General features: G+C 43.1%; 1 protein-coding gene across 1 annotated transcript; it reads left to right on the forward strand.

Moving 5' to 3' along the window:
* Positions 1-9,264: 9,264 nt before the first annotated feature.
* Positions 9,265-46,090, forward strand: si:dkey-7k24.5 (somatomedin-B and thrombospondin type-1 domain-containing protein). The gene is made up of 5 exons (XM_068048803.1): positions 9,265-10,115; positions 23,514-23,708; positions 37,483-37,561; positions 43,499-43,675; positions 45,068-46,090. The coding sequence occupies exons 1-5, from the start codon at positions 9,893-9,895 to the stop codon at positions 45,183-45,185; spliced, it is 792 nt and encodes a 263-aa protein (XP_067904904.1). The 5' UTR covers positions 9,265-9,892; the 3' UTR covers positions 45,186-46,090.
* The last annotated feature ends 25,999 nt before the right edge of the window (positions 46,091-72,089 follow it).

Raw genomic sequence — 72,089 nt, forward strand, 5'->3', positions numbered from 1 at the left:
TTCACTGACTTCCTGGGTGTCCAGCATTCTGGGAGATGAGTTAGGAAAATGTCCACAAAGTTTTAAATGTACTTACAACCAGATGAAAGAGATAATAATAGCTCCTTTTTACTTTTAATGGGAGGTCAAGACTTCCTAAAATTATTATATTGAAACACAGGAAAGGCCAAACAATAACCATAAGTGATACAATGGATTTCTCGTGTGAAATATTTTATTTTTATATTTTGTAATTTCCTCCTATTCAGTTCCAACATGAGTAATTGAAAGTTGGGAGTTTCAGCCATTTGATAACAATCTCCTTGGGTTGAAGGTAGTATTGTGAAATACTATGTGTAGGAACGATTTCAAGGTGATGGATCTTAAGAAATGAAAATAGCAAAATACCTGAAGAATTGTATTCTGGTTTCTGCTTGAGATAAATAAATCTGAAATTACCCAATGAATTGACTGCTTGTCCACACAACCAGCACCAGATTCTCCTGTTAGAAGCTGTAACTATAGATAGAAAGAACGTTGCTATAGTTATATAGATATAACTATAAACATCCTGTTGGGATTCTGGTGAAACGTCATTGACCTGAAATATTCATTCAGCTTCTCTCTCCACAGATGCTGCCTCACTTGCTGAGTATTTCCAACGTTTTCTGTTTTTATTTCCATTGGTATTATTGGGTGGCACAGTGGCGCAGTGGTTAGCACTGCAGCCTCACAGCTCCAGCAACCTGGGCTCAATTCTGGGTACTGCCTGTGTGGAGTTTGCAAGTTCTCCCTGTGACCTTGTGGGTTTTCTCCGGGTGCTTCGGTTTCCTCCCACAACCAAAGACTTACAGGTTAATAGGTAAATTGGCCATTGTAAATTGTCCCTAGTATAGGTAGGGGAATTGAGGGAAGGTGGGGATGTGGTAGGAATATGGGATTAATGTAGGATTAGTATAAATGGGTGGTTGATGGTTGGCACAGACTCGGTGGGCTGAAGGGCCTGTTTCAGTGCTGTACCTCTAAAAATATTTACTTTCCTAATATTTATAAACCAGAAAAATGTTCGCAGCTCTAGCAGTCAAAGAATGCTAATTACCAACTGAAAGCAATGTTGCAAGGAAACTGTGTAAGCAACTAGCACGATACTTTTCTCTGCTCCTGGACATTGAATCTGTTTCACTAATTGTGTTAACTCTCTTTATAAAAACTTAAAAAAAAAAATATCCTGAATCGACATCAAATTTTAAGATTGAAATAGTTAGCAGACATCATGGATTTCAAAAGCGACAATCGTGCTGGACAAACCACGTGGAATTCTTAGAGGAAGTAACAGGCATGGTAGATGGGGGGAAAGGCAGCGGATGTATTGTGTGTGGACTTTAGAAAGACTTTGACAAGATACCACATGGGGGATTACAAGAGAAGATTAAGGGGGTATGGAATTGGAATAGAAAACTGGATTAAAAATTGATTACAGGGTGAAAACAGAGGAGGTAAGGGCAGTTTTGAAAGTAGTTGGAAATGGGTTCTGGTGCCCTTCAGGGCTCAGTTCTGGGGCACTGTGTAAGTCAGACCTAGAAACTTGCAGATAATACTAAACTAGGGAGTATATTTAATCCTTTAGAAAACCATATGAAACTGCAAACGGATATGAATGAGATGGGAGCATGGGTTTAAAAAGTGGCAGATGGAATTCAAAGTCAGTAATGTGAGGTGGTGCATTTTATTAAAAGAAAATAACAGCAGTAATTATATTCTGGATTGAAGCAATCTTGGTGCTGTGGAAGATCAGAGGGATTTGGAGGTACAGGTTCATAAAATATTAAAAGCAGCACTTCGGGTCAGAAAGGTTATGAAAATTTCTAGGTTTTATTATGAGGCACAGAATATTAAAGCTAAGAGGTAATTATGAGCTGATATAAAGCCTTAAAACCTCAGTTAGAGCACTGTGTGTAGTATTGGGCTCCATAATATAGAAAGAATTTTGAAGCTTTAGAAATGACACAATGCTGATTTGCTAAAATGCTGCCTGTTATGAGGTAACACAAACATGAAGACAGACTGAAACAATAATTTAACTTCTTAGAGCAACAGTGTTTAAACTTATGAAACAATGGGATTGGTTAGATAGAAGCAGATTGTTTACAGTTGTTGAACAGCTAAGAACAAGGGGTTATGGATACAAGATTAAATGTATGAAAATTAGAATTGAGGGCAGGAGAAACTACTACAGAGTTGTGAGGCTCTGGAATTCACGTCCACGTAAGTGGTTGAGGCAGAAACTATGGCATCATTCAAGATTAGATTGGATAGGTGGATGAAGTAATATGGGCGCAGAGTGCATAAACATGATTAGAACTATTTGTGCTCACAAAGATGAACACCCACACAGACTGGTCAGGCGAAACGGCCTGTCACCATGTTGTGACTTCTATGTATTCTAGTAGGCCCTATTTCACTGTAAAGACTTTGTTACGATCAGATGAGAAAATGTCTGGGGGTCTTTTACTGTCTTCACCTGGTCTTTTTGTAACAGGGTTTAATTTTAAACACTGTGTTTTGAGCTCCCCCTTTGGTGAATCCTTGTTCACAGCTTTCCAATTATAAGGCAAAGAAATGAGCATTAGCAGGCTTTCTTGGGTTGAAAGAAGAAAAGTGAAATTTATTAAAACTTAAACTCTAATATGGTTAACGCCCACAGATATACGCCACACCCCACACTAGCATGCATACGCAATACGCATATGCAAATAGAGACAGAAAAAGAGCAGAAGAAAAATAAAATGGAGAGGTTTGAGGCAATATCAGAAGAGTTTCTTGTTTACTGTACTTCATGCTCACTGTAGTCCTTTTGTAAGTAGTCTTGCTTTTCGTTGGGGCCCAGTATTCTTCTTAAACCTTGTTCACTGTCGGAGACATTTCTCTCTTGGGGTTCATGTGTCTTCAGTGGTTTCCAAAGCTGGTGAGAGCAAGTTGAGAGCAGACAGGAGAGAGGTCTTTTCCAGTCCAGGAGCAAACAGCCTTCTGATTTCAAATTCTTTGTTGGGGGTTCAAATTCAAGAAAAACTCCAACAGTCAGTTAGCATGTGCCTAAACTGGTCTGACCATGTCTGTTTGTGTATTCAGCCATCTTAATAGTTAACCTGGAATGCTTCAACATCGAGTAATCAAAAGTCCATTGTGGATTAAATTGGAGCAGGGAATAGTTCATTTGTCCTTTTTGAAGTACTATCTGTTGATATGCTAATATCTTTCTCCAGCCAAAGTCTCCAGTTGTTTTTTTTAAAGCAAATTCTTTCTTCACCAACAACTGTTTAAAATCAATGTTCATGTGGCAAAATTAATTTTACACATTCTTGGCAGGTGGAGGGCTTGCCTGACAACTTTCAACTTACATTTACCAAAACCGTATCAAATAAATGTTTTTTATTTTTTTTAAAGTGTGCATTTTGATATGCATCCATCCATCAAGCTTTAGCTTTTTTTTCTATTCATTCACAGGATATGGGTGTCGCTGGCAAGGCCAGCATTTATTGCTGCCCATCCTAAATTGACCTTGAGAAGGTGGTGGTAAACTGCTTTCTTGAATACAACTGAGTGGCTTGCTGGGCCATTTCAGAGGACAGTTAAGAGTCAACCACATTGCTGTGAGTCTGAGGTCTTATATAAACCAGACCAGGTAAGGATGGAAGTCTTCTTTCGCTAAAGGACATTAGAGAACTAGATGAGATTTTACTACAATTCAGTAGTTTCATGGTCACCATTACTGACACTAGCTTTTGTTTTTCTCCAGAATTTACATAATTAATTGAATTTAAATTCCCCAGCTGCTGTGGTGGGATTTGACTCATGTCTTTGGATTGGTAGTCCAGGCTGGATTGGGAACATAGGAGCAGGAGTAGTCCATTTGGCCCATCGAGCCTGCTCCACCATTCAAACAGATCATGGCTGATCATCTATCTCGATGCCATTTTTCCCCACTATCCTATATCCCTTGAAGTCATTAGTATTCAGAAATCTATCAATTTCTGTCTTGAACATGCTCAATGATTGAGCTTCCACCGTCCTCGGGGGTAGAAAATTCCAAAGATTCACCACCCTCCAAGTAAAGAAATTCCTCCAGTAGCATAGTGGTAATGTTACTGGACTAATAATTCAGAGGCCTGGATTAATGCTCCAGTGACACTAGTTCAAATCCCACTACAGCAGCTGGTGGAATTTAAATTCAATTAATTAATAAATCTGGCATTAAAAAGCTAGCCTCAGTAATGGTAACCACCCATCCGGTTCATGAATGCCCGTTAGAGAAGGAAATCTGCTATCCTTACCTGGTCTGGCCTACAGGTGCAGCAGGCTATTAGGAAGGCAAATAGCATGTTGGCTTTTATTCCAAGGGGATTGGAGTGCAGGAATAAAGATGTCTTACTAAAATTGTACAGGGCTTTGGTGAGACCACACCTGGAATACTGTGTGCAGTTTTGGTCTCCCCATTTAAGAAAGGATAAATAAAAGCAAAATACTGCAGATGCTGGAAATCTGATATAAAAACAAGAAATGCTGGAAATACTCAGCAGGTCTGGCAGCATCTGTGGAGAGAGAAGCAGAGTTAACGTTTTAGGTCAGTGACCCTTCATCAGAATACCAGACTGAGAAGGTTTCTATTTTATTCTGATGAAGGGTCACTGTGTGGGAGTATGGGAGAGCATGCCAGGAGCAGCACCAGGCATACCTAAAAATGAGGTGGCAACCTGGTCTATAGCATGCTGCTTCCACTGTTTGGCATGCATATAGACAGAGCTAAATGAACCCACAACCAATGGATCAGATCAAAGCTCTGCACTCCTGCCACATCCAGTCATGAATGGTGGTGGACAATTATTGGTAGTGGTTTTTGCGAGTGAAATCCTGTGACCAGTGGGGATCAGTGCTGGGACCCTTGGTGCTTGTAGTGTACATTAATGATTTAGACATGAATATAGGAGGTATGATAAGTAAGTTCGCAGATGACACGAAAATTGGTGGTGTCGTAAACAGTGAGGAGGAAAGCCTTAGATTATAGGACGATATAGATGGGCGGAGCAGTGGCAAATGGAATTTATTCCTGAGAAGTGTGAGGTGATGCATTTTGGGAGGACTAACAAGGCAAGGGAATATACAATGGATGGTAGGACCCTAGGAAGTACAGAAGATTAGAGGAACCTTGGTGTACTTGTTCATAGATCACTGAAGGTACAGCACAGGTCGATAATGTGGTTAGGAAGGCATATGGGATACTTATCTTTATCAGCCGAGGCATAGAATATAAGAGCAAGGATGGAGCTGTATAAACCGCTAGTTAGGCCACAGCTGGAGTACTGTGTACAGCTCTGGGCACCACATGATAGGAAGGATGTGTTTGCACTGGAGAGGGTGCAGAGAAGATTCATCAGGATGTTGCCTGGGCTGGATAATTTCAGCTATGAAGAGAGACTGAAAAGGCTAGGGTTGTTTTCCTTAGAGCAGAGAAGGCTGAGGGGGGACATGATTGAGGTATACAAAATTATGAGGGGAATTGATAGGTTAGATAGGAAGAGACTTTTTCCCTTCGCGGAGGGGTCAATAACCAGGGGACATAGATTTAAGGTAAGGGGCAGGAGGTTTAGAGGGATTTGAGGACAAATTTTTTCACCCAGAGGGTGGTTAGAATCTGGAATGCACTGCCTGAAAGGGTGGTAGAGGCTGGAACCCCCATAACATTTAAGAAGTATTTAGATGAGCACTTGAAATGCCATAGCATACAAGGCTACGGGCCAAGTGCTGGAAAATGGGATTAGAATAGTTAGGTGCTTGATGGCCAGCACAGACGTGATGGGTGGAAGGGCCTGTTTCTGTGCTGTATAACTCTATGACTCTATATCTCTAAACAATTAACGGGAGGAAGAGACTCCACAAACATCGCTATCCTCAATGAATGGGGAAGCCCAGCACATCGTGCAAAACACAAGGCTGAAGCATTTGCAACTATCTTCAGCAGAATTGCTGAGTGGATGATCCTCCTGAGGTCCCCAGCATCACAGATTCCAGTCTTCAGTAAATTCAGTTCACTCAATGCGATATCAAGAAATGGATGAAAGCACTGGATACTTCAAAGGCTATGGGTCCTGACAACATCTGGGCTGTAGTACTGAAGACTTGTGCTCTAGAACTAGCTGCTCCCCTAGCTTAGCTGCTGCGTTACAGCTACAACACTGGCATCTACCTGACAATGTGGAAAATTGCCCAGGTTTGTCCTGCCCACAAAAAGAAGGACAAATCCAAACTGGCCAATAAATGCCTCATCAGTCTACTCCTGATCATCAGCAAAGTGATGGAAAGTGTCATTGATGGTGCTATCGAGCAGTACTTACTCAGCAATAACCTGCTCACTGATGCTCAGTTTGGGTTCTGCCAGGGCCACTTGGTTCCTGACCCTATTACAGCTTTGGTCCAAAAATGGATAATTGAGCTGAATTCCAGAAGTAAGGTGAGAGTGTGTCCTTAATATCAAGGCAACATTTGACTGAGCATGGCATCAAGGAGCCCTTGCAAAATTCAAGTCAATAGGAATCGGGGGAAACTCTCTGCTGGTTGGAGTCATAGCTAGCACAAAGGAAGATGGTTGTTGGATGCCAATTATCTCATCCCCAGGGCACCTCTGCAAGAGTTCCTCAGGGTAGTGTCCTCAGCTCAACCATCTTCAGCTGCTTCATCAATGACCATTCCTCCTACATAAGGTCAGAAGTGGGGATGTTTGCTGATGATTGCACAGTGTGCAGTACCATTCACTATTTAGATACTGAAGTAGTCCAGGCCTGCATGTGGCAAGACTTGGGCAACATTCATTCTTGGTGGTAGAGGTTGTGATAATCTTAAATTGATTCTTAGTGTAATTCTTAGCACACTCTGGATTGTTCAGTAAGTGCTGTCTAATCACATCTAACGTTAAATGATGTGTTCTGAGTTTTGCAAGAATGGGCTGGTTGAGTATGGTCAGTACTCTGCCTATTGCGAAGAGCTGAAGAGGCGTACTGTTTGATATGATCCGCTAGTTCTTGGGACATATAGTTTACGTACCTGGCATCGCACCTGCATAGATTCATTGTGCCACATGCAATGTCCCAGATTTGTCACTGAGCTTGTGGTGCCATAGTCAATTTGATTTTCCAGGAAATCTTGGAGTAAATGCAGTGAGAGATCATAATGCAGCTCCCTGATATGCGGGTTATGTTGTATATTGAGTCAGTCCTGGAGATTCCGGGTCATTATGTCTTGCATTACATGGTATAAATTTCCTGTCCTTATAAAACAGTGGGCTGAATTTTACTGATCTGCCAACGGCAGGACTCGTGGGGAGGGGTGGGGGAGGGGAGGGGAGCGGCGCCGGAAAATGCCTCTGGGAGAGGGCCGCCACACAACCCAATGCCGGGAAGGCCCAGCCCGATATTGCTGGTGGCAGCGAAGCCTCTTAGCGGTCTGATCTGTGATGGGAGCCCCATTTAAATATTTAAATTAATTAAAATCAATGCATTAATTACTGTTATGCTCCCACTGTCTGTCCCAATGTGATCTTGTGTCACTGGCCAGCACTCCCACACGTTTGGATCCCCATCCGGGAACTGAGGCGGAGCACTGGTTGGGAGGGGGGAGGTGGTCAAAGTAATATCATTGGTGTAGGGTTTTGTTGGAAGGGTTATAGTGTAAAGTTTATGCACTTTGGGCGGGGTGGTGGGGGAAGCTCAGGTGGACAAGGTAAGCGATTTGTGGGGGGAGAGGGCAAGCAATTAATCTATTTGTTATTGGGCGCACAGGCAGCTGACGCCATTGCCAGGGATGGACAGCCCGCCCCCTCCACATCATCGGGGGGAGGGCGGGGTGGGGGGGGGGGGGGGTGGGTACGGTCCACCTATTTAAATAATCTGCCATTATTTTCACCCACTGCCAAATTTCAGCCCAGTGTCTCCTCTGACCTACTCTCAGCCATTAACTTATACAGTTAAAATGAGTGAAAGGCAAAAAGTTACAGAGATCATAACTGCAATCCTTGCATTATGTGGCAGAAAAAATAAATAATGAGCAACAGTGAATATTTACGCTATTTTAAAGGTTGGCAAGAGATCTTGGGGCCACCTGCTTTCCCCAATATGATTAAATATTTCAGAAGGTTCCATAGCTGAATGCATTTCCCTATCATCCTGACTTGGAACTATATCGCCAATCCTTCAGTGTAAATGGGTCAAAACCCTGGAATTCCCGCCCTAACAGCACTGTGGGTGCACCTACATCACATGGACTGCAGCCGTTCAAGAAAGCAGCTCACCACCACCTTCTCAAGGGCAGTTACGGATGAGCAATAAGTGCTGGCCTCGTCAATGATGCTCACATCACATGAATAAAAAAATTGAACAATTGGTAAAACCCTAAACGAAATTACTTCTATAAAGAACGTTTGTATGCTGTGTGTAATTTGTTAAGACTTACTTGCATGTGTAGAATTTAAATTTTAAAATTTTATGCTATTCTGCACACTGCAATAATTTTTCAGCACTTTAAAGTTCTTGGCTGCAGTTGCTAACGTAACATTTGTTCTACTTTCCTGTGTTAACATAATGTTCTAAGTAAATACGAGTGAAGGTTTTGTGGGCAGGAACAATACCCGCACAACAGTCGCTTCCAACTGGGATCCAGACACATTTGGTACCAGTCTCCACAGTCTGAAATTGCAGGACTCTGCCCTATTACTGCTAAGTGAAGCTAAACGGTCCGCAGGATCTACACTGAACAAAAGGAAATCCTAGCGCACAGATGTTTTTTTAAAAATCCTTGTTCTACTTGTTGGGTGACTATCACTGCATTCACTCTCATCAGTGCAACTTGTCGATCGTCCCGTCACTTTTTCTGATGTTATAGCAACATCCTACAGTACTTGCAGTCCCTCTCCTGCGACTGAACCGTTTCTCGATGAAAAATGACTTAAATCACCGGTGCCGCCGCTGTAGACAACTTGACGCTCAGTGTTCACATTGGATTCTCTGCTCGGCAAACAATCGGTCATTGGTCCGTGGGACAGAGTTTTATTATGAGAATCCGTGAACTTACAGTAGTTTTGGCCGGGGGTCATTTGTTGAATTAAACCAATTGGATGTTAAGAAAGGACCTGAATGCACCTTAACCAAAGCAGCAGGTCATTGGATGGATTAAGTAGAATTAACTACAAGGGGGTCTCTGGAGTGCAAATGAATTATTAATGCCATCAGACAGGTATTGCCTCAAGTCGCTCCAGATTTCAGATGGATTGACAGCAGAATCTCCCACACCTCAGACTCATTAAGAAAGATTTAATTTTTAAAAAAGACAAATTTCTCAAGGTTTTAAAGTCAAAGGTCAATGAACACTATTTTTAAAAAATGCCTAACAATTTATGATGTACAACATAAAACATCCCACATGAAACTCGCGATTTAATGAGAGCAACCAAGAACCATTTGAAACTTTCTGTTCTTTAAACCAATGACATCGCTTATCTGCTACCTATATCTGGCTAGGATTAAAATGGGAAATATTTCTTCCATTTACAATACGCTTAATAATTATTCATCAGAAACCAGCCATGTTATTCAGATTGTGTCGGTTTCAGTCTGAAACACACCAGATTGATGTGACCAAAGTGGAGGCTAAAGGTCACCGAGACTGAAACTGACGAGCTTGGAGCTGGCCGATCTGATTGGGAAATGAGAGCGGCCGTGGAGTTGACAGTGGTCCTGCTGCCGAGTTATTGCTGAATTTGGACAAATCGCTGGAAACTGGGACAAGTGCGGGGAGTGCGGAGAGGGTGGAAACAATTTAAAAAAAATAAACGGATTGGAAGAGCCACTGATGATTCGGATCGATTGAAATGGAGTCGAGAACCGTGTTTTCGGTTCTTGTGTTGGGGTTAGTTTTACTGGAAGCGGGTGCTGAAGGTGGCTGTGTAGAGTTGGCAAGTTGCTGTAAGGGCAGAGAGTCTGCATGTCGCAGCACTGGCTGGCGGCCCGATCGCTCATACGGAACTTGTTACTGTGACCAAGCTTGTAGACATACCCTGGATTGTTGCCATGATTACCAACTTGCCTGCCCAGGTAACCCAACTTTTTCGCTATTTAAACAAGAACGTTTGCCTATCTTTTTTAATATAGTGTTGCTGCGTTGTTCTGTTTAGGGTGGAAGAGAAATCCACCCCACACCCAAAACTGAATAGCCACATCAGTTATCAGCACCAGTCGAAACATTAAATAGCTTTTCACAAATCGGGACGGATACAGTGAAGCTCTTTTGCGGATTGGAAACTGAACAACTTTTAACAAAATAGTGGAAATCGTGTCAGATGATTGCGCAGTGCCTGTCCCAACACTGAACCCCAGAACATTGGGAAGATGGTTAATAGTGAATTTTACCTAATAGATTATATGAACCCACGGTCAGGCCAGTGTTTAAATAATATTTAAAAAGATTTTCGGTTAAGCATTAGAATAGCGTATCACAGGCCTGCGTTTGGGAACGAGAGCGGCGCTGCGTTAAATGAGTCAAAAAGATCCTCCATTCGGGACAATAAAACAGAAAGCTCCTGGCAAATTGTGCGCACACCAGTTATTTACCTAGAAGTGGGACCGAGGTCTAGAGGAAAGAGAGGATTTTTTTTCAATATAAAAAGTGACACCAAACAAACTACAAGCTGACAATACGCAACCTGATGGAATAAAAGAGGATAAAAGCAAAATACTGCGGATGCTGGAAATCTGAAATAAAAACAGAAAATGCTGGAAATACTCAGCAAGTCTGGCAGCATCTGTGGCGAGAGAAACAGAGTTAACGTTTCAGGTCTGTGAACTTTCATCAGAATAAAATAGGAACCTTCTCAGTCTGGTATAATTTCAAGTATAATTTCAATGTTTGGACAGTAATTGGGGCGAGTTGTGGAAAGGCCAAATTCAGTGGCTGTTGGACAGTTTTACTATTGGATTGAGGTGTGATGTATTAATTATTTGGCAACTCGCATGGGAATGGTGCCAACACACAATAAAGAATAGCCCTGTTCATTACACAGCCAAAAACAAATATTATGAAGCCATTTAAACTTATTTGGCAAACTGGGTGAAGGTAGCTGAGGGTGGTGTGACTGGTACATTAGTCACAATGCTGGTAGGATAGGAACTGGAGAGGGCATGAGAAAAGATCAGCCATGCTTTTAGTTGTCGTTTAGAAACCCTGTTGGAAATGCACATATGATATACATTTTGTCCTTGCAGCTACTTAGTTGACGTTAGAGGTATCCACTTGTTTGATACAGTAAATGTATTTCAAAAGGAACAAAAAAAGGAATGGATGCGAAGCTGAATAAAGTACAGAGATCTAAAAATGGAATACGAAAGGCAAAAGAGTAAGTATGAGAATACATTAGTGGCTAGCAAAAAAAGAAACCCCAAATTCTTTTAGAAACTCAAATAACGGAAGGGTGGTGCCAATTAGGGACCAAAAAGATCATCTTATGGAGGCAGAGGTATGGCTGAGATACTAAATGAGTACTTTGCATCTGTCTTCACCAGAGATGAAAATGCTGCCAATGTAACAGTACAGGAGGAGACAGTAATTATGTTCATAGAATTATAGAAACTTACAGCACAGAAGGCAGCCATTCATCCCATCATGCCTGTCCCACATCCCTGCTCTGTCCAAACCCCTGAAAGATCCTCATCCTCAAGTACCTGTCCAACTCCCTTTTAAAATTATTTATGGAATCAGCTTCCACCACATTTTCAGGTCGAATGTTCCAGATCCTGACAATTCTCCTCATCTCTCCTCTAGATGTTTTGCCAATTATTTTGAATCTATGTCCTGTAGTTATTGACCCATTTGCGAGAGAGAATAACTTTTCCCTATCTACTCTATCAAAACCTCTCATCATCTTGAAAATCTCCATTACGTCACCTCTTAACTTGCTCTGTTCAAGGAGAACAGTCCAAGCTTTTACAACCTCTCCTCATAACTGAAGATCCTCATCCCTGGTAAAATGCTTGTAAAATCCTGGTTATCCTCATTTGCACACTTTCTAAGGCCTTTACATCTTTCTGAAGTGTGATGCTCAGAATTGTCCATAATATTCCAGCTGAGGCCTAACCAGTGATTTATAAAGTTCTAGCATGATCTCCACTATTATTTTCTATTTCCCATACTTAGAAATCCATGTAATCCATATGATTTTTTAACCATCTTGTCAACTTGCCCTGCCACTTTGAAGGATTTGTGTATATGGACACCAAGGTCATTCTGCTCGACTACAAATTTACATATTGGATAGTATAAAAAAAAGAGGAGGTACTTAAAAGGTTGGCAGTCCTAAAAATAGAAACATCACTCAGTTGGGATGGGATGTATCCATGGTTACTGAGGGAATGAAGGTTGGCAATCTGGCTACAGATTGGCGGCACAGTGGCGCAGTGGTTAGCACCGCAGCCTCACAGCTCCAGCGACCTGGGTTCAATTCTGGGTACTGCCTGTGTTGAGTTTGCAAGTTCTCCCTGTGTCTGCGTGGGTTTCTCCGGGTGCTCCGGTTTCCTCCCACAAGCCAAAAGACTTGCAGGTTGATAGGTAAATTGGCCATTATAAATTGCCCCTAGTGTAGGTAGGTGGTAGGGAAATATAGGGACAGGTGGGGATGTGGTAGGAATATGGGATTAGTGTAGGATTGGTATAAATGGGTGGTTGATGGTCGGCACAGACTCGGTGGGCCAAAGGGCCTGTTTCAGTGCTGTATCTCTAAACTAAACTAAACTAAACAATCTTCCAAACTTCCTTGGAGTTGGAAGTGGTGCCAGAGGATTGCAAATGTTACTCCCTTGTTTGCTAGACTTCTGGAAGGGTTGCAGCATCATGGTGAATAGATAGGGAAGTGATGTGCAACAGCACAGGCAGTCAACATGTTGGGGCTTACTTGAGGGTTCCAGTGATACACTGCATTGCAGTGTTATTTCAACATCAAGTTGAGTGTGGCTACAGAGTACACAAGGCCCATCGCTGATGCCTGAAGCACGGATGCTCCCAGTTTGTACTTGCCAGAGTCTGGACCAGGTTGATTCTTATCTTTGTTTTGGTGGCCACCTTCTTCAGGTGATTGTGGAAGATTATTGTGCAGCCCAGCTTCACTCCGAGATCGGTCAAAGTGGAGTCGTGTTGCACTGTATTCCTGCAGAAGGTCACTTTCAGGATGCGGTTAGCTTAATAGTTATCAGGACGGAATATAGTGACTGTTTTGTGGGAATTTGGCTTGAGCTTCCATTTTTGGAAATATTCCTTCATAGTGTTTACATCCCTGTTCAATGTAGACTCGATGCTGTTGAAGGTGGCTGCTTGTGTTGCCAGAGCAAGGTCATTCACAGCTGCCTGTTTGCCCGATTTTGTTGGAGGCATGTTGCTCGTGTCGACAGTGAAGACCATTGGAGCAACAACTAAGTCTTGTGGCAGTCTGTTGTTGAGGAAGCAGGGCATATTGATTTGGTCACCCAAATGAACACAGCCGCCTATTGCTTAGCATTGTCTATAGCAGATGTAGTCTTTTGAGGCAGGGGTTGATACTTGCGAGCTTCAGCGTCAGTTGATTTATCCAGACCATGTCATAATCCGATGACAAGTCTACAAAGAATGTGCTGGCCTTGGATTTCTTCTGAAATCCAGTCTGCATGTGCATTTCAAGGGCCAAAATTTGGTCACAGCAACTGTGATTAGGCTGGAATTTTGCCTGTTGTTTGAGGATCAGTGACTTGACAAGAAGGCTGGTTCCCAGAGGATGATGCATTACAGGATTTTACAGGAGAGACATTGGTCTATAGCTTCCTGGGTCATCTGTCAGCTTGCCCAATTTGAGTATGGCAATGACCGTTGCCTTCTGCTATGCTTTTGGGATACATCTGGATTCCATGGTATCGGTGTACAATTTTGCGAGCCATTGGAATCCCTTGGGGCCGAGTTGATGATGAAAATCTGGTGGGATACATTTCTGGCGGTTGCCTTTACTTTCTTCATTATGGTTAAACCTTCCTTCACTTCACCTGTGCTGATGGAGATAGGATCTTGGGGAGCGATTGAGGTCATTGTTCACTGTAGTTGACGATAGATCTCTCACTTGGTGTCTTTGTCGAGTGGTCCTCTTCTGTTCTCCACCAGTTTAAAAGCTATGGAGATGGGCCAGCTTTTTGAGGTCTGTTATTCTGTCAGAGTGGCAGCGCCACGACATCGTAGTAAGGCCCAAGCATGGCGACTAGGGTGTGTGATGTCCAGATCTTCGATACACTCAATCCATGCTGGCATCTGGTTGAGTCTAGAGACTCCAGCCAGGCCTTCACGAATGATAACATTCCATGTTGCGCAGATTCTGATCACCACTTTCTTGATGGCTTCACTTTCACAGTCCCAGTTGGCTTTGACCAAGATCCACATTCTATTTGTTTCGATGTTCTCGGGTTTTTGATTCCAAAATGGGTGATGATGGCCTATGTTGGCTGTTGGGGAAGTTGGGGTATATTTTGTGGAATGTGTGAAGAGGACTCCAGCTTTATCTTTGGAAACGATGGTGAGGTCTGGGTTGTAGTCACGTTGCTCGCTGTTTGGAATTGAAGATCTTCCATGGACATCCAGTCTGTGAAGTCTTCGCCGTTGACTTCATTTGCGTCATTGCCCCACAGACTGTGGTGGCTGTTAAAGCTGCCAATATATAGGGCTGGGATTGGAACACTTGGGAGTATTTGCTTTGGCCATTTCAAATTAGAGGATTTGTACATGTTAGTCATGTGCAGCTCCCCTATCTTGGTGGCAGTTTAGGTGGCTTCTTGTTTAGTTGGGGAAGCCATTGAAATCTGCGATGGTGTTCTTTGTGTATATGACCATGCCATATTTCAGGTGATAGTGCTATTCATGAGGTTGTATCTATGGATTCGGTAGTAGCTGATCATTGGAGACATGAGTTTCTTGGAGTTTGAGAACATCAATGTACGCACTTTCAACAGGTTTGTGAGATACTCGCACTTTGACCAGGGAAATCCCTCATTGTTGACTTGGAGGATCCTTGCTCAAGGACCTATCTAACATGTTGCTTGGCACTGAAGAGGGTTGTTGTGGATGCTTGAGTTGTTGCTCTGAAGACTGGGTGATTATTGATTGATGCTCAGTCACCAGGTTGATGGCATTAGCTGTAATTTCTTATTTAATAGAGTGGACTGCATGAAGGCTGCCATCTTCCACTTAAAGGGGAGAGAAGGAACATGAAGATCTGGGCTGTGTGTACACAAATCTATGAAAGTGGAAGGACAAGTTAAGAAGGCTGTTTAGAAAAGTCCAAAATTCATTGTACCATGTTCCTTGGCTTTATTAATAGAGGAATAGAGTACAAAGCAAGGAAGTTATGCTAAACTTTTATAAAAATTCTGGTTAGGCCATAACTGCAGTATTGTGACCAATTCTGGGCATTACACTTTAGGAAGGATGTCAAAGCCTTGGAAAGAGTGCTGAAGAGATTTACTAGAATGGTACCAGTGATGAGGAATTTCAGTTACCTGAAGAAGTTAGGATTGTTCTTGTCACAGCAGAGAAGGTTAAGAGGAGATTTGATAGAGGTGTTCAAAATCATGAATGGTTTTGATAGAGTTAATAAGGAGAAACTGTTACCAATGGCAGAAAGGTCAGTAACCAGAGGACACAGATTGAAGTTGATTGGCAAAAGAACCAGAGGTGACATGAGGAAAGTTTTTTTTTATACACTGCAAGTTATAGCGATCTGGAATGCATTGCCGGAAAAGGTGGTGAAAGCAGATTCAATAGTAATTCTCAAAAGAGAATTGGATAAATACTTGAAGGTAAAAGAAATATATACGCATATGGGAAAAGAACAGGGGAGCGGGATTAATTGGATAGCTCCACCAAAGATCTGGCACAGGCACGATGGATCGAATGAGCTCCTCCTGTCCTGTATTAGTCTCTGAAGTCATCGTGGGACTGTTCAGAAGAGGTGACCAATAGCTTCATTGAAAAAATGGAGACAGAAGCAGACAGTTGGAGGGATTAAGTACCAGCAAGTGAAGTCCTTTGCTACCAACATGGGACAAAGGGAGGAGAGATGCATAGAAGGGCAGAGTTAGCGTATTGACCAGTGTAGGAGGGGATATAAGGCGGAAGAAGACTATGGAAATGGATACCTCCAGTAAAGTTATAATTTTTTAATTCAATGCATTGGGGAAACAGGGATCAAGGGTATGGGTAAATAGGCGTTAGTGTGGAACAGGGTGTGGGATTTTTAAAGCGGGAGGAAGGTGGGGTGAACATTGAAGCAATTCAGTCCAGAGGTGACAGAGGCATGAATAAAGAATTCGGTGGGGTAAGGTAGGGATGTAAATGCAGGTAAGAAGTGATGGATTGGAGGTGGGGTTTGAAATTAAGCGAAATTAAGCGGAAATGGCTGGAAATGGGAAGGGAGTCAATGGCAAGGGAACACAGTTACATGGAGAAGAAAAGAAGACTTGCTTTTCATGACAACAGAATGTCCCAAAGCACTTCACAGCCAATCAAGTACTTTCGAAGTGTAGTCACTGTTGTAAGAAGACAGACAAAGCAAAGGCAAGCATCAAATAGGATCAGAATGCAGAATAATGTTAAAAATACAGAATTAAATGCACTCTATCTAAATACATACAGCATTCGCAACAAGGTTGATGATTTGTCAGCACAAATTGAGGTAAATGGGTATGATTTAATTGCCATTACAGAAATGCGGCTACAGGGTGACCATGATTGGGAACTGAATATCCAAAGGTATTCATCATTTAGGAAAGATAGGCAAAAAGGAAAAGGAGGTGGGGGGGAGCGGGCCTGGTAGGAGCGGAGCGGCCAGCGACTGGGCGAGCTAACGGCCCGGTGACAGAGGGGAGCGGAGCAAGCCTGGGGGGAGCGGAGCGGCCGGCGAGTGGGCGAGCGAACGGCCCAGTGACGGAGGGGAGTGGAGCGGCCGGAGACAGCAGTGTGGGGGGGTGAGGGGTGGTGGTGCATTTTTCTGCGCATGCACCATAAATTTGCGACGGCAAAAGACTTACCGAACTTACCCGCACCCGGTGACACCAAGGTCTTCGGCCACTCACTCCCCGCGGCTCTCTACGGTCTCTTGCTTCCAGTCCTCTCCATCCAGCTGTTCTCTCCAGCTGCAGACCCCCCATCCAGCCGCTTTCTCCCCTACTTCTCAACTGTACTTCAGGCATTGCAGCTGTCTGGTCCCTGCCTTTTGCATCCCCCTCCAGGAACTTCTGAATTTAACTCCCTCCCTCTACCCCCTCTCTACCTCCCCCCACCTCCCCCTCTTCCCCCCACCTCCCCCCTCTTCCCCCCACCTCCCCCCTCTCCCCCCACTTCCCCCCTCTCCCCCCACTTCCCCCTCACAATCCCCCCTCTTCCCCCACCTCCCCCTCACAATCCCCTCCCTCTTCCCCATCACAACCCCCTCCCTCTTCCCCCTCTCCGCCCCACCCCCTCACAACCCCCTCCCTCTTCCCCCTCTTCCCCCCACCCCCTCACACCGCCCCCCCCCACCAAGGACCACACCACAGTTGAATATCTGAAGTGCAGTTGCAAAGTCGGAAAAATAACATCAAAAACCTCAACAATTCCAGGTTCAATTATTGAGAAATTTTATTAAGTACATTAAACATTCGAGGCACTGCTGTGCATGGATACATGAGTGTTGTATCGCCAGCATTCCCGTGAGACAGACAGGCCGAGTCTCTGCTATGCAGAACTAAAAAGATTGTTCCTGGAGAGCCTTGTGGTGAATGAATGCGTGGCTCTCTATTCCACTACTGTATTGTCCATGTGAAGAAGGCAAAGTCACAAGAGTCTGAGCTCAGTCTATTCTTGGTGAATGTTCCCCAGATGCATCCCAATGTGCACTCCCACTTCATCCATAAATGCAAGGTTCCTTTCCACATCGTGACAAGCTCCGCATCATGATCCAGTTGCCTTCGTTGCTTGAATGCTGACCTTAAGTCTCAAGGATTGTTTTCTCGATGGCATGTTTTACGTGAAAAGAAATAAGCAAAGAACATCAGTGTCAGAGCTTCCCTCCTCCAATGAAATTACTGTTGAGCATGCTTTATGTTCTGCAGTAAAGGCCATGTGAGACACATGGAAGATGGCAGGATCCCCAAAGACATATTGTACAGCGAGCTTGCCATTGGTATCAGACCCACCGGCCGTCCATATCTCCGCTTTAAAGACGTCTGCAAACGCGACATGAAGTCCTGTGACATTGATCACAAGTCGTGGGAGTCAGTTGCCAGCGATCGCCAGAGCTGGCGGGCAGCCATAAAGGCGGGGCTAAAGTGTGGCGAGTCGAAGAGGCTTAGCAGTTGGCAGGAAAAAAGACAGAAGCGCAAGGGGAGAGCCAACTGTGTAACAGCCCCGACAACCAATTTTTTCTGCAGCACCTGTGGAAGAGTCTTTATAGCCACTCCAGGTGCTGCTCCACAAACCACTGACCACTTCCAGGCACTTACCCATTGTCTCTCGAGACAAGGAGGCCAAAGAAGAGAAGAGAAGAAGAAGAAGAAAGGCATGTACTGATAACACCGCCAATGAATCACTTAGTACCCACCTCAGCTGTAGGAGTCAGGATGATGTTACTGCCCCTATCTCGTGATGGTTCAATGCTGCTCTCAGGAAAAACATGAATGATGTGAGGGTGCTGGAAAAAGAACCACATTTCTTTTGGACTATGAACATAAAGCAGGCCATTTAGCCCAGCTGTTCCCTGCTAGTGGTTATGCTACTCCTGTGCCTTCCCATCCGCTCCCATTTTAATCCTGCCTACTACTATTCGCATCACCTTCCATTTCTTATGCTCTTATCTACCTTTGCCTTAAAGCAACATTGAGGATGGAGAACAGCGTGGCTGCACTCCCACCTCACCAGTTGTGCACACAGCAAGAGCATTCACATTTGTGCTGCCACTGGACACGGCATGCTTGTTTCTTTCAGTGCTCAGTCTCTTCTTGCTGAATGTTCCCCAAGTGCTTGACCGCTTTGGATGCCCTCTCTGCTTGACAGGCAGCAGCTGGCAATTGCGGAGTCTCACAAGGCTCTGCATGGTTGTTTCAAGGGCGGATGGGGAAACATGTGTCTGTGTGTCCATGTGCACGGCTCTGATGGGTGCAGGAGCAGGTGGCTGTGTGTCCATGTGCACTGCTCTGATGGGTGCAGGAACAGAGCAACTTACAACATGGACTGGAGCACATACAGTGGCCCAGACAATGGAAATGTTTTCAGAGCAATTTACAACAGGGACTGGAGCACATGCAGTGCCCCAGACAATGGAAATGTTTTCAGAGCAATTTACAACAGGGACTGGAGCACATGCAGTGTCCCAGACAATGGAAATGTTTTCAGAGCAATTTACAACAGGGACTGGAGCACATGCAGTGGCCCAGACAATGGAAATGTTTTCAGAGCAATTTACAACAGGGACTGGAGCACATGCAGTGTCCCAGACAATGGAAATGTTTTCAGAGCAATTTACAACAGGGACTGGAGCACATGCAGTGGCCCAGACAATGGAAATGTTTTCAGAGCAATTTACAACAGGGACTGGAGCACATGCAGTGTCCCAGACAATGGAAATGTTTTCAGAGCAATTTACAACAGGGACTGGAGCACATGCAGTGGCCCAGACAATGGAAATGTTTTCAGAGCAATTTACAACAGGGACTGGAGCACATGCAGTGGCCCAGACAATGGAAATGTTTTCAGAGCAATTTACAACAGGGACTGGAGCACATGCAGTGCCCCAGACAATGGAAATGTTTTCAGAGCAATTTACAACAGGGACTGGAGCACATGCAGTGCCCCAGACAATGGAAATGTTTTCAGAGCAATTTACAACAGGGACTGGAGCACATGCAGTGCCCAGACAATGGAAATGTTTTCAGAGCAATTTACAACAGGGACTGGAGCACATGCAGTGCCCCAGACAATGGAAATGTTTTCAGAGCAATTTACAACAGGGACTGGAGCACATGCAGTGCCCAGACAATGGAAATGTTTTCAGAGCAATTTACAACAGGGACTGGAGCACATGCAGTGCCCAGACAATGGAAATGTTTTCAGAACAACTCACCTTGGAGCAATCTCCTCTTTCTGATAAAAATGAAGCAGACTGAAATCTTCAAAGCGACTAAATAATTGCGAGAAAATGCCCGACGAAACCTCTCCCCCTTCCACTTTCAGAAACTCGCGCCGAAGCTTGACGCATGCGTGAATACCCGAAGGTTGACACATGCGTGAATACCTGTTGGCGTTGCATAAAGCGCATGCGCAGAGCCCGACCAGGCGCGTTGCCCGAAGATGCATACGTCACGCGATGACGTCATCGACGCATGCGCCAATCAGTCCTGGCAAGCTGGAACGCAGCGCATGCGCAGAGAGCAGGAGACCGTCTGCGCTTGTGCGCACCGCGGCGCAGCCTGATGACGTCAGGAGGGGCCAGCGTTGTCAGGAATCACTTTGATTTTAGATTTAGTATTATGTAATGAGAAAGGGCTAATTAATAACCTTGCTGTAAAGGTGCTTTTGAGAAATAGTGACCATAATATGTTAGAATTTCACATGAAGTTTGAATGTGATCTCGTTCATTCTGAAACTAGGGTCTTAAATCTGAACAAAGGAGACTATGAAGGTATGAGGGGCAAGTTGGCTATGCTGGATTGGGAAAATACAATAAAAGATTTGATGGTAGGCAGGCAATGGCTAGTATTTAAAGAAGTATTACATGGTCTAAACAGATATATATTCCTCTAAGGCAAAAGCACCCAATGGGAAAGGTGAATCAACTGTGGCTAACAAAAGAAGTTAAAGACTGCATTAGATCAAAGGAAGGCTCATAAGGACGCCAGGAAAAGTGGTAAGCCGGAGGATTGGGAGCAATTTAGAACTGAGCAAAGGATGACCAAGAAACTGATAAAGAAATAGAAAAGAAAATATGAATGCAAGCTAGCGAGAAACATAAAGGCGGACTGTAAAAGCTTCTTTAGGTATGTGAAAAGGAAAAGATTAGCAAGGACAAATATGGAGACAGGAGAATTTATAGTGGCGAACAGGGAAATGGCAGAGAAACTAAACAATTGCTTTGTGGCTGTCTTCACAGAAGAAGATACAGAAAATCTCCCAGAAATACTAGGCAACAAAGGGACTTGTGAAACTGAGGAACTGAAAGAAATTCATATTAATAAAGAGATAGTACTTGAAAAGTTAACTGGATTGAAGCTTGATAAGTCCCCTGGACCAGATGAGCTACATCCCAGAGTTGAAGGAGGTGGCTATAAAGATAATGAATGTATTGGTGGTTATCTTTCAGAATTCTATAGATTCTTGAAATGTTCCTACAGACTGGAAAGTAGCAAATGTAATCCCACTATTTAAGAAGGGAGGGAGAGGGAGAATGGTGAACTACAGACCTGTTAGTTTGACATCAGTAGTAGGAAAAATGTAAATATAAAGGATGTGATAACTGGACACTTAGAAAATAATGGTAAAATTGACAGAGCCAACATAAATTTATGAAAGGGAAATCATGTTTGACAAACCTATTCAAGTTTTTTGAGGATGTTACGTGTAGCATAGATAAAGGAGAACCCGTGGGTGTGGTGTATTTGAATTTTCAGAAAGCTTTTGATAAGGTCCCACACAAGAGGTTAGTAAACAAAATTAGAGTGAATGGGATTGGGGTAATATACTAGCATGGATTGAGAATTGGTTAACAGACAGAAAGCAGAGAGTGGGAATTAACAGGTCATTCTCAGGAAGGCAGGCTGTTTGTTACTAGTGGGATGCTGCAAGGATCAGTGCTAGGGCCACAGCTGTTCACTATCTATATAAATGATTTGGATGTGGGGACCAATTGTAATATTTCCAAATTTGTTGATGACACAAAACTAACTAGGAATGCAAGTTGTGAGGAAGATGCAAGGAAGCTTCAAGCGGACTTGGACAGGCTAAGTGAATGGGCAAGAACATGGCAGATGGAATATAATGTAAGTGTGAAGTGATCCACAGTGGTAGAAAAAAAACAGAAAGACAGAATATTTCTTAAATGATGAGAGGTTGGGAAGTGTTGGTGTCCAGAGAGACCTGGGTGTCCTTGGTCATGAGTCACTAAAAGCTTGCATTCAGGTGCAGCAAGCAATTAAGAAGGCAAATGGTATGTTGTCCTTCATTGCAAGGGGATTTGAGTACAGGAGTAAAGATGTCTTGCTGCAATTGTATAGAGCCTTGATGAGACCGCACCTGGAGAATTGTGTACATTTTTGGTCTCCTTATCCAAGGAAGGATATACTTGCCATAGAAGGAGTGCAACGGAGGTTTACCAGACTAATCCCTGGGATGGCAGGATTGTCTTATGAGGAGAGATTGCAGAAACTGGGCCTGTATTCTTTAGAGTTTCGAAGAATGAGAGATGATCTCATTGAAACTTAACAAAATTCTTACAGGGCCTGACAGGGTTGATGTAGATGGGATGTTTCCCCTGGTTGGTGAGTCTAGAACCAGGGGACATAATCTCAGAATAAGGGATAGGCAATTTAAGACTGAGATGAGGAGGAATTTCTTCACTCAGAGGGTGGTGAATCTTTGGAATTCTCTACCCCAGGGGGCTGTGGAAGCTCAATCACTGAGCATGTTCAAGACAGAAATCGATAGATTTCTGGAGACAAATGACATCAAGGGATGGTGGAGCAGGCTCAAAGGGCCACATGGCCGACTCCTGTTCCTATGTAATGTAGGAAACATGGCAGCCAATTTGTGCACAGCAAGCTCCTGCAAACAACAGTGTGGTAATGACCAGATAATCTGTTTTTGTGATGTTGACTGAGTGATATATATAGGGCAGGACACCAGGGATTACTCTCCTGCTGTTCTTCAGAATAGTGCTGTGGGATCTTTTACATCCACCTGAGAGGGTAGATAGGGCCTCGGTTTAATGTCTCATCCAAAAGACAGTACCTTTGACAATGCACTAAGTACTGCACTGGAGTCCTAGCTTTTTGTACTCAAGTCCTGAAGTGGGACTTGAATGCACAATCCTCTGATTCAGAGGCAAAACTGCTATCAACTGAGCCACAGTTGACACTAATGTGGGGCTATAGCCATGGTTTCCATTTTTCCAATGTGAACATTGGGTGAAAAGTTGCTCTGAACTGATGGAATTTATAATGGCGTGTGTTTTTGCAAACTCTCACAATTGCCCATTTCCATTGCCCAGATTCATGCAGGAAGTATGGTCTACTTGGGTGATGAACTAGAATATTCTCGCTGCCTGTGAGTCCATGCCTCAATATGAATCCATTTTTAAAATTAAAAAGGTTGGGAAAATATGCTTTTGGGTTATTTTAAACAAAGTCCTTGTTTCTCTTTTATATATCATATCAATTACAGGATTAATCTTTCTATTGGTTTAATAGCTATTTCTTGCAAAGTGACCGAATGGAGTTTCTGGAGTGGCTGTGCAGAACAATGCAAGAATACTTACCGTGTTCGTCAACGATACATCACACAAGAACCACAGAATGGTGGTGGGCCGTGTCCTCCCTTGGAGGAAAGAGCAGGCTGTGTGGAATATCACAGTGAACAGGACAGAATGTGCAGGCAGTCCTTGGGTATGTATGTTATTTTTTTTGGCAGGATCTGTTTACACTATTGTTTGTAAGTGAAGAATATTGATGCTGTATAAACGCTTAACTTTTAGTGACAGCTGAAATCTAATAAACTAAAGGGTGGTTCCCTTTTTCTCTGACTGTGGGGGAGGATTCTTTGTTAATCTCCCCTTTGTTCTCTGGGACACCTCTGCCGGTAGGTATTTGGGCAGAATCGACTGCACTTTCCTGTGGCACTTTGACTAGGTGTGGCATCACACTCACCATTTCTGTGCCCCCTAGAGGTCTCTCTTTGTCTCTGCAGGTTCCTGTAAATGCTCTTAGAAACTCTGGTGGGGTGCTTCTAGAGTCTGCATTTATGTAGGAAGATGTGAAATCTAACTTTTCAAATTTTTTGGGGCTGGCTGACTGGACAGTAGGGGTTTTCATCCGGGATTCCTCCTGGACTTCCTTTAACCTGCCCTCTTGGTCAGTTTTTCTCCTTCTATTTCTAAATTTTTGCTAGCCATGTGCCTGCCTGTCCCCTTTTGTTCTCGGCGGGGGTCCTTTACATTTCACCATCCCTCTGCTGGAGGGTCCTCCTAACTGCCACTGCCCTGTCTCTCTGACCACTTGCGGTCTTTCTTTCACTACTGGGGGAGGAGGTACCACCTTCATCCCCACCAGATCATTACCTCGGAGCAGGTCAACCCTGTCCACAGACAAATTAGGGACAATCTCTACGGTCCGGTCCCGAAACTAGGTCGTACTCCAGCTGCACCCTGTGTCCCGGTACAGGCATACACTGCCCTCCAAAACCATTCACCACCATTTTGGTGTTCACTGCACTCTCTGGGGGAAAGGTCAGGTCTTTTCCCAGTAAAAGGCATCTAGTGGCCCCTGTGTCCCTGAGAATAACTATGGGCTTGCTTGCCCCACTCGAGGGGTAAGGGGTTACTTTCCTTTCAAACACAAAACCCTGATAGCCTTCAGGAATCCCATTAGCTTTTCCTGCACTAGCCATAGTTAGCTTCCTGGGTTGCACTCTTACTGCATTTAAAGCCAAAGCTTCTTCTGTGCTTTCCATCAGGGTCCCGTCTTCACTGAGCAGGTGTGCCCTGATTAAACCTACCGGTTTTCCCTTTAGTTTCGAGCAGTCAGCTTCTAAATGCCCTGCTTTATTACAATGGAAGCACAAAGGTCTCCGGGTCTTACTCTTGCTCACAGAACCTTCCTTTTTGGCTGGAGGAGGGCCTCCTGTGTCTCCTGCTTTCCTTTCTCTCCCAGGACTGCCTGGGCTTCTATCAACTCCCCACCCTTTCGGGTTTTTGGTGGTGACTAGGAAAGATTCTCCCCTGGGAAACAGACTTATAAATGAAAGCAAACTCATCAGCTAGAATGGCTGCTTGCCGGGCTCTCTGCACTTGCTGCTCCTCTACATGGGTTTTTATGGATAGTGGGAGAGAGTGCTTAAATTCATCTAACAGAATTACTTCCCTGAGATTCTCATAGCTGAGCTATACTTTCAGAGTCCTCAACCACTGGTCAATAGCCAGCTGCTTAGTTCTTTCAAATGCCAGATAAGTTTGATTAGCTTGCTTTTTGAGGGTCTAAACTTTTGGCAATAGGCTTCAGGTACTAATTCATGTGCCCCGAAGATAGCATTTTTGGTCAGTTCATAATTTGATGAACTCTCATCTGGCAAAAAGGAATAAACTTCATGGACTTTTCCAGTTAGCTTGCTTTGCAGTAAAAGAGACCAGGTCTCAGCTGGCCATTTTAGCTACCTTGCCAGTTTCTCAAATGACACAAAAAATTCCTCCACATCTTCCTCATTGAATTTTGGGATTAGATGAGCTAGTTTTAACGATTCTGTACCCAGCCCTCAATTACGTTCCTCCATATTGGCCATGCTTTCACTGGGGTTACTCTGTCGCCCCCAGTTAACCCAAGCCACTTCAACTCTCTTTCTTCGCATTCTTTCCGGAATATTCTTTCTGTCTCTCTCTCCTCTCTCTCTCGTTCCTTCTCCTGTCTTTCATTTTCTTCACATTCCTTCTGGAAGGCTCTTTCTTTCTCCCTCTCTCTTTCCTCAAATTCAAGTTTCCTCTGTTCCGATCGTATCGTTGCTAATAATACCCTGTCGGATTCTGCTTCTAACCCCGTTTCTGTTTCTTCAGATTCAAGGGAAAAATGGTTGGCCACTAGCCTTAGGAGTTCAGACTTCCTAGCCTTGCCATGTACAGTGATCCCACACTGCTCAGCCATTTTCCTCAACTCCTCCATAGACATTGCTTTTAACTTATCCCCATGTTACTTCACCCTAGTTTGGAGAGCTACTAGCTTCAGTTGCAGACATGTTAGTATTCAATCTCACACAACCACAAGAAAACCTGTACTAAAAACTTGCTCTTTTTTTGATTCGGAACAATTTGGCTTCCCTTTTCCAATTTCTCTCGTTTGTGGGTAAAATTTTGGACACTAGCACCCAAATTTCTGTTATGACCAGGTGAGAAAGGTGTCTAGGGGTCCCTCTCAGCCTTACTTTAACAGGGTTTACACCGTGTTTTGAGCTCCCCCTTTGTGAATCCTTTTTCACCACTTTCCAACTATCAGGCAAAGAAACAAGCACAAACAGGCTTTCTTAGGTTTAAAGAAAATTTAGAAGAAAAGTGAAATTTATTAAACTTAAACTCTAATTCAGTTAACCCCTTAATGGTACACGATGCACCCACGCTAGCATGCATACATGATACACACATGCAGATAGGGATAGAAAAGAGCAGAAGAAAAAAATAAAGTTGAAAGGTTTGAGGCAATATCTGAAGAGTTTTTGTAACAGTTTTTCAAGCTCACTGTAGAGTTCTTGCTTGTAAGTGATTCTTGCTTTTCGTTAGGGCCCAGTATTCTTCTTAAACCTTGTTCACTGTAGGAGACTTTTCTCTCTTGGGGTTCATGTATCTTCAATGGGTCTTGGAGTTCCGTGAGAAAGAGATGGGAGTAGACAGAAGAGGCTGTTTTCAATCCAGGAGCCAAGAGCTTTCTCAGTTCAAATTCTCTGTGGCAAATTCAAAAAAACCTGCAAAAGCTAGTTAGTCATGTGACCAGCTGTCCTAACCAGTCCTGGCCCTTGTAGATTGTCTTGCCTTAGCAGACCTTGGAATGTCTCCTCTACACACAATACCTGGTGATCAAAGGTCCATTGTGGGTTAAATTGGAGCAGGGAATAGACCCTTTGTCCTTTCAAGTACTGTCTGTTAATATGCAAAAATATCTTTCCAGCCAGTCTGGCAGCCCTTGTAACTGGCCTTCTCTTCTTCCAATTTAATGTCCATGTGGCGAAATTAATGTGCCACACTCTTAGCAGGTGGGGGCCTGCATGACAGGACCTAATCTTCTGGTCTGAGGATAATTGAGCTTGACTGGGTAAATCTTTGATGATTTTGTTATGTGATATTGAATTTTTCTAAAAATAGTTGCAGTACGAGGGAGTGTTCTTTAAAATGTCTAGCAAAGTACTTGAGATGTAGTGATAAAACAAATACTTGTACAGTAAACATCTTTTAAGGCGCAATGTGTTTTTCAGAATTGATGCTGAAAGGTTAACAGACTGTTATTTTAGTAATTAGTTTTAGTAGATTCTACATTTGATTTTTGAAGAGAATTAGCACATCATATTCTGTCATATATAAAAGTACAGTCTGTGGATGGGTGTTGTAGAGTATGATGGTAAGACACTGGTTTTACAATGGACAAGTCATAACTTCCTATCATGGTGCAACCTGACATAACTGTCAAAATAAACTTGTGGTGAGTTTTGTTAGTTTTGCTGCAGACTGGTGGGTAGACAAAATATTTGGTTGGCATCCTTCTATCTATGAAAGGTGATGGACACGTAGCAAACAATCCATGTGATGGGATGTTTTCTCTTGGCGCACCTTTGATGATGGCCGTGAAGGTCAATCTTTGAGAGGCAGGCTCTGCCACAAGTGCTACACATGAAGCTACCAAGTGACGCTATGAGTTGTTGTTTTCAATATTGGTGCCTGTTGCCAATCTGCTGTAGCAACTGGTCATCGTGTTAGTGCACACCAGTCCAAAGGATGTGTCATTTCCCTCTTTCACCAGCTAGTGACTCCCAATTGTAATAGTCAACATTTAGGACCTTCATGTCATGCTTGCAAGCATCCTTCAAGCAAAGCTTTGGCACCCCACTGGCCGTCTGGCCCCGGCTACCTCACCATACAGAAGGTCTGTGGGTATATGACCATCTTCCATCCTGCGGATATGTCTGATCTACCAAAACCATCTCTGTTTGATTAATGCCAACACACTTGGGGGCTCTGCCTTTGAGACGCCTGCCACATTTGTGATTTTGTCCTGCCAGGATATACCCATAATATGCCACAGACAGCGGAGATGGAAATTATTGAGCTTTTTTTCCTGATAGCTGTAAGACACCCATGTTTCACAGCCATACAGCAAGGTACTGAGAACACAGACCTTATAAACTATCAGCTTGTTCCTAAGGATCAGCTTGGTGTTATCCCATGCGCATTTCTCAAGTTGGCCAAAGGTGATAGCTGCTTTCCCTATGCATGTATTGAGCTCTGCATCAAGGGACAGAATTTGCTAACGACTTCTAGTGGGGTATTATTTAGTGTGATCAGGGCAGCGATGCAACACCTTGTCCCATGACCACGTTTCTATTGACTCTTGTAGTCAAGCAGAACAAGTTACAGGCATGGGAGAGACAGTCCATGAGTCTTTGTAGTTGAGTTTCTGTGTGAGCAACTAACACAGCATCATCAGCGTAGAGGAGTTCTCTGATCAGGATGTGATGTGTTTTTGTCTTCGCTTTCAGCCTTGATAGATTGTAAAGCTTGCTGTCTGACCTAGTGTGCAGGTAGACTCCTTCCATAGCTGCAGGGAAGGCGAAGGTCAGGAGCATGGAGAAGAAAATGCCAAACAGAGTGGGGGGCTAGGACACAACCCTGTTTCACTTAATTCTTCACTCTGAAACTGTCAGAAGTGGAGCCATCAAACTGTACAGTGGAGTGCATGTTGTCATGGAAGGAGCCGATGAGACTGAGGAGGTTTGGTGGACAGCCAATTTTTCTCAAAATCTTGTAGCGCTCTGCTCTGCTGACAGTGTCGAATGCCTTAGTGAGTTCTACAAAAGTAAGGTAAAGGGGTATGCTCTGTTCCCTACACTTCTCTTGTAGCTGTCGTATGGAGAAGATCATATCCACAGTAGATCTGCCGGCACGGAAACTGAACTGTGCTCCCAGGTACACTCGGTTTGCAAGTAAATGTAATCTTTTAAGTATGACCCCAGCAAAGGCCTTCCCTGTGACACTAAGGAGTGAGATGTCCCTGTAGTTGCTGCAGTCTCTTCTGTCGCCTTTGTTTTTGTATAGTGTGATGATTTTGGCATCACACATCTCCTGTGAACAGAGCCTACTTTCTAGCAGAGAAGGAGAAAGTCATAAGATTTTGCAATAGATGGGACTTTCCGTGCTTGAGCAGTTCAGCTGGGATTCTGTCCTTGCCCGATGCCCTTCTATTCGCTAGGCGGTCTATGGCCTTCTCAAGCTCCAGTGATGAGCGTTCTTCATCTAACTCATCCATGACAGGAAGTTGTGGGAGAGCATCGAGTACAGACTGGGAGATGTCTGACTCGCAGGAGTACAGCTCACAGTAGTGTTCAGCCCAGCGGGCATCAGTTTACTTCTGTAGGTGAGTACTTCACCATCTGCCAACTTCAGGGGAACAACTTTGGTAGGAGGCAAGACTGAGCGCCCTCTTGATCCCTTTTATACATAGCTCATCGATTTCCTTTGTTACATGCAGTTTGGATTTCTTGACATAAGCTGTTCCAATGTTTGTTTGTGCAGTATCTCCCTCTCCTTTGCAAAGCTGTCTTGGCGAGTATGATGCGGTGTCTCAGCTGTTGGGTTTATGTTATGCATCATGTAGGCTTTGTTCTTTGCATCAGTGACAGATATTGTCTCAGCTGAGTAGGTCTCAAACCAGCCCTTGTTGCAGGTTCCGCCTTTACCAAATGATGCTTCTGCTGCTTCATAGATGATTGAGCTTAGTGACTTCCAAGCTTCATCGATGCCAGCATCGGTGCTTCCCGTTAAGGCTTTGGTGGGTAGCAAGTGTTCTAGCGATGGTGCGAAGTGCTGGTATTTAGCATCATTGCTTATGCAAGGGATGTTGATGAACGGTGGGCCGTCATGTTGGAGCGGTGGAACTTTCGGGGGTGCAGCTTCATTCTGCTGCTGATAAGGGAGTTGTTGGTGTCACAATCTGTGCTATGGTAGGTGCAAGTGTGAAGAGGACTGGGCAGATCGCGCCTCCTCATGATGACTAGGTCTAGTTGGTGCCAATGACCAGACCTTGGGTGATGTCACGATACCTTGTGGTGACGTCTGCCCTGGAAGAAAGTGTTGGTGATGCAGAGTTCATTTAGGATACAAAGCTCAAGAAGGTGTTGTCTGTTACCGTTGATCTTGCCCACCCCTTGATGACCGAGGCCATTGGTCAAGATTATAATAATGATTATAATCATGAATAAACCTCAACCCAGGACAGGGGGGCAAAATCAATTGTAGGAAGTTTAAGTTCAAGGCAGTAGTTAGTTACAGCTGGTTTAAGTGTGGAAATAGCAGTTGTTTATCCATGAGTTTACCCTCTCGTCTTACCTGTAGCGCATTATATGCATGCTCAGAACCCTCTGATTTTCAAACTATCCAGTGCCTAGAATAAATGTGTTGACAGTGTGTTTAGAATGAACAACTTCCTGCACAGCCAACTGAATCAGATCAGAATGTGTCATGTTTCAGCTTTGTTGTATTGTGAATATAACAATAAAAGGTAGAATAAAATGCATTTATATCGAGCTATATCATGTCTTCAGGATATCCCATTGTGAATCATAACCAACAAATTACTTTGAAGTATGGTTATTGTTAATATGTTACAAATAGAACGTCACCTAATTTCCACACAGCAGCATGTGAGATGAATGACCATTGCACCTGTTTGGCTGTTGTTGTCAAAGAGACACATTGACTGGGACAAGTAGAGAACTCTTCTGCTTTTCTTCAAATAGTGCCAAAGATGGGGTCTTGGTATATTCTTTCTAAAAAAAATGATACCTCTGACAATGCAGCACACCTTCACTGCATTAAACTGTCACCCTAGATTATGTGCTCAAGTCTTGGACTTGTGCATGAATCCATGAGCTTCTCAGTCAGAATCAAGAGTTATATCACAGAGCCAAGTGGGCAATGTGTTATACATTGATCATGAAACTGTTGATGCCTGGCATGTGCTTGGAATTTTATGATTTATCCTATTTTCTACCTATTGTATTTTCATCAGATTGTTGCCAGCAAATAACATGGTTTATTTGGTAGGATTGAAAATCTGTCCTATAGTCAAGTCCATAACTAACATTGACACTGCCTTTTCCTTGCTCCAGAGACACAGCATTTCCATTTGAAACTTTTCACCTGGCCCAACAGCAAAAACACCTCTATTAAGTTCAAATAACAGTCGAGTGCAGTTGACCTGCAATGCTTTAATATAAACATTACTTAGACTATCAGAATTAAAAAAAATTCTTATCTCTTGTACATGCCCAGTGAAGATTGAAGTAAAGATGGTGGGAAACTTACAGGCCACAAAATCCGGCTTCGTAGTATCCATTTTTTTGGTGCTCTGGGTGCCATTCACTCAGAGGGTCATTGGTCTTTGGAATTCTCTTCCCCCGAGAGTAGTGGAGGCAGGGTCATTGAATATATTCAAGGCTGAGTTAGATAGATTCTTGATAGACAAGGGAGTCAAGTGTTATGGGGGTGCAGATGGAAAAGTGAAGTTGAGGCCACATTCAGGTTAGCCATGATCTTATCAAATGGTGGAGCAGGTTCAAGGGGCTGAATGGCCTACTGCTGCCTCCAATTCATATGTTCGTGTGATTAACGTTGGCGAGGTTGACCAGGGAGTGGTGTTGCATATGGTGAAGAATGTGGTTCTGACTTCAAGGGTTCTGTTCAAACCACTTGTTCCCAGTCATGGGTGCTGTAGTTACCATTCCTCTTGGCCTGTAGCAGGAAAGGGAAATTGAGCTGAGGCAGCACACAGGAGAACAAGCTGCTCACAGAGGGAGGAGAAGGGGGAGAAGGGTTCTCAGCAGGAGGCCATATCCACCCAGGGTCTTCAGAGAGCATTTCTCTTACCTCTTTGTGTCCTTCAGTTTTACGAAGGATATCCTTACTGAAACCTGCCACCTTTTGTAGGCACATTTACAGTCTCAGAGTGAGGGTGCTGGTCAGTGTCTGTGAAGGTGACTGTAGCCTGAATTTTTTTGCATCGGAATCCTTCCAGGCTGGAGCAGGTGACATCTTTTAACATCTCTCAGTTTTCTGTCTACTGCTGCATAAGGGAAGTAACTGACACTCTTTATGCCAGAAAAAGGGAATACATTGCATTCTCTCTGGCCAGAGAGAAACAGGCGGAGCAAGCACATGGCTTCATCAGGATAGTGGGCTTCCCATGGTCCAGGGTATCATCGATTGCACACACATGGCTTTGCGTGGGTAACATCTAATTTCAGAGATGTACCATGAGTGCAGAGTTTTCCGCTCCCTGAATGTGCAGTAGGTTTCCGACCATACTCAGCACATCATGCATGTGACTGCCCAGTATCCTGGCAGCAGCCTTGATTCCTTTGTTCAATGCCAGTCCGCTGTTTCAGTTGAGCTACCGTATGAAAACGGAGGGTGGGCGCTGGTCTACAAGGGCAATCGCTGAACACCTGGCTCATGTTACCGGTGCACAACCTATGCACATTGAGTAGCATGCATATAATGAAAGCCATGCTGCCACACAAAACACCATTGAGCAGGCCACTGAGGTGCTCGCACAACGTTTCTGCTGCCTGGACTGCTCTGGAAGAGGCCTGCAGTTCTCCAGAGCACGTCACAATTTGCTGATTCTTTCACAACCTCATCATCATGAGGGCACAGGTCTTTAGATTAGATTAGATTAGAGATACAGCACTGAAACAGGCCCTTCGGCCCACCGAGTCTGTGCCGAACATCAACCACCCATTTATACTAATCCTACACTAATCCCATATTCCTACCAAACATCCCCACCTGTCTCTATATTTCCCTACCACCTACCTATACTAGTGACAATTTATAATGGCCAATTTACCTATCAACCTGCAAGTCTTACGGCTTGTGGGAGGAAACCGGAGCACCCGGAGAAAACCCACGCAGACACAGGGAGAACTTGCAAACTCCACACAGGCAGTACCCGGAATCGAACCCGGGTCCCTGGAGCTGTGAGGCTGCGGTGCTAACCACTGCGCCACTGTGCCGCCCTACAAAAGTCTTGCCACAAAGTATACAGCAAGCAGTAGAGGAGAAGGAGGAGGATGTGAGGAAGGGAGGAGGCAACCAAACATTCTCTTTCTAGCTGGGCTGTCCATGATCCAAATGCAGTACCAGTGGACAGAACCCCAATTCCTCGTTCAGCAACATAGAGTCATAGAGTCATAACGGCACATAAGGAGGCCCATTCAGCCCATCAAGTCCATGTCAGCTCTTTGTACAGCAATCCAGTCAGTTTCATTCCCTCACTCTATCTCCATAGCCCTGCAAGTTTATTTCCCTCAAATGCCCATTCAATTTCCTTTTGAAATTAATGATCGTCTCCACTTTCATCACCCTTGTAATCAGTGAGATCCAGATCATTACCGCTTGCTGCGCAAAAAAGTTCTTTTTTTTCATTCTTACACGGGATGTGGGTATTGCTGGCTAGGCCAGCATTTATTGCCCATCTCTTCCTCACATCCCCCCTACATCTTTTGCCCAAAACCTTAAATCTGTGTCCCCTAATCCTTGTACGATCAGCTAATTGGAACAATTTTATTTTATCTACCTTATCTAAACCTGTCAAATCTCGCATCGATCTCCTTTGCTCCATGGAGAACAACCCCAGCTTCTCCAAGTTAACCTTGTAACTAAAATCCCCGATCTCTGGAATTATTCTCGTAAATTTCCTCTGCACCCTCTCAAGGACCCTCACATCCTTCCTGAAGTCTGGTGACTAGAACTGGACACAATACTCTAATTGGGGCCTAACCAGAGCTTTATAATGTGTCAGCATAACTTCCCTTTTTTTTACTCAATACCTCTGTATGAAGCACATGCTTTGCTAATTACTCTTTCAATATGTCCTGCTACCATCAAAGATCTTTGCACATGAATCCCCAGGTCCCTCTGTCCCTGCACACAATTCAGAACTGAGCCATTTAGTCTTTATTGACCCTCCCTATACCTTCTGCCAAAATGCATCACCTCACACTTCTTTGTATTAAATTCTATCTACCACTTATCTGCCCATTCTGCTAGCCTGTTGCAGTTGTTTGGTATCATCCGCACCTTTGCCACATCTCCAAGTTTGGTGTCATTGGCAAATTTCCAGTCCCACATCTTACCATCCCTCTGTCACTGATCATTACAATGTCCTCTTGGCCACAATGCTGAAATAAAAACCACCATTAAATAACTTTTCCAAATCAAATTTATCAAACTATCCAATATTGCATACAAAAGTCAACTAATCACCTTTAGCGCCTGTCTTCTGGGTGCCTTTTTCTGTTCTAGTTGTAGTGTGTTGCTGCTGTATTTTGTAGCATAGCTGGGGCATTATGGACAAAGTCTCAGACTCAGGATTACATAATACTATGTACACGCTCATCAAGCCTCCTAAGCTAGCATCCTTTGTGCTGCTGCCTCTCTTCTCCCAAGCCTAACCTCATGTGACTGTTACATCATCACTGTTACAGTGGGAGGGGTTGCTCTCACTTTCTTCAGCATTAACGCTTTACATCCTTATACTATACTAGTGCTCCTATGCAGTGATACCCCATTGCTGGTGGAAGGCTGCTGATTTTCACTGGGCAATGGGGGCGGGGGGGAGGGGGTGGTTGGGGGGGGGAGAGACAGTTGATGGCCTTGCAGGACGACCTCCAACAGTTCTGACTCTTGAATGCCCAGCTTTGGTCTGCACCACCTCAGCATGGGCGGCAGCTGTCCGGGCTGGCTGGTTGACGGGGCAGCAGTGGGATGTGGCTACCATGTGCAAGCTATGAGATGTGGTGTGAGGCTTATAGCAGCGTGAAGTGTGTGAGGGTGAGGTGAAGCTATGAATGCGAAGTATGAGTCGTGATTGATAGAAATTGTTGTTAGGTGAGTGAAGGGAGTTGGCGGTTTGAGCAGTGTTGGAGGTTAGTGGTTCAGTTTTAAGGATAATGCATTTGAAGATACATTTATTGACCTTGACCACTCATGTGAGGTCATTGAAATGATTTCAACACTGCATACAGGTCCTTGGGACTACACTGCTGGCATTGACTGCAATGGCTATCTGCTCCCCCTGTCTGGAAGGCCTCCTAGTCCCATGTGGATAGAGGGCACCTCTCCTCCTGTCCACCTCCTGCACCAATGCCTCCTGTGCTGTGCCTGAGAACCTTGGAGCATGCTCACTTCCCTCACACACCATTAGTCAGTGTTCTTGCTGCTCAGAAAGTCTTCCCCTGCCACTTTCAGCACCTGCTGCAGCCAGAATGTGCTCCCCTTTTAAGAGGTGCAGGCTAGCTTTAAGTGGTGCTAGTCTTGCCCGAACGTGGGCCCTCTGTTGAGCTGTGCAGCTACTCAATTGTGTATTTAGCGCTGGGCTGCATGCCACCATCATTTAAATTAGCAGGCAGCACAACGTTTGCTGCGTTAGAAGGAATAGGCGCAGGATAATCATGCATCCACTGCACACATTTTCAGGCCTTATCCAGTTTTCCCCCCAAATAATTTCAAATGGGTGAACAAAATGTATAAAAATAAATTGTGTCGGCTCACTTCATCATATAAATGTCAAATAGTTTTTTTGTATTGCTTGCTGGTTTGAAGTAATATTTAAAGCAGTAACATTGTAAAATAAAGAGGAAATGGTTTATAGCAACTGTCAAATGTGACAGTTACAAGTTGTTAGATGTCGCTTGGGATGGACCACAGAGACTGGTATTCAGTGCGAGTGAAAGGGCCCAGAAGAAGATATTATAGACTGAACTCTTATAGATTCTTTTCTAAAGACATTAACCATCAAAAACGTCTTTATGCATATATAAAAGTTCTAAGAGATCCATTGCTCTTCAGGCATCACATTTTATCTTGCATGCAAATTTTTCTGGGCAGGACTGTTGGGGACAGACTGGGGATATCAGAGATTGGGAGTGCAATGTTGTGGGGTGGGTGGGAAGATTAGGGGAGCAGTGATCATTGGGGAAGTTGTTGTTGATGGAAATGAAGGATGTCAAGGGCAGATCATGGAAGTGCAGGAGGGATATTTACAGGTTGGCTTATTGGACTGGGAGAAAACATTCCTGCTTGTCCTAGCCCACAAGCAGTGCTGCAAAGGCGCTTACCTGATGGATCTAGTCCTTCTCGCCTCCTTTTACTTGTCATGTATCCCAAGGTCTAGAAAACCTGACCGACATGGATTAAAGATAAAAACACTATAAAAATGGAAGCACTTAGCCTCCTTAGAAGGTTAAAAAAATTGACCCACCTCTTGAGAGTAGATTGGCCGCATGCCTCCATTAATACTGGAACTGGGTGGTTTTGAGGCATGTTGGGTTCCTGTTTCATATTTTTAACCTTTTATCCTCCTACCTAATCCAAACTCATCCATTTTTGGGACCTCTGCATATCTCAGTAAGGATTCTTCAATCTGATTGCTTAAGGAGAAATAAGTTGCTTACCCTGTTCACACAGGTCCCAGTTAACCTGTCGAGGGTGCTGTACTGATTTGGATTTCTAATAACTGCAAAGTCCAATACAAAACCCCATAGAAAGTCTGTGGGCAAGTGCACATGTAATAAACTGCTAGTGTTGTTGGTTCACCACTAAGTGCAAAATCCAGGCCATGGTCTTCTTGTTACAATTCAGACTTTTTCTCTTGTGTTCATAGCAAAAAATGCAGTTGCCTAAGTCTCCAATAAAGTTAAACCTGTGCCATTATATGGTTTGTGAATTAGATCCACCTAAAGCTGACATCTCTCATTTGCCCTGGTCTGATTGTGCAGCCAGTTATGTGTGCTGGTCAATGAACTGTGCCCAGAGGCACAACTGACTGACGCCGATTTTTAACTCATATTTTCCCTGTCTAACAAAAGCCATATAAAGTATCGTATGGAAATCTCCACTTTTCAGGTTCCCATCCTTATAAAATAATGTATCCTTCAAGTTGCTGTGAGCAGCAGCATGAGATTTTCTATATGATAAAAATAATCAAAAATAAAACTATTTGCATGTTAAATCCATCTTAGCTATATAGTTTATCAGTGAACAGCATGTTCATTGACAATTTATTTAAAATACAGCATAATTCCTACTGCAGATTTTGCAAATAAATTTTGCAAAAGTGAAGATTTTCAGTTAAATCATGGTTTACAATGTCACCTGGTTTTAAAAAAATCACATGGGGAAGTTTACATCCTTTATGAAGCCCAGCACATTGTTTTGACCTTGTGAAGTAAATAGAACATTTATCAATAATAATGTACTTTCGATCACATTCATTAAATACATTTCATTTTCCATCAGTGGAAATCTTCTTGTGTGTAGCTAGGAAGAACAAATCTTTGTTGTTTGTAGCCTTGTTGGACATCTGCCTAGTGTTGTCACTCATGATTTACATCTTTGTGTTTTAATGCGTACAGTTCCTGCGTTAATTACCACAGGGGGATATGGAAAAGCTCGAAGAAAACGAGACGTATTCATCGAATCTGAGGTGCCAGGGTAAGTAAAAGGTCACAAATATGTCTGCCATAATGTGCTGAGACGGATTAAACTATGCCTAATTGCACTTTGAATCTAAACCAAGAAATTGGAGAAATGCTAGGATAAGTATTTTTTCAATTAAACCTGGTTGAATTACCACTATCAAAACTGAGCATTCACGATCTGGTTACTGGTGAGAGTTCAAAATGAAATGAATTTGAAAATTTTAGTTCAAGGCAGGAAGGAAGGAAGGATCTCTGCCCAATGGCTAATCCCTGCTTTATTAGGCCTGCTGGGAGTGCTCGGTGTAGAATGAATGTAAAAGTGGGAAAATGCTTCATTATCCACTACAGCTGCCCAGTACCTCAAGCAACACTTGCAGAGCTAAAGAAAATTATCCTTTATGCAGGAATTTTTCTTGTGTATTTCAGATGTGTGAATGTTATATTGTGTAATATTTACAGCAAATGCATTTATTTTGAATGAAATATAGATATACTACAAGTTGTGGAAAAATTATCATTATCAACAATTAAGGCGATATTAAGTACGAAAGTGACAAGGTAAGTTTAGTGACCCTGCTCTCCCAGTGAGAGCTGTGCTCAAAGGGAATGTCGCTTGGAGAATCATTGATCGTCTTTTAGCTCCATCATTGACCCAAGCTCCCTTTGTGTGTGACCCTATAATAAGAGTTTGGTATCACTTAAATTACCCGCTGTTGTAAAGGAGAGATGAGCAATTAGACTTAATGACATCATAGCAAATTGTGCTACAAATTAGAACAAATATAAAAACATACAATTTAAACTTGTCTTACTGTAGATGCAGCATCTTTTAGATTGAGACTGTTCCTTTGTGGCTAAATAGTAATGCATTATTGTAGCTTTCTCAGCAATTCTTGACTGACCTAAATCTCAACAAGGAAGAAAAGGTGCTTTTTTCTTTTAGAAATTGCCATGTAAACCTTAAATGTCAATTCTCTAATATGAAGTTTGTGATGTTCTGTAGGATTTATGTGATGTACAAGTTGTTATCTGATCAATGACCACAGTTTCTTTATATTTACTTCTAAATGTGATTCTTCTGATGGTCTAAGCGTCGCCATTTATATCTGAGCTGGATGAGGGTGCTGTAAAAGAAGCAGTTCTACTAAGGGAATCAGAGTTGTGTGAGACAGGTGACTAAATATTGGGCTGGATTTTCAGGAGCCCTCAAAGTCGGGATCCATGGTGGGGGTGGGGGGGGGGGGGGTGGCGCTTGAAGATAGCCCCAGTTGAGGCCCACCACGGACTTTGACGCTGGCATGACCTGGCCTGATCCTCCCGGTAGCGGTGAGGCACCGTGGCGGCCTGCCCGCCGCTGGGCAATGGGACCATAATTTGAATATTTCAATCAATTAAAATAATTAATTCAAATTAACTTACGTCGCCTCCTGATGTCCCACTGTGATCTTCGGCCTTTGGAACCCCGTCCGGGGAAACGAGGCACAATACTAGTGTGGAGCAGGGTGGAGGTAAGTTTCTCAATGCGGGGGGTGGGGGAAAACGCGATCAAATTAATGTCATGGCTGGAATTTTTCACATGGAGGACTGGAGCCTAAATGTCGATGGTGATCCTGCCTCCACTGAATGTGGGGCTCCAGTCCGGATTTTACAGTCCCCAGGCCCTTAATTGGTCTTAGGCAGAACTTCCACCTCATTGAGGCAGGAAGTCCCACCTAATGGAGCTGCTGGCCAATCAGCAGGTTGGCAGCTCTTACTCTCAGCAGCGCCACTGGGTCTGCAACCCAGAGTCCACATGAAGAGGAAGGACGGCCCCAGAAAAAGGTAGGTTTTTGGGGCCTCTCCGGGGTGATGGGTCAGGTCCCGGCGAGGCAATGGGGGTGGATTGGGGGACTGGGGGTGTGTGGGGCTTTGTGGATGGTTGGGGCATCAGAGGAATAGGGTGCCCGATCAGGAGGGTCCCCCACCCCGGGCTGTCAGAAAGCTGCCTACTTTTGTCAGGAGGCTTTTTTCAGACTTGGGCCGCCCACCTCTCAATGGTAAAATCCCTGTGGCGGTGGGCGGAGGTCCTTAAGTGGCCGTTAATTGGCCACTTAAGGGCCTTGATTGGCTTGGGATGGGCGGGCCATTTCCCGCTGTCGCTGCCCCGTGTAAAATGGCGGTGGAGGTCGGAGTGGGTTTGAAAGGGCCCCCCGAGCCTCCCACTCCATTTTACCCCCCCCACCCTGCCACCAGCCTGCACTTTGAGGAGGGTGTACAATTCTGGCCCATGGGTGTAGGGGACGGTGGGAAGGGTTGTAGTTTAAAGTTTGTGGCGTTTGTGGGGGGGGAAGGTCAGATAGTAAAGGTAAGTGTTTTGTCAGGGGAAAGGGAAAATAATTTAATTGTTATTGGGGGAAGGGTGAGGGGAAAAAGAGATTTAATTAAATCTTTCTTTAAATATTTAAGTATACCGATAGGGCTAACAGCCCTTTAAAAATGGAGTCAGCGCCTGCGCACAGGAATCCATGTGATCGGGGGGGGGGGGGGGGTGGTGGTGGGGGGGTGGTGGGGGGGGTGGCCCACCACGGCTATTAAATGAGCCATCATGCTTGGAATCGCTGTGGCATTCAGTGGCGGGCTTATGAAATTCAGCCCATTGAAACTGATTTCATATTGCAAAGCTGTTGTTGAAGCAAGCAAAATACTGAAGTATGTTGACAGATCCACAGAGTGGAACTGGAAGTAAGAAACACCTTCTAAATATTATCGAGTAAATTGATCAATTCCTCTTGTCAAGCAGGGAGCTGTGCATAAAGGGAGCATGGGAGAGATAGGGCTACGATATTACAGCCTAATGCTTTGACGTATTTGAAAGAAACTAACCACTCAACCTATCCTTGCCCAAAGTGGTCAGCTTCCATATGTTTATTCAAGATACCCAGCTCTACCTCTCTATCAATTTACTCACTTTCATGCCCATTTTGTATTGTCCAACATCAAGTTATGGATGAATCACAACTTCCTTCAGATGAATGCACCATAATTTATGGCAATCACCACAAACTTCACTCCCTTGCTCTTTATTCTAGCTCCATTCTTGACCACTCTGTTAGGCTGAAAGACCATATAAAACCTTGACATCCTGTTTGACCATGAGGTGAGCTTCACCCTGCTTTGTAATACATTTCAACCCCCAAGTTTAAGACAGCATCTTTCCAAATTCTCAATATTGCCTTTCTCCATCTCATCTTAATTCCTTCAACACTGAAAATCTTAACTATTCTTTTATCACCTCCAGATTTGATTATTGCAGTGCTCTCCTCACTGGTCTTCCTTTGAGCACCCTCTATAAATTCCAACTTGTCAAAAACAGTTACCCATTATCTTGTTCCACATTATGCCCTACTCGTCCATCATCCTTTTTTTGCTGACATGCATTGCCTCCCTGTCACCAATGCATTAAAATTAATACCTCATTCTCATCTTCAAAGGCTTTCTGCTCACCAACTCTGCTCACCATCTTTTTGTTTATCGTGACAGGACTACCTTCAGGAAGCTTTAGGGGGTAGTGGCTGTTTTATTTTGGAAATAGGAATCCTTTTGGCCATTCCATCCTGGCTAGAGGAAGAGGAACGGCAACAACAGGTGGAATGACTGCATGGAGCTACAGGTGCTGGGAGATCAGAAAAGGAGTGGAGAGCTTGCAGAAATCCTGACCGTCCACCCCCCCCGCCCCCCCCCCCCCCCACCTCCACCCACCCCCTACCTCAGTAGGGTGCATAGATCCAGAGTTGCACACCTACACTTCTCAGAGGAGAAGTGCATAAAGAGGCTATGCTTCTCCGGGGAGGCTGTTGGATATGGTGTGGAAGGTGATTTCATAAATACTTTTAAAAGGAAGTTAGACAGGTACTTGTGAATGAGGAACTTGCAGGGGTGTGGATAAAAAGCAGGGATGTGGGACTAAGCACAGCTGCTCTTTCAAAGAGCCAGCAAAGGCATGACGAGCCACATGGCCTCCTTCTGTGCTGTAAGTTTTTACGATTTGATACATGCTGCTTTCTGCAGCTGGCACTGCATTGTTTGTTGCTATCCTAGGACCCTCAACCTCTTTGTCTCTGATTCCTCCTCATCTGCAGCAGGGGATATTACCAACATAGCTCAACGTGTAGTTCATTTTTGCATCAAGAAAGTGACTGATGCCATGTTTGGTAAATTCACTTTATTTCATCACTTTCCGCATGGACAGCCAAAAACAGCAGGATACAGCTCTGGGATTCATACAGATTGCAGGCTCACCAGCCTAGGGTGTCACTGACTGCACATATATGGTCACACAGGCTCTTGCAGACAAGCCCATTGGCTTCATGAATCAAAAAGGCTTCCATTCCATTAATGTGTACACATCATTAGCAGTGAATTAGACATGTCTGTGCTTGTTTTCCGGGTAGCTGCCATAACTCTTCTATCTTCATTTCTCCTGCTCTTTGTCCTGGCAAATTTTCTATATTATCCCTGTGTTTCAAACTGCCTCGCACTGCCTCGCATTGCCTCTTGGGTTACCACATTCTGAACAGAATGATCCAGAAGCCCCTCATCCTCACTATTTCTGTGCAGTATGTCCAATTGCTGCTTGAGCACAGAGATCCTCTGCTATAAACACTCAATTTTCTGGCACTTACTGTGACTGTGCTGCCCCTGGATACACTGAAAATCCCTAATAGCCCACATATCACAACTACACTCTGCACAGCCATTTCACTATCTAACTGAATACTCTAGATAGTATTAGCCTGGATTCCCACTAGCACTGTTCTGGCCTCTCACAGGATGAGGGTCTGAGTTTTATTCTGAAATTCAAAGTAACTAACTTTCTGTTACTTATACGTGAGGGTGCTGTGATTGGTTTTAAAGCCTGCAACAGAGGTGAATTTGCAGTTTAAGCAGTATACTGGAAACTGAACAGGTGTCAGATTGAGGAGACTACCACTTCCTCTCTGAGATACATCTGATTCTGCTATCTCAGAAATCACCTCCATTATCCAATGATCTTTGTATAATTAGCATTTTTAAATAAGAAAAACATCAAATTTTCCAATCGATAAATTATAATAATTGTTTGTATGAAACTCTTTTTGGACTGGGCCCAATATATTAAAGGATTGCATTAAGCCTGCATATGTTGCATTTAGTTACAGACACAAAATAATATTGAGGAAAAAAAAAAGAAAGCTGGCTTTTTAATGTTGGGTTCTTCTGACCTGGAGGCAAAAATTTACAAGGCGGTACAATTTTCTGGATTTGCCTAACTGGATTACTTTCCAGTGAGTACTTGAGCTATGATCTGTGACCGATAAACTGGCTTATGAAGCAACGAATCCTCCATCCATGGGCGGAGTCACTCCATTTTTCATAACACCTTTGTCACTGAGTAGGAAGATTATTGTATTCACCACATCTTCTACCTCTGCAAACCTGCAAGGGCTGTTAACCACAGCTCTATCTTAGCAGCTAACCATCATAACCAGTTTCCAAACCAGAGACTACCCAAGAACAATGCAATGGAAATTAGCTTGTATTGTTGTTGATTATTATAGCAGCTGTTTCAGAGGATAATTAACATTTCATAGAATTTTAGAAATTACAGGACAGAAGAAGACCATTCAGACCCATGAGCCTGTGCAGGTACTAGCTCTTCAATTGGAGCTGTCTATTCTAATTCCATTTACTTGCCCTTTCTCTGTATCTTTTTTATATTCTTTTTCAAATATTTAACCAATTGTCTTTTTAATTGTTATAGTCTGTGCCTCAGTAGCCATATGGTAAAGCAAGCCCTCTCCTAATAACATTGTGCAAAAAGAATTCTTCTAACCTTCACCTTAATTTGATTTTAAAAAATGCGTTGAACTTTATATTTACTGGTGTGCTTTCCAAAACATTAGTTTTTCCTTTTCTCTGCCTTACCTCATAGTTATTGTGTAGAATTCAAAGTGAAGACATTGACTCAGAACTGCTTGGTAGAAAACCGTCCTCACACGAGGTGGATGCAGTACCTTCGAGAAGGGTTCACTGTTTGTGTAGAATGCCAGCCTCCTGCTCTGAACTCAGGATTCCAGAGATGTTATGGTGATGGTGCGGAAGCTGAAAGGCAAGCAATTTAAAAAAAAAACTTTTTAAAAATAAAATTAGTTTCTTGCTTGGTGGAATTGCGTTTTTATAGATGACAGAATTTATTATTCCCAAAGATGGTTGGGTATGTTTTTGTAATAAGGCTAAAATGTAGATATTTTCCAGTTAGCAAAGTGTATCATTATTCATTCATAGCCAGAAACACCACAGGGAGCTCAACACAAATGAAGATTTACATCATGGAGGTAATCTTGACTATGGGCAATTGTGTAAAATGGAGGATATCAATTCAGCTGTGTGGCAGAGATGCATAATGGGCAGCCAAATCCTGTTGTTTGACCCTGCTAGTTTTGCAGGGTAAAGTTAGTATGGGCTTTAACCCTGATAGACTATCATTTACTTCAAGGCCAACCCTTTCCTGCTATTACTGGTCCTCTTCATTCAATTACAGTGCTCATTGCAATCTTTCTAGTTTGTAACTTGGGTATGTATTTACTAATCTGTTGGTAGAGGTAAACCTGTACTACAAAGCTGGTTGAGGTGAATGTCTGTGGGGCTGCTCCTGCTCTCTGCTTATCTGATTTTTTGGTGTTTCCACAATTCTTCTTCTAGAGCTGAGGTGAGCGAATGAACAAACTCCTGCAGAGATTCACCCTGTTGCATACAAGAGTTGGACTACTATGTTCTTCAGATTAAATATCTATTATGCCACTAGTAATTCCTTTAATAATAGGCAAATACATGTCTTCAGCACTGTAGTAACAAAAATCACTTTCTCCAAATAGCAATTTGTCAGTGTTAGGGGTAAATTATTGTATTTACTGCCTGAATCTGAAACCAGTGGGATGAAAATTGGTTGGAGTCTATAAAGGGCAGGTGAACTGTTGCGTCAGATGACAGCCCGGGGGCAAAGGTGAAAATCTCACTCATCCACTAGGTGCCATTCTGGATTACTGGTATTTTCCTTCATTACAACACTGACTACACTTCAAAAGTACTTAATTGGCTGTGAAATGCTTTGAGACATCAGGTGCTGGTGAAAGGCACTATGTAAGTGCAAGTCTTTCTTTTTTTTAACCGCTCCCTAACACACAATGAGTGCAGGTGTTCAATGTAAATCCAATAGTTATTCCAGGTTTATATATTTAAACAAATATTGTGTAATATTTCCACTGAATGAAGTTCCTACATTTCACCAATATTACTAAGTAAAGTATTACTAAGCTGCAAACAGTAAATCTCTTTAAATGAGCTTTTTGTGAAAAGACTGAAAGTGCTGAGAGAATGGGACTGATAACTCTATGGAAGATAACTCATTTGGAAAAGATTAGTGAAACTAATTCTGAAGCTCAGAGTATGGTCATGGTTCTTCACATGGAATTGTTAAAATGTGTGCCTATCTCTCCAGCAGGAATCAGATTCTACAGTGGCACGCAATTGGTAATCCTCGCTGCAGAGGAACATGGAAATGGATTCGACAGATGGAATCATGTTCCTGTCCTTCAGTCCACAGTTTTTTATTCATTTGAAGTCAACTCATCCCATCCAAGGGAACATGTCCAACTCATTAATACCTGCTAAGCACTTGTACTATAGATGCCAGTCATCTGGAATCTAATTCAAAATATGTTAAGGCTAAATGTGAGATATATTCTGAACTTTGTGGAATATTGTGTGTGTATAAACACATTGCATTAAGGATATAATGAAGTGTCTGAAATGTTACTTTCTGTAAACCATTTTATTTTCTAGTATTTTTGATCATATTTCATCACAGTGAGAGAGAAAAAATAGTCATTAATCTTTTGTGAAAAATAATAAATCAAACTGAAAAGGCAGCTTTTAAACTGAATTTCTCTATGGCCTTTAAGGCATTTAAAAGTACAAATATCAAGCCACATGTTAAAGAATTAGTTCAATGATTGGTTATAGGAGTTGCCTTGCTTGTCAGAAAGGTTTGGTTACTGATGAGTGTTTGTTTGACACCCTTAACACTCCCTGTACAGTCCTACATTCATTATTCATAAATATTTAATTGGCAAATCTAGTGGACTGTAACGTGTATCTCTCTGAAAGAACATGGAGCATTCATTTCCCTGATTATTGGTCCAAATCTAGTTGTGGCTGGAAAGCGCCACAATATGTGTCAGTAATAGATGATTAGCTAAATGATCATTCCAGCACAGCTTTTGCCATTTTGGAACTATTTGCATTTCTCATTACTCTTTTCTCAAGGTTAATGATGTAACACATCTGTGACTTACTTTGGAGAAATCTAAATTCCAGTGTGAAATCTTGAGAAGAATGTTAATAAATGGGAAATTTGAGGGGAACATTGCATGCAAAAGGTCGATTATATATTCCACTCATTGGTTTTGCCTGTGAAATGGAGAATCTGTGGGTGAAGTCCAGCTGACTGCCATTTTTATAATAAACTGGTTTAGACCTTTGTTAAAAGAGTGGACAATGTGTTCATATCTTCAAGTTTATGTTCAATCTATTACCAAGACCATCTACTTCTATCTCTGAAATATTGCCCGTCTTCATTCTTATCTCACTCACTGTCGCTGAAACTCTCACTCATGCCTTTGTCATCTTCAAACTCAACTTCTTCTGAGTTTTACCCTATATAAACTTTAGTTAATTGAGCATTCTGCCAAATATATCTTATCCTGTTCACTTACCACTGCTATATTTACTGACCTCCACTGGCTACCTTTTCCTTAAGGCTGTGTTTGCTGACAATGCAACCACTAGGCGGCGCAGTAGTAGCACATGCGCAAATGCAGCCTCTTACACTGGAATGTCACTGTCTGCGACATTCAGGCATCTGCCAGGATTAAAAATGGCACTGCTCAATTTATCACAGAAAATGTAGCTGCTCAATTTATCACAGATTTATCACCCTGCTCTCTGGCCTCTTGCTCCCTGCCACCCCCCACCCCACCCCCGCTCTTCAGCCACTTGCTCCCTGCTTCCCACCCCCACCCCCCCGTCACCCCGTTCTCCGGCCACTCACTCCCCGCTTCCCCCTCCCCCACCCCCTCCAGCCGCTAGTTCCACTTATCTCCTCTCGGCCACTCATTCCCACATTCAATCGATCTTCGCACGCCGCCTGAAGAAGCAAGGCAGGCTGGGAAGGGTGACAGGTCGACGTAGTGATCTCTGTGACATGGGTTTTCCCTTTCCTGATGGGAGTTTAAATCTGGCACCATGTCAAGGGGAAGTGTTGACGTGCAGTGATGTCAACAAGCTGGTAGGCAGCCAATCACATTGAAGTATTTCTCACACAGCAAACTAGGAAGTTAAAAGCATTTAACATCTTTCACTTTGGATTTAAATTTTCAGATAGCAAAATAAATGGCGTGATTGCATTAAGAAGATAAAACTTCTTTAAAAATGTTTTAAATATGTTGAATTGTTTTATTATTAGGGAGAAATTTGACATTCCACAGATATAAAGTTAGCTTTTCAGGTTCAGTGAGGACATTTAGCAGTAATTATGAAGTTAGTAGCCATTAAAAACCCAGTTACATCTCATTCAACTCGGTATAACCTTTTCAAGCGTTTTTACAGTGAAACTAACAGTGTAAGAGTGGAAATTTTCTTCAATTCAATTGTTTCCCATTGATTGCAGTTTGGGGGTGCCACAGGTGCACCCTGTGGAGAAGCATATAATGACTGACAGCAACTTCTGAATTTCCAAGTTATTCTGCGCATGGGCAGACTCCCAAAATTGCTGTCAGTTTCAGTGGAGTAAAGACGGCAAACTGCAAGATTCGGGCCATTGTTCCTGATCCCTTCTGTCTTAGGAGTGAAGGTGACTCAACTGTTTACAGGTTCAATGTTGTCCAAATTCTGATTGACAGCTTGAAATTAAAATTTCTGCAATGCAGACCTTGGTTCTCACACTGCCAGATAAACTTGGTCAGTTTAGTCAAACTCACAATTGAGCTACTGTTATAATATTTTTCTTTTAATAACATAATCGAGATCCTGGACCAAATTGGCAATTTTAGATTTTTCTTGAAATTCACAAAACTCATATTTGAGAGCAAATATTTGGATTTGGATTTTATAGAGTGTTGAGGGAGTAAAGAAGTGTTTGCTGTAAAACAGGAAATTGAGCTTCTTGAGATATGTTTAGCAATGGAAGCAATGAGGGAATATCCAGAAGAAACAGTGAAACCAAGAATTCCAATCAATGAAGAACTCGGTGCAGCCATCAAAGGTAAGGCAGGAAGGCTTTTGGTTAACTGCAGTTTTATTCTGGAAATGCAACTAGTATCCACAATATGAACCTCCCGTTTTCCTCAATCCCTATTGATGTCCTCCTGAATGAATGGTCATGTTCTTTTGATAGACTCTTTGGCTGGAATTTAATGTGACTCAGTGGAGTTATGGGACCAGAAACGGAAGCAGGTAATGAAGGTAACTCCTTTACTCAAAAAGGGAGGGAGACAGAAAGCAGAAAGCAGATGTCGGCGCAACATCGAGGGCCGAAGGGCCTGTACTGCGCTGTAATGTTCTAAAAAGAAACTACAGGCCAGTTAGCTTAACATCTGTCATAGGGAAAATGTTTGAACCTATTATTAAAGACATTATAGCAAGGCCCTTAGAAAAATTCAAGGTAATCAGGCAGAGTCAACATGGCTTTGTGAAAGGGAAATCACGTTTAACCAAGTTATTGGAGTTCATTGAAAAAGTAACAAGTGCTGTGGATAAAGGGAAATCGATGGATGTATTGTACTTAGATTTCCAGAGGCATTTGATAAGGTGCCATATCAAAGTTTATTGCGGAAATAAAAAATCATGGTCTAGGGAGTAACATATTGGCATGAATAGAAGAATGGCTCGTTAACAGGAAACAGAGAGTAGGCATAAATGGGTCATTTTCTGGTTGGCAAGATGTAACGAGTGCCACAGGAATCAATGCTGGGGCCTCAACTTTTTACTATTTACATAAATGACTTGGATGAAGGGACAGAAGGTATGGTTGCTAAATTTGCTGATGACACAAAGATAGGTAGGAAAATAAGTTGTGAAGAGGACAAAAGGAGGCTACAAAGGGATATGGATAGGTTAAGTGAGTGGGCAAAGATCTGGCAAATGTGGCAAAATGTGAAATTATCCATTTTGGCAGGAAGAATAAAAAGAAGCATATTATCTAAATGGTGAGAGATTGCAGAGCTCTGAGATGCTGAGGGATCTTGGTGTCCTAGCGCATGAATTGCAAAAGGTTAGTATGCAGGTTAATCAAGTAATTAGGAAAGCTAATAGAATGTTATTGTTTATTGTGAGGGGAATTGAATACAAAAGTAGGGAGATTATGCTTCAGTTATACAGGGCATTGGTGAAACTGCATCTGGAGTACTGTGTACAGTATTGATCTCCTTATTTAAAGAAGGATGTAAATGTATTGGAAGCAGTCCAGAGAAGGTTTACTGGACTAATACCTGGGATGGGTGGGTTGTCTTATGAGGAAAGGTTGGACAGGCTAGGCTTGTATCCACTGGAGTTTAGAAGAGTAAGAGACGACTTGATTGAAACATATAAGATCCTGAGTGGTCTTGACAGGGTGGATGTGGAAAGGATGTTTCCTCTTGTGGGAGAATCTAGAACTAGGGGGACACAGTTTAAATATAAGGGGTCACCCATTTAAGACAGAGATGAGCAGAATTTTGTTCTCTCAGAGAATCGTGAGTCTTTGGAACTCTCTTCCCCAAAAGGCGGTGGAAGCAGACTCTTTAAATATTTTTAAGACAGAGGTAGATAGATTCTTGATAAGCAAGGGGGTGAAAGGTTATCGGGAGTAGGTGGGAATGTGGAGTTGAGGTTACAATCAGATAAGCCATGATCTTGTTGAATGGCGGAGCAGGCTCGTGGGGCCAAGTGGCCTACTCCTGCTCCTAATTTGTAGGTTCGTATGTTCATATGTATGAGGCTCCTACTCCGATGTCTGCTCCTGCCACAATCATGAGCCGATCATCCAATTAGCGCCCAGCTGGTGGATTTGACGACAAATAGGTGTGCGGGGGTGGGAGGGTTGATGGCGGCGGGTGCGGGCCATGACCTCGAAGAAGGTGCTGGCTGCCTATTTAAAGGGTTGCCAGCATTTGATATGACTCTGAGACTTGGCATGTCATCACTGTTTAATTTTGTGCATAATTATTAAAGACCATTGAGCTCCAATCAACACTGCAAATCACCCACCAGCCTACTTGATCCACACTTTTAGTGGAATACCAGCACCCCAGCTTCAGCCTGGGACCACCCTTCAGCTTACTCGGACCACCCCTTCATTTGCCAGTGGCCACACGGGTGCCCCACCAGACCCACAGCATCCTACTGGAAAACCTTGAAGCCTGTGTACCCCGTATGTGGGCATGGAAGAAGCAACAACCCAGGTGGCCCCATGGATCAGTGATGACTCCCTGCATGTCCTCCTCCAGATTGTTGGGGCAAGGCGGGAGGTCCTCTTCCCTTGAGAGCAAAGGAGAAGACCTCCCCAGTGAAGCAGGCAGGCCTGGTTGGAGGTAGCAGAGGCTGTAAGCAGCCGTGGAGTCCTATGGAGAACCTGGATCCAGAGTCGCAAGTGGGTCAATGACCTTCTCCACTCTGCCTGGGTGAGTGACAAACCTCACACCCTTGGGTAGGAAGCAAATGGGTGGGTGTGTGGGTGTGGATGTTGGGATGTGGGAACCCACCAGGTGGAAGGAATGGCTGCAGCTCTGTAAGGGGGCGTGAACGTGTCACAGTTGACCTGCACAAGGGTGCAGCTGAGTGCCAGACTAACCTTTGCATGAGACTGGCCCCAGAGGCTGCAGCAAGCGTGCAGAGTGGGTGGTCACTAAAGTCCAAGCATTTAAACGATTCTCATGTGTCTCTACAGGAGAAGCGGGCCCAGAATGCTAGATAAAGTGTATGGACTAGTGGCGGCACCCCCTGATGGTCAATGGAGGAAGAAACACTGTAGCTGGCTGGCAACTAGGGAGGGGGACCCATTACAGACAGTGAGGCCAGAGTACCTATTGCGGAGGGTGAGTTCCTCAAGTAACAGGCATGGGGGGAGCAACAGGCAAGCATGAGGAATGGTCGCTTGTTCCAAGTTACAGACATGCAGCCGAGCTGCAACCAACGCTGTGTGCTTCTGTCTGGAGTGGACCTGATCTTTCTGTTTTCTCCTGTAGGTAACAGCTAGGTGACATCGGGGGACATCCATCCACCTCTGAGGTGGAGGAGGGGACCTCAGAGGGTACAGCCTCACATCCTTGCCCTGCATCCTCCACCAGCTCAGATAATGTCACCTTGGTGGACCAAAACCTGGGTAAATATTCTGGGTCACAAAGTGGTAACAGCACCGTACAAGTGATGGACAAGTTGTTGGAGGCTGTGACAGCCGAGGCTTCTGAAACTCGGAGGACAGTGGGAGACCAGGATCATACTGAGCCCTAGGCTGATGACGAACCTCTCGAGTTGTCTGTAATGCGGCAGATTTTGTAAGTTAATTGTGAGGTGCATGAAGATCAGGCAGAGATTCCAGAGGGGGTTCGCATGCCCTGACTCGGTGGAGGAGTCCATCCAGGCCATGAGTGCTGCCTTTTCCCTCTCGTCTGCGTGCATGGCCTCCTCCATCAAGAGATTGACTACTCTACCGGAGAGCCACACCCAGTATGTCAGTCAGGGGATGCCAGAGATGCATGCAGATCTACATACCATCAATCACCTTGTTGCTGAGCGTGAGGGATCAGTGAGAGGGGGACGAGGTGCCTGGAGTATCCCCAGGTTCTCATCCTTCTCAGTCAGCAGGTGTGCCTTGTGACAGTGGAGGAGCAACAGCAGTCTGCATCTGGGAGCTCCTCTTGGGGAGCTCCTGATGCAGACAGTGACTCCTCAGCCCCTCTGCCAGTGACAGCAGTGCCTCAACTTGCCGCGAGGACTGAGGAGGCTCCTGCAACTGTTCAGGAGCCCCTCAGTATGCCGGGGTCCTCCTGGCCTCAGGCAGCCAGAGGTCATCCCAGGCCACGGGGCAGCTTGGTCAACAGCCTGCTTCCACTGCAGCTGGTAGTGAAGGGACAGCACCATGTAGGAGAACTCAAAAAAGATTTAAGAAATCACTGTAACTGTACTTGGGTTTCATGGGTGTGAGTTCAATTTTTGTGGCATGTTGAATGTCTTCATGCAGTCGGGGCCTTACCCCTCTGCAGCGCCATGTTGTGCAAGGTGATGCAGACAACCACAATCTGAGAGACCCTTGCTGGTAAATACTGAAGGGCACCACCCGAATAGTCCAGACTCATCTTGAGCAGATCAATGGTCGTCTGGATGTCATGTGGCTCGTGTTGTAGCGTTCCTCTGCCTTTTCCATGGGTTCCTCACCATTGTCATCAGCCAACTCTTCAGCAGGTAACCCCTGTCGCCAAGTATCCATCCTTGCAGGTGAACAGTGATTTGAAAAGCTGTGGCAACTGGGAGTGCTGGAGAATGTAAGCATTGTGACTGCTCCCAGGATAATAAGCACACACCTGCAATACCACTGGCGGTGGTCACAGACAGTTTGGACGTTGAGAGAGTGAAATCCCTTCCGGTTGGTGAAGGCCCCTGGCTGGCCTGTGGGAGCCCTGATGGCCACATGCGTACAGTCAATTGTTCCTTACATCGGGGAATCCAGCCATGGCGCTGCAGCCTCTGGCTCTTTTGGCCTGACTGTCCGCATTGTTTATAAACTTGATGTGTTGGTTGTCCCTCCTGAAGAGGGCATCTTTCACAACCTTGATGCAGTGATGTGCGGCTGAGCGGGAGATGGGGCACATGTCTCCAGTGGTGGCCTGGAATGAACCTGAGCCGTAGAAATTCAGGGCGACTGTGACCTTCAGAGCCACTGGCATCGGATGGACACCCAGGCAAGTAGAGCTGACTTCCGCTGCTATCATGTGAACAGAGCTGTCACAGTCACAGTTGTCGGAGACACTGACGCTCTGACATCTGGAGGAAGGACATCTGCTGCCAGTACACCCTGCCTACTGGGGGATAATCTCCTCTTCTCGCAGGTCTTTGTACCTTCTCCCCTTCCCCATCACAAGGCTGCACCTGCAGGTGACCAGCAGGTCACTGTTGTCCTTGACTGCCTGCCCACCTCTCTCTTCTCCGGATCTCCTCCTCACTGGAAGAGTCCGCACCAGAATGGACGATGCCCATGGCACTTGTGCATTGAATATATAATGGGGGCACCTTTCCAGTGATTGCTGAGAGGATACGCAATCACAACTGCCTCTTAGAAATCTCTTCCAAGATGGCCCTGCCAGGAGGACCACTTGCTCAAGTGGCCATAAGTGAACCAATGGTTTCTGTGCTCTCCTTTCACTCTCATTTAATTTGAAGCCTCAACTTCACTAGCCCAAGTCCTTCAGGCCCCTTCATCTGCTGCCCAGTTACTGCTGATTTAAAGCTGCTGAGGCTCTGACCGATCCTGCCCCACCCCCGCCGCTCATGTGGCTCATGTGAGTCCCGTACAATGCTGCGGCACATGTAAAATGGAAGTCAATTGGATTTCCAAATACCTTAATTGGCTTTTATTGACTTTTATCAGATGACGAGCAGAGTCCCCATCTTGCTTGCTATCTGGGGCCCAAGCTGATGTCATTATGCGCCATTTTTCCTCCCCCCCCGCATGACGTCCGCGTTTCAAAGGTAAAATTCCATTCTGTGTATTCAAAATTGCATGCATTGGAGTAATGGACTAAATGGACCCATCTCTAGAGTATCACATCTTGATTTTTTGCTCATGGTGCTCTGTACCTGGCTATTAGAGATTATATACGGATAATGCTAAATTCAACCCTCGAGCAAGTCCTCTGCTCAATGCTTATGCATATAGCTCATATAGCTCTGATTTATGGGTCAGCAATGGCTCTGTCGGTAGCATGCTTGCTTCTGAGTTAGAAAGTTGTGGGTTCTAGTCCCGCTACAGCACAGAAGTCAAAAAGCTGAAACTCTGCTGTAGTATTGAGGGAATGCTGCACTGTTGGAGCTGCTGCCTTTCAGGTGAGGTATTAAACCAAGGCTTCAGGGGGATGTAAAAGATCCCATAGTGCTATTTCAAAGAAGCAGGGGTGTTATGCTTGATGTTCTGGCCAAGATTTATCCCTTAACCAACATTATTACATTACTGTTTGTGGGGGCTTACTGTGCACAATTTGGTTGCTATATTTCCAACATTACAACAGTGATCAAGCTTCAAAAGTATAGTTGGATATAGTTAAGTGCTTTGGGACATCCTATGGTCATGAAAGGCACGATATAAATGTAAAATGTGTTTTGATTGAAAACAGAAAGTCATAGGCCAGAATTTTATCTTCAGTGGAGAGGAGCCATCCACTGACCGAAAAGTCAGTTGTGATCCCGCCTCCGACTGGCCTGGGGACCCAGACCGTATTTTGTGGTTCCCAGGCCCTTAATTGGCCTGAGGTGGGACTTCCATCTCATTGAGGCAGGAAGACCCACCTAATGGAGCTGCCAGCCAATAAGCTCTCTGTCCCAGGGTACCTGATCAGGAGGGCCTCCCTCCCAGGTCGTCGGAAAGCCATCTACCTTTAACAGGTGGCTTTTCTTGGGCATGGGCTGCCCTCCAACCTCAGGCAAAGTCCCCGTGGTGGCGGGCATAGGCCCTTAAGTGGCCATTAACTGGTCACTTAAGGACCTTGATTGGCCTGGGGTGGGCGGGCCATTTTTAGCCGCCGCTGCCCTGTGTAAAATGGCGGCGGAGGCAGGAGTGGGTCGGGAAGGGCCCCCTGAGTCTCCCACTCCATTTTACCTCCCCCGCACCCCCTCTTCCCCACCACCACCCCTCTCTTTGGGGGAACATAAAATTTCGGCAATACACTTGAGCCTTGCCTCTTTGAAGCACAGGTGGTTAGCAGCTAATGCACCTGGAAAAGCTATTTGTTAACTTTGCTGTTTAAAATCTTACACATATTTCAAGTGACATTACTCCTTGTACAGTATGACAGTCTCATGTTTTTCAATGCCACTATGATAGATTTTACCTTGAACCAACTGTCTCTCTGGTAGTTAATTTCTGTGCTACATTCAAAATGAAAGCAGATATACATAAATACATCAATTCTCAGGAAGTGTGCTTTATTGAAACACAGCAACTGTTAAGCATAGTTTGTCACAATTAATTTTTAAATCAATATAGCAATTTTATTTGGGTGATTGTGCTTGGAATCAAAGTTCAATAATTTGGCTCCCAGCATGTCTCATTGGAATAATGGAACAGATGCCAATGAGATAAATTATGCATGGTGATGCAGGGATACACAAATGAAAGACTTGTTAAAGCCAGTGCAGGTATATGTGTTAGATTTTCATTCCTGTTGACGCTAGGGCTGAGAAGTTATAGGTATGGTGAGAGACTTGTACAAACTTGGGCTGCAAGAGAAGAGACGGCTAAGAAGGATCTAGCAGAAGTGTTCAAAACTGTGAAGGAGTTTGAGAAGATAAATAGTGAAAGATTATTTCCATTGGTTGTGGATTTAATAACAAGGAGGTATAAACTGAGGGGCTTTTTACAGGGCACAGTGGCGCAGTGATTAGCATCGCAGCCTCACAGCTGCAGCAACCTGGGTTTGGTTCTGGGTACTGCCTGTGTGGAGTTTGCAAGTTCTCCCTGTGACTGTGTGGGTTTCCGCTGGGTGCTCTGGTTTCCTCCCACAGCCAAAGACTTGCAGGTGAATAGGTAAATTGGCCATTGTAAATTGCCCCTAGTGTAGGTAGGTGGTAGGAGAATGGTGGGGATGTGGTAGGGAATATGGGATTAATGTAGGATAAATGGGTGGTTGTTGGTCGGCACAGACTTGGTGGGCTGAAGGTCCTGTTTCAGTGCTGTATCTCTCTATGACTCTAAATTTAATTAAATCATGGGATGTGGGCATCACTGGCAAGGCCAGCATTAATTGCACATCCTGATTACCCTGGAAAAGGTGGTGGTGAGCCACCTTCTTGAACTGCTGTAGTATGATTGGTGAAAGCACTCCCACAGTGCTCTTATGGAGGGAGTTTCAGAATTTTAACCTAGCAATGTTGAAGGAATGGTGATCTATTTCCAAGTTAGTAAGTGTGTAACTTAGAGGGGAATTTGGAGGTGGTGCTGTTCCCTTGCGCCTGCTGCCCTCGTCTTTCTAGGTGGTAGAGGCTGTGAATTTGAGAGGTGCTATTTTAGAAGTTTTGGCAAGGTGTTGCAGTGCATGTTGTAGATGGTACACACTGCAGCCATGTTGAGCCGGCGATGGAGGGAGTGAATATTTAGGGTGCCAATAAAGCAGGATGCTTTGTCCTGGAGCTGTACTATTTGAGGCAAGTGGAGAGTATTCCATCACACTCCTGGCTTAAGCCTTGAGCAACTCCTGCATTGATGTCCTGGGACTGAGATGATTGGCCTCCAGCAATCACAATCATCTTCCTTTTTTCGAGATGACTCCAGCTAGTGGAGAGTTTTCCCCCTAATTCCCATTGACTTCAATTTTACTAGGGTTCATTGAGGCCACACTCACTTAAATGCTGCCTTTATGTCAACAGCAGTCACTGTCATCTCACCAATAGAATTCAGCTTGTATGTTCATGTTTGGACCAAGGCTGTAATGAGGTGAGCCGAGAGGTCCTCACATTGGTGAGTAAATTATTGGTGAGTAAGTGCCACTTGATAGCACTGTCGATGACACCTTCAATCACTTTTCTGATGATTGAAAGTTGGCTGATTCTTTTTTATTCATTCATGAGATGTGAGCATCGCTGGCTAGGCCAGCATTTATTGCCCATCCTTAATTGCCCTTGAGAAGGTGGTGGTGAGCTGCCTTCTTGAATCGCTGGAGTCCATGTGAGGTAAGTACACCCACAGTGCTGTTAGGGAGGGAGTTCCAGGGTTTTGACCCAGCGACAGTGAAGGAACGGCAATATAGTTCCAAGTCAGGATGGTGTGTGACTTGGAGGGGAACTTGCAGGTGGTGGTGTTCCCTTGCATTTGCTGCCGTTGTCCTTCTAGTTGTTAGAGGTCACGGGTTTGGAAGGTGCTGTCTAAGGAGCCTTGGGACGATAATTGGCTGGATTGGATTTGTCCTGATTTTTGTGGGTGGGACATACATGGGCAATTTTCCACATATGACTAGAAAAACAAACAGGGAAGCTAGAATATTTTTCATGCAAAATGTTATTGGAGCATGGAATGCGTCATTGTAAGTGGCTATTGAAACTGAGTTAATTACAAAATTTGAAAGAGAATTTGATGAACGGTTATAGAGAAGTATCAGAGTATTGGGAAATTTCTAATTCTATCCCTTTAGGCCTCAAATCCTACGTGTAGATTTGAACATATTGGTATGTGTTTAATTTACATTGCTATGATAGGTCTTTCTATGCAGTAAAATTTCAAGCACACGCAATAAATTCTAAAATAAAATCTAAAATACTTGAGTAAAGCAAATAGGATTCAAAACAACCAGAACATAATGCCACATGATCACAATTACCTGTTAAGGAGCTGTGACTTTTCTGTTGCTTTCTGATAGGTTGTCCTCTCAGATTTTCTGAGACATACTACTGAACATGAGTGTTAACTAACTTACAGGGAATTTTGGCTGCTAATGGAGCTTGGAAAACTTATGAATAGAAATGTAAAAAATATAGGACAGTACTTTAGATATCTGATGGTGATAAAAAACCATTCCTTTGTCTATGAAACACACATTTATGACTAGTAGCCTCTTTTGGTACATTTCCTTATTTGTGGTGATGACATCCAAATATTACTGGTTTGAGGGTGATGCTAGAATGTCTGGAGAATTTTTCAGCAATATCAATAATTATTCTGCAATTGAGCTCCACACCAAGCTGCAAAACCCAGTTACACCACTTTCCCGCTGGGAGTACTTGAGGCATGGCATTGAGGAAACTTGAAGAAACTGGAGTCTATCAGCTAAGCATTATGACAAATCAACAGACTATCCATAAGCAACATCCTGGGAGATTAATTCATTGTCACAAGTGCTGTGGTGTCATCAGAGATCTGAAGTCTGCTTTGCTGAGACAATGGTGGGGATAAACTGAGATATATTTAAAATGAACCAATGTAACTGATTCATTTTGGATTGTAGACACAATACTACCTCTGGCAGTTTGGTGTAAATGCCGTGACTGGTGTCAAATGTTCAACAGAGTACATTTGAACTCCCCATCAATCCCATTTACACTGTCGAATTTAGCCTTCTGACAAAAGATTTAAGCCTGAATCCAAATTTGAACTTGCTTGTTTCCATTGTGGAGCAAATCAGATGATGGTTAAAGTGAAATGGCTCTAGGCATAGGAGAAATCAAGCCTGCTTCTCCAATCATTTGCCTAGAAATTCATAGAATCACAGAATGGGTGTGTCTGTTTCTGTCCTTTTCCATCATGGAGGCCAGCGCATTTCTGAACAGCTTCCTGCCAGCAAATATTGGGGTCTTAGAAAGTCTGTTAGTGTCCTGAAAGCCAGGCTGCCAGACCAAATTTATGGGACATCCTTCTAACCATTCAGCTCGAATTTTCTTTTTTTGAGCGTTTCTGCCAATTTTCCACAGATGATCAGGAGAAGCCACAAGGAAATCATCGCCTTTAACCCATTTCATCATCTGAGCAAAGACTTTGTAAAGTTGCTTGTAATTTCTGCAGGGTTTCTGATTCATGTGATTAGTGAAACCAGCAGGAAAATGGTCTCATTACTGTATGTGAAGAAACAAAACTTATACTTTCCAGTATTGTAGGTGGTCGTAGAACAGCTCTACTGAAGTTTAATTCTGATAAGTATTGCTTTGCCCTCAATCTGTGTATTGGAAATGGAAGATCAGTGAAAAACTGTTAGCTGTTTATGCTCCTTCTACATTCATCTTCCACTAAAGTTATGGCAATAGATTAGGAAAAACCCTGTGGAAATTCCAGGTGGAAGTCTGTAATCTATCTACTATGACTCCTGTTGTAGAATTTCCAAACCTCTCTTGTAATTTCAGTGGAAACCTAGGTGTAACAAGGATCTGTGCCAGGGCCCAACTATTCACGATGTTTATTAATGACTTAGATAACACAATAGAGGTTTATATATCTGAGTTTACAGATGGCACATAAGTTGCTGGAGTAGTAAGCAATGTAAGATGGGAGTGTAAAACAATAAAGAGACATTAACAGAGTAAGCAAATGGGTGAACCAGATGTATTTCAAACTGTTGTGCATTTTGGACCAAAAAATGATAGATCTGAGTATTATTTAAATGGTGAAAAGCTAGGAACAATGGATGTCCAAAGAGATTTAGGGGTTCATTTACACAGATCATTAAATTGTAGTAGTCAGGTACAAAAAAAATCAAAAAGGCTAGTAGAATGTTAGCCTCTATAACTAGAGGGCGAGAATATAAAGCAGAGGAATTTTTGCTACAGCTATACAAAGCCCTGGTTAGACCAGGGGCTGCATTTTATTCCGAGATGGGGGTCCAATTAACTGCCCGCTGTCAGAGACGCTGTCCCTTTAAGGGATGAGCTCCCACCTCCAGAGCTGCTGGCCAATCGGAAGACTGGCAGCTCTGCAGTACTGGCAGAGCCACTGGGAGCAATGGTGACTGCTGGTACCGAGAAAAGAAGACTCTGGGAAAGGTGAGTAGGGTGGGGTTGCCGGGGCCATTCAGGCAGGCTCCAGCAACGGGGACGGAATGGGGGTTGGTGAAGGTGGTGAGGGGGCTGTTACTGGCAATCGCGGCCCAGGGGGCCTTCTGTAAGCCCTGGCTTTCACCCAAAGGGAGGACCCCTGACCCTTCTAGGAAGCTGCCAGGATTCTCCCATGGCGGCAGGCCCTCTGCCTTGCTCAAAATTGAGGTGGAGGTGGAGGTGGAGAGAGGCCCTAAGTGACCATTAAGGGCCTCAATTGGCCTGGAGAGGGAAGGTTGTCCTCGGCCTTCCCTACCCAAGGCAAAAAGGCAGGCGGCCCAGGCAATGTCGGGAATAAAGGCCCCTGCCATTTTGTTCGCGCCCCCCCGCCTCCGTGCCCACCTCCAAGGGCACAATAAAATTCTGCCCCATGTCTGAAATACTATGCATTGTTCCAGGCACTGCACCATGTAAAGGAGATATTGACCTTGGGAGAAGTTCAGCACAGATTCACCAGGATGTTACCAGGCCTCCAAGGGTTAGATTACGAGGAGAGATTACATAAACTAGGCTTGTATTCCCTGGAATATTGAAAGTTAAGGGGTGATTAATTCAGGTAAGTTGACAGGGTAGATGAAACCTTTCTGCTGGTGGGGAGCCCAGGACAAGGGGACATCTTTAATCTTAAAACTCAGAGCCAAGCTATTCAAGAGATGTGTCAGGAAACACTTCATGCAAAGGGTGGTAGAAAATTTTGGAACTCTCTCTAGAAAAAGCTAGTTCAATTAATAATTTTAAATCCGAAATTGATAGATTTTTGCTATACAAGGCTGTGAGAGGATATGGAGGCAAGGTGTGTGGATCTTATTAAGATACAGATCAGAAAGAAAGACTTGCACTTATATAATGCTTTTCACAATTTCAGGGTGTCCCAAATAACTTTACAGCCAATGAAGTACTTTTTAAAGTGTAGTCACTGTTGTAATGTAGGAAAGGCAGCAGCCATTTTGCACACAGCAAGCTCCCAAGAACAGCAATGTGGTAATGATCAGATAAACTGTTTTTGTGGTTAATTGAGGGATAAATATTGCCCAGGACACCAGAGATAACACCCCTGTTCTTCTTTGAAATAAGGCCATGGGATCTTTTATGCCCACCTCAGAAAGCAGACACTGCCTCAGTTTAACATCTCCCCCAAAAGGAAGCATCTCTGATAGTGCAGCACTCCCACAGTATTGCACTGGAGCATCAGCCTAGATTTTGTGCTCAAGTCTCTAGAATGTGGCTTGGATTCAAAACCTTCTGACACAGAGGTAAGAGTGCTATCAACTGCACTACAGCTGACACTATCAGCTCTGATCCCATTGAATGGCGGAACAGGCTCAAGGGGCTGAATGGCCTACTCCTGTTCTTATGTTCCTGTCAGCATAAATGACCATTTGTTTATGTTGTTTCTCTGAGGATTCAACCAAATTTCCACCAGAGAATGCTTCAGAAATTCCAGGTGAATATCTTTAAGTAATTATTTTTCCAGTTATTCAATTTTCAACAGAAAGCTGCCAAACTGCATGATTTTTCCATAAAGCCATGCCCATGATTGTGTGTATCTATCTGAACTGTGATTGGAAGTAGTGCAATTGGATAAAATATTTTAAACAACCTATAAATGTTAAGTGAATAAATGTGCACAATTTTTTTGGAGTCTTAATTTTAATTTAACATTTTTAAATTGCTTCTCTGACAGCGCAATAAGGAGATGTGCCAACTGGGGTGGTAATGAGATATACAAGCCAGCTAGAGCTCTCAAAGGTTAGAGTGTCAGTAGAAAATGGGAAATGTGAGCAATTTGTTTTTCAGTTGAAGGGTGATAAAAATGAGGCATGTGTAGGAATTCTGTATGTAATTTTGGTTACTGGACTAGACCAAGAATATTCGGATATTGGAGCCAATGCAAAATAGGACAACCAAACTATACCCAGATTAAGAATCTGAGACATAAGGATCATCGAATGATAGAGGGTAGCACGAGTATACGATTGCTTACTATGCAGAAGAGAAGAGTCAGGGGAGATATTCTTATTCTCTCTCTTTCTAGTTTTATTTAAGGTGAAAGGCTTTAAAATGTCTTAGGTGTTGCCTTTAGCCTGTAAATAACATTTCCGTGATAACCCAAGCTACAGCAATACACAAAAAGAATATTTTTTCTTTTAGGTTTGTGAGCCATCAACATTTCATTATTCAAACTTAGTGTTCGAAAATGTACAATCAGTGAACCCTGTGCTGCCCACATGATGTTGCTGTCCCTTTGATGAATTGCTGCTAGTGTAAAGACTACCTAAGCTCACATGTAATGATGTGCCTTCTTGACTAAAGGAGTGGCTAAATTCCTCAGAATAGTAAACCGTTACGTAACTTTTGCAAACCTGTGCAAAAAAAGTCTGAAGTTGATGAGTCCTGTCACCTTTGTAGCTATTTGTATTGTAGCAAAAATGATGCTATAAGATTCCAACTCATTTCTACAACTTGCTGCTACAAGACAGACTTTGTTTTCCTGACCTTGTCTACTGAACCTAAATTGCCTTTCTGATAACTTTTGCACACAGCCTATGAATTCTGTTGGCAGGACAATGTCTTCTCTATTTGTATTCATTGTGCTCTCGTTTTTCTGCAGTTCGTGCTGCTGTGCAACGCTTTAACAATAACTGTTACAGATTCATCCATGTCTGTAATTGGAGCAAAGGATTTGTTCCTGGAAATAATTTGTAATTTGTGTAGTTAACAGTGGTTTCAATATATCCTAATTAATGCAGGAATTCATCATGGAAAATTGTTGGAAACATTTTTTATATCATGTTGTCCTCCATTCTAATTGTTATTCTTTAATTCTTTCCACTCACCAATTTTCTCCCCTTCCTCCTCTCTTGAAGGGATTAACTTTTGAATTGGGTACAGTTTCATATGTGCCAGTTACCCTGTGGTCCCCCATACAAATGTCCGTTATTCCGGTGTGAGTCTTGACAGGCAGTGCTGACTGCCTATCTGACCTGGTTGGGGGGTGGGGTGGGGTGGGGGTGTTGTGGGGGTGAGGTAGGTGGTGCAGTTGGCTGTAGAAATTACAGCTGCCCAGATTCTGTCCTCACCTGATGTCAATTCATGCATACTTCCAGCAGCACTCACAGGCTGGTGATCAGGAGTGAGAAGCCTGGCCAACTTCCCCTCCTTAACTGAGGAGTATGGATGGCAACTAGAGAGAAAGCTGACCACTACCCTGGAAAAGATCAGCTAACCTATTAGAGATCAATGATCAAATCTTGGAAATTCCTCATTTTTCCCAGTCCCACCCTAATTAGTACTTAATCACACTGTTGGTTTGAGCTTTTCTTGGTATGTTGTGCATTGTAAACCATTGGAATATATTCCATTGGCACAAATTTCAGAAGATGCATTTTGCCCTCTAATGAAAACTCAATAAGAGAGGAAAGGAAAATGCTTAGTTAGTAAGTCAGCCTCTGCATGCTTTCACTGCACCTAAAGGAGGTACCAGCAGAGGGCAGGACATGTACAGGAAGCACATTACTTGGCAGTAAGAGATAAATCTGCTTTTCAATTTCTGCCACTTATAAATTCATGGGCCGTTGAACATTAAAAAAGTAGTGTTTAATATAATAAAGTGCAAACTTGCCCTTCTGAATAAATACCAGCCCTAATTTTAATGATTTCCCCATAGTGCTGAAATTCTAGTTTCACCACTGTCAGCTGAAAATTTATGGGTCATTTAATTTTAATATCAATTGGGCTGACCTTATCCATAGCAGCAATTTTACTTTTTGATGTAACTGCAGCAGGCCCCAAATATTTATTTCTCATTTTTTAGAAATCAACTTGTATGTTTATACATATTCTGCATGGGATTTAATAATCTAAAATGCATTTGGGTATAAATTCACACATTAATGTAAAATGGGCGATAGTGATTGAGCAGTCTGTTTTACACTGAAGTCATTAGGAATGAATATCAGACCGAGTTTAACATGGGCTGCTGATTGGCAATCACCTGTTTTACATTGCTGCCCAAGATGAATTTCAACCACTTCATGTTTTAGCCCTGTCCCTCTAGGAATAGACTGGTTCCACAATTTCTCTCAGCTTCTTAGTTGCTATATTAAACAAAGCCAGATTTCTGATCTGAGGCTTGACCTGGAACTGACCCCAGCATTCATTTCAAGAATCTAAAACAATTAAACATTATTCTCTGACTTACTTTAGCAGTAGTGTGCTATATTCACCAGTATACAGAGAGAGAACAGATCTTTTGTAGCATTGCTAATGGTGAGTTCGAAGTTTTATAAGAAACTGGTATAATTCCAAGAATTATAACCAGCTATCAGCATTGAGGGTGATTCTGGGAAGGGGAACAAGTGACTGCATTGTTGGTATGGGAGTCAGTCTGTAATTTGGAAAGGGCTAAGAGGGACTGGCAACATTGGAGGGAATATCAGGATTGCATGGACAATGGAGATGGAGTTTCTAGGAACATGTAGCAGGACCTGTGATCAAGGATCCCTGAGAGAGGGCTCCTGGAATCTGGGGTATTGCAGGTGGTAGTTGTAAAATCTAAAAGTATTGGGATGGTCCTGTGATCAATAAATGGTGGGAATACAGTGAGTACAATGAATAGAGTTTCTGAGCACTGAGAGGGAGCTTGAGGATTTGTTGGGATGGTGGGGGGGTGGGGGGGGGTGCGGGTGGGGTGGGTGGTGATTAGGGCAGAATTCTGGGCCCTAACATCACAACTAACACAGCCTAATTGTTTAAAGCCATTGCATGTGAAGAAGTGGTTTGAGTAGATCCCGAGGTCAATCAGAGCTTAATTGTTGTTTAATGAGGGAAGATGGCAGGTTGCCAGCTACCAGTAAACTTCCAAATGTAGATCAGCAAAAAAATTGCATGCTTTCTAATACTCTTATCCCTCTGGAGTATAACATACTTTTAAAGTTGTAAAATCACTCTGAATTGGTAAAAATTAACTGCAGTTGAAGACTAACTGACAGCACTCTGGGATACATTGAATACTTGTGAATGGAGCCGTGCCTTTAATCACTCCAATTAGATCTCTTCACTAAGCACTCCACAGTGATATGAGCAGCCAGCGTAAGCATGGTTCCATGCTTATACCACTCTTGAAATATTGTTGGTACCGTACAGATGAGTGCATTATAATTGCTGCATTTGATTGCTTTAGCATGCCATTGTCATGGCAACCTGTCTTGCAAAAACTGTTGAATTTATATGAGCTAAATGATTAGTGAATTGATCCAATTAGAGCTTCTAACAATTGCTCATTTGGTTTTCTTGAAAATCAAAGGCTGGAAAAAGTCTAAACTAATCCAAAATGTCCAATGATGGAACAAATAGAGTTTAAGACCACACACTCGAGGCAAACTAAAGAGTGGTGATGCCATGCAAGTTGACACCACACCATCTTTGACATTTTTGGCCCTAATACTGAAATTCCTTGCCGCACCTTCCAATACCTAGTGTGAGGCCAGTACTTGTTTTCTCATAGTTGGGCTCTTGAAATCCTTAACTCTGTATTCCTAGGCAGATTTGGTAGGTAACCACAGAAAGTTCTGTCATGGGCTCGCACTGTTTCTGCCTACTTTTGATAAGTGTTTCACGATGCATGGACTAATCTAACTCACTAGCTACCCCATGTGGAGGGCCAGTGTTCCATGCTCAGGAAAATTGTCCATCTCTGAGATGTCTTCTTCTGCAGGAACCATTTGTTGTTGTGCAGGAGCTGTAAGAAAGAGAAAAGGGAGAACAGTTAGATTGGGAGTCATGAGTTGAACATTAGCAGGTGACAGTCTTGAGAATGCAGTTGAAATCGCTAAGCTTGCTGCTTATCTACTAAGTTGAACGAAAGGAAACAAGTAATGTGTGGATACCCTGCTTCGGTATGCTGCCTGCCTCTCCTTCCCTGATACTCATGTCTGTGCCTAGACTAGTGATCGTAAAGATTTCTTAATCTGCCTGTCTTCTTCTTTGGCCTCCTTGTCTCGACAGACAATGGATAAGCGCCTGGAGGCGGTCAGTGGTTTGTGGAGCAGCGCCTGGAGTGGCTATAAAGGCCAATTCTAGAGTGACAGACTCTTTCACAGGTGCTGCAGATAAAATTGGTTGTCAGGGCTGTTACACAGTTGTAATCTGCCTTTATAAGGATGATTATCTTGGGGATTCCTCCACCCGACAAGTGATGCGTGCGTAATGTGAAGTGAATAAGGAGTTGTGTAATGAGTTGGTGGTTGTGGAATTGCCAGAGGGAGGAAAATGTGTTAGTGTATGGTGTGAAGAGAGGAAAGGAAAAGGTGAGTGTTGTATGATCACCTTAAGTGTGATGTCCCTTTAAAATCTTAGTATGCTAATGATCTAAGTACCAATATATAGTTGTGTGACTACAAGCCAGATTCACTCTGCATCTGTAACACCCATATGAAGGTTCTGTAAATAGTTTGCTCTGTACAGTACATGCTAGTTTAGTTGTTAATAAACCTGTTAGAGAACTTCAGCAAACTGGAGTCCACTAATCTTATTTATGTTGCATAACATAAAATAAAGAACTAATTTCATGGTGGCAGCAGTGGTGAAAAGACAAGGTCTAAGCTTGAAGACCACAGGTAACACAACTTTGAAAACGACCCTTCCTACAGCTAAAAGAGTTCAAAAGAAATACTGGCCCAAAAAGTGAAAAGAAGTAAGGACATACCTCCAACTGTAGAAGATTGAGCACAGAACAACTAACTGCAAGTAAATTCCTGTGATCGGGTGAGTTATTATGCCGACGTTTGAGGAATCCCCGTTTTAAAAAAAAAGCTTTGAAGTGCTTAAAAAGTGATTTTTTTTCAAAGGCTCCGTACCAAAAAAATGGGGAAAACACCATTCCTCTCCCAGGCTGATCAAGGTTGGCACCATTACAATAGCAAAAGCGAGGGAAACTCCTGATCACTGCAGAGTCTCCATTCATGCAGCCAAAGTTTAAAAAATTAAACCACTCAAGCATGAAGAAGAGTCTCCATTCATGCAGCCTGAGCTTTAAAAAAGCCATTACACCACTCAAACATGAAGAACATAAACAAACTCTAGCAAAAGAAAAGCAATTGAACTGCCTATTGAACAGCTGTGTGAACAGATAGGCTTAAGTGCTGAAAGCAAAATATACATTGTCAAACACCTACTCTCTAGTCAAGCAGCTAGTCTAAATAACAGAGAATTTCTTAAAGGGGAAACAGCACAAAGTGAATAGAACAAGTTTTAAAACCAGTTTCAAACCACAAATAGAAAAGTCATAATAAATACAATGATGAAGGCACACTCGGAGCTGAACAAAGTTAAATGTAGAGCAGAAAGCAAAAGAATAGCAGAAAGATGGATACAAAATTTCCCAGCATGAACTGGAAGGCCATTTATATCCTATCCAACTTCCAACGTTTTAAACAAAGAATGCTGTTAAATTCACAGACCAAGTGATTGTAGAACCAGAGAAGCAGGCCATAAAAATATGGATAGCAGTTGGAAATGAGAGGTTACACAGAATCAACACCTCTGGCTTATCTGAAGAGGACCAGAATGATCCCACTAAGATATGGAAAATGCTAGAAGATTAGGTCCGGTTAAGAGTGAATTTTAAAATTCACTGCCTGGAATTAATGTCCCGCAGGCAACAGCCATAGGAATCAATCGACCAGTTCATCAGTAGATGCCGTAGTAAGGGCAATGAATGTGACTTTTCAGAAAATGAGCTGTTAGAGTGACTAATGGAGCTGGTGATTGTCTCAACACCTATTGAAGCATTTCAGAAAGACCTCTTGAGGAAAAAGAAAGGTCACAGCATTGATGCGCTGCTAGAAGATGGCAGGAAATATGGAGCCATTGTAGCTGGACAATGGCATCTGCAAGCACTAGGTACAGCCAACAGTATTGGCACAATGACCAGGTTGAAAAGAGCAAGCATGCTGTGTGTTAAGTGTGGTTTCTCTCACTCATGGCAAAATTGTCCTGCATTTCAAGACTTGTGAAAGGTGTGTGGTGCAAAAGGACACTGGGCCAGACTATGCAAGAAATGTGCTCCAAAGACACAACCAGAAGTCACAGTAGGACACAAACAAACGGACGACAGGTGCCGCAATAGGGCAACAGCAGCGAGCCGAGCTCCAGAGACCTGCGTAAACACAAGCCTATACATAAAGTCCACAGCGAAACATACCTGAGACAAGACACAGAGAGGAGTAATTCTCAGCCAAAAGACAATCAGGAGTTCCACATTGTGAACCTGGCACATTGTGTTGACGACATCAAACAATTGGAAGCTTTTGCTACCATTAATATTGCGTGCCCAGAAGATGGTTTTGGTTACTGTTCTTCAAGCTTGCTGTAGAGTCCGTGATTGTAGGTAGGCCTTGCTTTTTGTTGGGGCCCAGTGTTCTTCTTAAACCTTGTTTGATGTAGGAGACTTTTCTCTCTTGTGGTTCACAGCTTCAGTGGATTTGGAGCTCTGTGAGAAAGAGATGGGAGCAGATAGGAGAGGTCTTTTCAGTCCAGGAGCAAACAGTCTTTCTGAGTTCAAACTCTCTGTGGCTAGTTTAAAAAAAAAACCTGAACCAGCCAGTTAGTCATGTGACCAGCTGGTTTAAACAGCCCTGGCTTTTGTGGATTGTATCACCTTAGTAGTCTCTGGAATGCTCTTCCTTACACCTTCAATGTCTGGTGATTTTTAACAAGCCCAGTTTAACAACTTCACTCCAGCAACAGTTTAAAATCAATGTTCATATGACAAAATTAATATGCCTCATTCTTGGCAGGTGGGGGCCTGTATGACAAGTTGGTAAAGTGTTAGTTTACCTTTGTGTTGCTGCAAAGAACTGGGTTATGATGAAGAGCAAAGTTAGGTAACTGGTTTCTCAGAACAAAAGCTGGTTTTCAAAAAGGTTTAAAAAGAGTAATGAAGAATGTGAAATCCCCAAAGGAGATGCCAATTTCAGCCTGAACACTATTATGAAACGGTGACTTTATGTATCACTTCTCACCATATACCATTTTAGTGAGCCTTGAAAGGAATCTTTATTAAGCAGCTGCTGACAGTGATTGTCCTTGTTACAGTTTCAAATAACATGCACATTGTCTTCAACCCCACTGGTAGGTTTGTGTAGAGAATGCAAATTTACAAATTAGTACTGATCTTGGTTGATATCAGTGTATTGTAACAGAGTTCTAAATGAACTCTTTATATTACCATTGTGCAATAGTAACTGTTATATTAGAGCTATGATATTATGGAGAAGTATCTTCTTAGCTGAAAAAGATCTAGGAGATAGTTCAGCAGAACTGGGATTGGAAATGTATATTTAGGAACACAACCTGCTAGACTAAATAAACAAATTTATGTGGCTCATTAAACATGTTGCTGGGCAGATTTCCTGTTTGCTATTCTTCAGTCTTTTGAGAAGAGGACCCAGGTCATATGAAGAAGAATGCTTAAAGAGTGGTCAGGATGGAGGTGGGAAAAAAAGGCAGAAGTCAGTAGGCCTGTTCTTTTTCTTCTTGTTGATGAAGTTGCCTCATGCTTAGTATTCACATGTAAAAGGTAAAATTCTACATGGTCCATTTGAGTAAGGCTGCCATCTTGTGTCAAAATGTGGGACTTGTGAGCAGTTTACACCAAGTAGAATGGGTTTAAAATCACCAAAATTCATTTCACACAGGGCACCTATAGCCCAAGAGGAGAGGACCTATCAATTTGGGCATGGTTCATTCCTGGGTCCCAGATGTGAGGAACAACATAGTAACTCCACCTTCCAATTCCCAATAATACATAAACTTATATTTGAATAAACAGTTAATCTCTCAAATCATCCATCAGTTTTCAAGTTACTATTGATCTATTTGATTTGGAGTTTAGATCTGAAATTTCTACTTGGCTCTTTCATCAGTGTTTTTAAAAAGCAAAGGGAGAAAATCTTCGAGAGTCACTGCACAATGTTTGATTCTATTAACTGACTGGAAGTAGAATTTATATTCTTAAAGCTACAACCTGCAATAAAATTCCTTTCACTGTAAAATATAGCTGTCCTCTTTTCTAAAAGAATTATTGAATATTTGACCTATCATGGACTAAAGTACTCAAACTCTTTACAGTGCCAAAGGAACTTCCAATCTGTTGTTTCCTATTGTATACACTCTTTGTCTTTGCCTCGGCTGTTAATACACTCTGCTCATTGTGTTCATCAGATTTGCTGCTTGAGTTTGTTCCAAATCTCCATTAAGAGCTCGTTTCACATGTCTTTGCCCATTTTGGAGGCTTCCCAGCTAAGGATCATTTACTTGATTCTCGTTAACCCCGTTTAGTTGGAGTGTCCAGCACCATATAACTTCCCTACGGAAAACAAAATGCGAAATTGTAGAACTTGCTGTAGCTGCAATGTTACAGTAAACCAGCCTCCTTTAGGTTATATTTGGAAGTACATCAAACTGTGCTTACTTTGTTAACCCATTGCTTTCTCCACACTAATTTTCACGCTCAACTATATAACAGGGGACAAGGAAGATTTTTCCATTATACAACGGAAGTACTCTTTGAATGCAGAATTAAAATCTGCCAATCTTTTTCTATGTTTATCAGAGCTGAACAAAATGTCATTCCTAAGAGTCCAATTCATTAGCAGTCAGTTATAACAGACAAAATAGACTCTGCAAAGATAATCTGTTAGCATAATATTTTTAATTGCTTTTTAAGCAATGCTGATTGTTCAGGAGAAGAGTAGGTAGCAATTGAGGATTGGCATATTGATTGAAATACAAAAGCACAGGTCGAGTCCTTTAATCAAGTTGCCGTTCCTCAAATGCAAGTTGTGATATTGGAATTTATTATCCCTGTTCAATTTTGTTTCATTAAAGCCTATATCTGGTTACGCTGGAATATACAGTAAGGGGTTATGAAATTAACCCTATTATGCAATACAGACAAAAGGCATTGAAATGTATTTCGTTGGATATTTTAATTTGGGCGTAATAAATATTATAAGTGAATCTGATGTAGAGCAGACTTGAAGAATATTTATGGTCCAGTCTTGTGTACTATATGTTAATGAATTACTGTTTTCCCGAGGTTCTGTGCCACTTGCAAAATTTAAAATGGTTCATCGTTGCTTTTTGGGGTGATGCAGATTAACTGATTATTAATATGATGGTATCTTTACACTGGTAATAAATACAAAAGATGTGGTTGCAGTTCAATTAAAAATTAAGGACAGCCACCCAACCCAAATTCAGGAACGTGCATGTACTATAATCAAATATTGAATATTCTAGATTTAAAAGACCTCTGAAATTAATGTTAAGAATCAGTTTTCTTATTGGGTAGCTCTAGACTTTGGGCATTTTAATTTCCTTAGCTTAGAGGTACACATTGTATAAAATTTCAGATTTAAGAGGAAGAAAGTCCTTTTAGTAATGGAATTTGAGAGAAATCATGCATGATTGACGAAACGCTCTGAAAAATTTTAGCTGACCAGCCAAATTGTAAATTGACTACTGCTTTGGTGTGGGCAGTACATGCGAGAAACACGCTTCAAATGGTTGGGGGATACTGGTTAAGGTGTTGCATGGATTCTTTCAGTAAGGAAGACTGAAGTAAGAATATGACAGTTCTAGCTGTTTCAGGTTTGGGGATGACAACACATTGAAATCACTAAAGAGTGGTAATTCCATGTAAAATAGCAGGGGTAAATGATTTTATTAATACGGATGTAGTATCCAGTGAAATACCTTTGCTGCTAAGTAAACTATCTATGAAAAAGGCTCTGATGAAATTGGATATGGAGCATTATAAGACAATTGTCTGTGGGAAATCTGTAGTTTTGCAGTTTACACAGTTGGGACATTATTGTATTCCTTAAGTGAGACCTAACATCTCTAAGCAGGATGTTAAAGGAGTATTAATGCTGTCTGGGGGTAGGGATTTAAAGGAGAAAAGGCAAATTATTTCAAAAGTACATAGACAGTTTGCACATCCCTCTTGTCATAGGTTGAAAATTCTCTTTAAAAGATGAAAGGATGCAGCAGTAATAGATGATGACTGCATTAAACTTATTGAACTTATCAGTGAAAAATGTGATATTTGTAAAAAAAAAATGCAGGAGGATGCCATTGTGACCCATAGTGAGCCCCTCATTAGCAAGGCACTTTAATGAAACTGTAGTGATGGACTTGAAGGTACGGGATAAAGACGCAAAACAATTTTCTTCTACACTTTGTCAATGGTACTTTTTGGTCTTTACTATAAATTAATAATGGACAAGATAATGGAAAAGTGGATAGGAATGGGCCTGGGAGCACTGGCTGGGTTTCTAACTGACAATGCCGGTGAATTTTCCAATGATGAGTTCAGGATTATGTTGGGGGAAGTTCTGAAAGAAAATAAGACATTGAAGAAATTGAGTTTTGAGCAATGTACACTCAAATTTCCAGCATTGGGTGACCCAGAAGAAATGAAATTAGTCATTTTTAGTGACGCCTCACACACTAATCTTCCCGATGGTTATTTGAGTGCAGCAAGGTTCATTATATTTTTGGTGGGAAGAAATAATGAATGTTGTCCATTAGCCTGGCAATCGAAGAAAATAGAGGATTCTGCGATAGATATGGATATGTATTTATCGAGTATTTTCAAGGAACTCTTGTATAAGGGGCAAGCGGAGAAAAGTTTTTCTATA

This window comes from Heterodontus francisci, chromosome 16 (genome assembly GCF_036365525.1).
Source record: "Heterodontus francisci isolate sHetFra1 chromosome 16, sHetFra1.hap1, whole genome shotgun sequence".
NCBI lineage: Eukaryota > Metazoa > Chordata > Chondrichthyes > Heterodontiformes > Heterodontidae > Heterodontus > Heterodontus francisci.

What these genes read in the sequence shown, in the direction of transcription:
- si:dkey-7k24.5 (XM_068048803.1), top strand. Translation starts at nt 9,893, where the DNA reads ATGGAGTCGAGAACCGTGTTTTCGGTTCTTGTGTTGGGGTTAGTTTTA. An exon ending in TTACCAACTTGCCTGCCCAG is followed by an intron (nt 10,116 to 23,513) that starts GTAACCCAACTT and finishes TTGGTTTAATAG; the next exon opens with CTATTTCTTGCAAAGTGACC. An exon ending in ATCGAATCTGAGGTGCCAGG is followed by an intron (nt 37,562 to 43,498) that starts GTAAGTAAAAGG and finishes CTTACCTCATAG; the next exon opens with TTATTGTGTAGAATTCAAAG.